At 32.7% G+C, this 72,089-nt stretch overlaps 1 protein-coding gene across 1 annotated transcript; it reads left to right on the forward strand.

The window, feature by feature from the left end:
* Positions 1-27,738: 27,738 nt before the first annotated feature.
* LOC125070726 lies at positions 27,739-59,300 on the forward strand. The gene is made up of 12 exons (XM_047680671.1): positions 27,739-28,214; positions 32,061-32,252; positions 46,715-46,861; positions 47,171-47,359; positions 48,934-49,084; positions 49,282-49,413; positions 50,074-50,241; positions 53,735-53,924; positions 54,732-54,883; positions 56,326-56,441; positions 56,531-56,689; positions 56,783-59,300. Exons 1-12 carry the CDS (start codon positions 27,926-27,928, stop codon positions 59,284-59,286), a joined length of 4,389 nt encoding a protein of 1,462 aa, XP_047536627.1. The 5' UTR covers positions 27,739-27,925; the 3' UTR covers positions 59,287-59,300.
* The last annotated feature ends 12,789 nt before the right edge of the window (positions 59,301-72,089 follow it).

Genomic DNA, 72,089 nt, shown 5'->3' on the forward strand with positions numbered 1-72,089 from the left:
ATATGCACTTCGTGAAGTTTTTTTGCAAAGTAGGAAATTATTTATTGAACAAATCAATGAACAAGTCGCCATGGTAGAGTTCAATGCAAAATGCAAATTTTTAATGCAATCTGTCATTCATTTGCAATTCAAAAATTTCGATTGAGATGCTGCTTGGCAATGAAACAATCCAGGCACATTAGAATAATATCAATCAAATTATAAATAAAATACAACAACGGCTCGGATCGCAGGTCTGTAGAAAAATTAAACGATATAAAAATACGAGCTATAAAAAATTAAAACAAAAGTGTTCGAAGCGACATTTATACATTTTTCCTCCAAGCCTCAATGATAATTTTGGTCAAATTTCGATAACTACGTTAGAAATATGTAATAAAAATCTTGATACTCTTAAAAGTCACCGTTCGCTTGCATCGAACAATTTAGTTGAAGATGTGACATCGACCTCTGAATCCCCAGAGAAATATTTTAGAGAGCTCAGCTAGATCACGGTTCCAATAAACGTTCACATCAACAGATATGAGCTTGTTTTAGAGAGTGTCATTTTATAAGGATTCACTGATTCTAGTATGTGAATTACGCATGAGCAGGTAACAATTACTTATAAGCAACACTTGATTTATTTATTTCCGTCTATTGTCATTTAAAAAAAAAAGAAAAGAAAGGCAGACTGCTAATTGGGTACAGCTACGTCTAATTGTACGTGGTAATTACAGTGGCATTCATCTTAAAGCTGATATACAATAATACTAAGTATTGCTGATTGGTGGAATATGCGGTGAGTGGTATTTTATATCTATTTGTTTTTTATATGGTAGGTGGCAAACGAGCAGGAGGCTCACCTGATAAAGTGACTACCACCGTCCATAAACATCTGCAACACCAGGGGGCTTGCAGATGCGTTGCCAGCCTTTAAGGAAGGAGTATGCTCTTTTATTTTAGGTTCCCAAGTCGAAATAAATATATATAAGTAATACATACTATAAATTATGTACGATATACTACTATGACATATTGAGATCGATTATTATCATAATGATGTCTGTCATTCAGGTCAGTGTTAGAACACTCTTATTCGGCTGTCTTGTGTAAATGTGTTTCGGTTTGAAAGGAGAATGGCCAATGCTCTCAGACTTGTTGATCTTGCCTTCGGTGCAACTTTACTTTTCTTTTTTCTGTTCTCCGATAAGACAAGACACACGCACGCACGCAAGCATGCACGCATGCACACACACAGTTTTTGGTTTTCAGCGATCAGACCGCTATTGTAGACCATTTTATTAATATATTTTTTTTAGTTATTCTTATATCATTAGTTCTTTAAATATTTTAATAAAGTAAAAATAAATAATTGATTAAAGATCGTCATAATAACCTCACTTATTGAAATGCGCTCCATAAATGTTGGTAAATATTTCATAGAGATACAAAACACTTAAACGAGTCAGAAAATAAAAGTCCATTTGATTTTACGAAAGATTTATTATCGAGAGGTATTTTCTTTGGGCGCTATTGACATACTCGTACTATGTAATAGGATAAGAAAATATTTTTGTCCGACTTTTATTGAGTAACATTTTTTTCTGGGAAATATAAATAGTAAACTAACTTTTTATAGGGAATCATTCAGACAAAGATTTAATAAGTAGGTAATAAATGAAATCTCAGAAAATCGTAATCAAAATATTCTTTAAGAGCCGGGGCGTTTCGGAAATGACCGAAGCGAACAAACGATCCAAATATTCTTATATTTTCCAAATTATGTTTTTGTCCCATTTGCTATTGAGACACTTGGATCTTGGAGTAGTAGTGCAAAAAGCTTCATTAAAAGTATAACACCTCCCTCAGTAACACTTTAGTCCTAAGATTTATGTATATATTATTATTTTAGCGGTGCACAATAAAGTATATTAATATTAAAATAAAAACGACAGTTACAACGCCCGGAGACGCTGTAAAGGCCAGTAGGGCTAACAGCACGGCTACATACAGACACAAAAAAAAGTTGAGAGGTGTCAAGGGACACACGGATGGAACGAAGTTCTTATTATTATAAGAAATTATTATTATTATTTTTTTATTATTTATTATGTACAAAAAACCTGTATACACTCAACAAAAATAATCGTCGCGACACCACACTGTTCAATGCGAAATAGAAATGAAAATATCTGGCTTGCTTTCTATAAGAGAATGAGAGAGATGCAGTAAGAGAAACATGCGCACGCCGCACAGCTTACAATACTTTACTAAACCAAAAAGTGTCGTTACAACTTTTCGTGAGAATTTTTTCCGTCTAGCCCCCTTTCACAACGCGCGATAAGGAACTTCGTTCCAAAAAATATTACATTAAAATATATTATCATATAGGAATTTTACGGTGACTTATATTACGTTACAGAGGTAATACACATCATCAAGAGGAGCCGAGGAGACACCGAGGAGCATTTCTGCTTCAAGCTTTACAAATTAATTTTCATATGACTTTAAGTTCTTTGCATTACTTGAAATTTTTTTTATTATATTACTATATTAAAATATCTTAGAAAGATATTTTAATATAAAAATTTGCTTTACCAAACTATGAAACTAATTCCTGTTTCGTTATCATCATAAACTATAAATTACTAAGCATACCAGCTATGAAAGATAAAAGTAATTTGAACACGGCAAATTATAAGAGAATTGCTTACTTCTCGAATATCTATACAACAAACTGCAGCACGGCTGAGATTTTATCTTGAATTAATTACGGTTGGTGTTTAAAGTAAACGCTATTAAGATCGCCGTGCCTTCTAACTCAAAAAAGGTCTATTTCACAAGACAGACAAATAAAATTAATTTTTAATTTAAAAAATAAATATAAATAAATATTTTTTTAAAAAAGCATTAATTTAATCGGTACATTAATAGGTTAAATCTGAATCCGAATCCTGAGAATGGAAATGAGAAAGGAATGAGGACCGCGGTAAACCATAATCGCAGGCGAAGTCGGGATGGATACCGTCTAATCTCATGTTACGCAACAATAAAAAATCAATATATTTATTGCTGTCTTTCAGTTCAAAGGTGAGTGAGCCAGTGTGATTCCAAGCACAAGTGACATAAATCTTAAACAATATAATCGGAGGCGCTGATTGGTTGGCGTAAAGACTGGTCAATACATTTTGCAATCTTGTGTGAGCTAAAGTATCAAGCACAATCGTCTTTCCAAAATAAATTAGGACTAAAATATTCTAAATATCGATATTAAAATTACATGTTAACGCCAATGGTCTACGCCTTCTCCACCTTCTTTTTTTTTTTAATTTTAAAAATAAAATCATTACAAAATGTTTTCACAAAATATTTATAAATAAATATCTTTCTATGTACGTATAAAGAAACGAAGCGCCGTGTCATCAGACATATTTGTCTTAACTTTCGTCTGTGTACTGCCTAAAACACCGGTGACGGCATTTAAACATTTACTTTTAATTCCGTTTTCTTCCTTCGAGTAAACTAACTTAAATAACTCCAATTAATCACGGTGATTTGGTTTCGGTTATGGGTCATTAAGATATTTAATAAATGATAGAAAAAATTAAAGGCTTTGTTGTTTTTTTGCGTTTATCTTTGCAAATTAATTATAACTAATATCAATAGAAAAATATATACCACCCCCTTATTAGAAATTCTATCGCCAAAAAGGGTTTGAAGGGTGAATGATCCAGTGTAACTACAGGCACAATAGACGTAACATCTTATTTCCCAAAGTTAGTGCATTGAAGATGCAAGGAATGGTTAAAAATTCTTCTTTTTATGATAAAGGTGGCAAATGAGTCGGAGGCTCACCTGATGGAAAATGAGTATCACCGCCCATGGGCAACACCAGGGAGCTTGCCGTCAGGTTTCTCATTTCCCCGTCCACTGACCTTAAAGGATATTACAACACTAATGACTTTTTAGTTGACTGCACACCTTGGGAATGAAATGATCGCCTCCAGGCTGTTTCAAATAACTAAAATATAATTATCATTGTACATGGAAAATGGTTAAAAAAAAAAAAATATATATCCCGCTGAGTTTCTTTCGCCGGTTCTTCTCAGGTCCGAGGTGCTAAATTCCGAACCGGTGGTAGATTTTTGACAATCAATAAGCAAGTGTAAACACTTCTATATTGAATAAAGATTTTTGACTTTGACTTAATCATAAATATTTTAAGATGTACCTTCATAACAAAATCATACCTGTTCCACTTACTCGCCCTTTGTTAAAGGTAATTATAGACATACAATTATTTATAGTTAAAACCGAAACTCGACGTATATAATTTTAAAAGTAAGGCTGTAACAACGTGTGCCTGTAATTTGTTCATACGAACTTGTAACCGCAGCGTTACATTACTAAGGCTAAGGCCTCCCCTCCCTTTGAGAAGAAGGTATGGAACATATTCCACCAAGCTTCTCCAATGCGGGTTGGTGGAATACACATGTGGCAGAATTTCGTTGAAATTAGGCACTTGCAGGTTTCCTCACGATGTTTTCCTTCACCGCCAAGCACGAGATGAATTATAAACACAAATTAAGCACATGAAAATTCAGTGGTGCCTGCCTGGGTTTGAACCCAAAAATCATCGGTTAAGATGCACGCGTTCCAACCATTGGACCATCTCGGCTCCGCCATCGCAGCATTATGTTTATAAAAAAACGATGCGACTTATAAGAAGCAGCGAAATGTTTGTAAGTATACTCTATTCGAATCATATCAGGAAAAAGGCCAAATAAACAACATTTGACAGCAAATTGACGTGATATCATTGGTCGAGGATTGATTAATCGATGATATTCAATATGCATTTGCGAAAAAATTGCGTTTTGAACTTCGAAGGAACTGTTATCGGTTTTTAAAACTGTTAAGATATATTAATCAAAAACTCTTAGTAGTGCACAATATATCTGAGATAAAAGCAAATAGCATAAAATACTTAAATCTAAGGTTTGTTTATCTTTTTTCCTACTTCCATTGGAATAGGCTGTAGAAGGAGGCGTACGACGACTGGAATCGCTATTATCGGTTGAAGTTGACATCGTTAGCTTTGACCACTACTGCGAATGGGCGAAATAATTATCGCACGCGATTTAAATTGTCAATTTAAAGCATGGTCTGTGTAATACTTTACTTGATTGAATGCTTTGAGTTAGTCCTTCTAGATAAACATCATACATTCTATCGCCAATCAAGCAATACTTCTCATTGTTGCGTTCCTGTGTAACTACTGCACAAGGAACATATTAATTTAGTTGACGAGGCGTTGCTTATGCGAGGAATGATTAATATCAATAGCAGAAACAATATATATCAGTAGTGTAGACCACTTACCACCAGATAGCCTATTTGTCATTCCACTATGTATATTCTCTTAAAACTTATTAGACCTTTTGCTTGAAGGTTAAATAATAACAGCCTATTTTTACTTTACCCAAGATAATAAAATTTAAAAAGACTATACAGAAACTTCTCGACGAAATAGCAAATACTCAAAGTGTTGCATTTATTTTATTCATTATTTATTTATTTTTATATGAATATTTATAGTATATTGGCAGTGGATAGTTTTTATTGTAGGTTCTGTTTAGGAAAAGACTCAAAAATCACTGATCCTTGTGATTCGGATACATTTACCGAATGCGTTGTTACCAAGGAAAAATGTACAGTCAATGTGTGATAGTAGTTTAATTCAATTTTCATCAGTCATAATTTTTGTTAAAGGAAATAAGTTAAGTAAGTATTAAGCGTAGAATATAAATTACGAACAGTAACACAATAATGACCCAGTAGCGTACAGTGTATTTTAGTGCTACTTAGTAGCATAAAAGTAGCATGTGAAAACTATAAAACTAATGTACTTCGGAAAAAGCACGTGACGTATTACTTGGACTAACTAGTAGGTACAAGGTAGGATAACTCGTACGATTGCATTTTATGAGCTTAAATTCTCCGGTTAAGACTAGTGCAAGATTTGGTTTTTGTATAAGATTATTTGGAAAGTAATTTTTTATTGTTCCAATAGATGATTTAATTGTATTTTTTCACGAAATTCACACTTAAGGTGAAATATAAAAAAAACAACATTTGCTAAAATATTTCAAATAAAAAGTAACACTTCAATATTTTTAGTGTGACATAGTCACCGTGTGCACAAAACGCGGTCGACACCGTTAATTTAATAAACACGAGGTCCATTTGAAAATCCTTTTCAAATTAAACATTTCTGGTAAATTAATTATTAACCTATGACAAATGTTCACATCGGCAATAACGCTGTTCGTGGCCATTGAATAAACATTTATTAGGGCATGTTTGGAGCAATTCTAATGCGGTTTGACGCATTGATTAGCGCGCTAATTCTAACGATCAATATTTGCATGTTCTATGGACTGGATAAAATAACAATTTATCGACCTATTTGTTTTTTTACCCTGTAACAATTACCATACATTATTCATTAGAATGAAATTAATAATCACATCACATAATTCAAATATTATTTTGACATTCATAGACGTTCTACTGGGCATGTCTTTTAAGTTCTGTCGTTTCCATATTTCTCGGCAATTTTGAATTTCGAACGGTTCTATATTCGAATGTGTTTAAATTTTGAATCTCAAAACAGTTGACAGTATTAGGATTAATGCTATTGTTTAGTCTAGCGGTACTATTATACCAAGTTTATCAGATAAAGGGCGTTGAATTATGACACTTTGTATCTATAAAAGTAAAATAAGTAGAGAAACAAAAGAATATTTGAAGCCATATGGAATCATTTCTTTCAATCATTTTAAATATTCGATGGAAAACTATGATATAGATTACAAAAACTCAAGGTATTCATTAATATACTTGCAAGATAAAAATGTTTGGATAATATCACTAAAGTAAACACCAGGTACACAGCAATACATAGCATTCTTGTGTTCCGGTGTGATGGGTGAGTTAGACAGTGTTACACAGGGGAACCATCTTAGTTCCCCATGTTGGCGCTGCATTGGTGATATAAGTTATGGTTAATATTTGTTACAACACCATGTATTATTTGCTGGTGAGCACTTACCATCAAAAATCAAAATCAAAATATACTTTACTCAAGTAGGCTTTTACAAGCACTTTTGAATCGTCGTTTAAAAAATATATTAAGTGAAGCTACCAGCGGTTCGGAATGTAGATTCTACCGAGAAGAACCGGCAAGAAACTCAGTAGTTACTCTTAATCAACATTTAAGAATACAGTTATGTTAGTTAGATACAATTATACACGTATGTAATAGATCCTGCCTGGATGTCAACAAGTATTAATTCCACGCTTTTTCATCGTCTTTTTAATCTTGTATTAAATAATATGTATTCTTTACAAATGATTTGAATTTATGAAACTGCAAAGTTAAAAATGTCTGCGACATTTTATTATAGAAACGGATACCTTGCCCCAAGTAGGATTTATTGACTTGCGGAGTCGGAAATTTGGTGTTATAAGTTTATCCTTACTTCTTGTGCAGATACAATGATTATCACTGATTTTATTAAAGTGAATATACGTAATATTGTTGAAAATATATTGTGACGCAATAGTGAGTATTCCTTTTTTTGTAAAATAATAACACCAAACAAATAACATCCCATGTGCCCTTTATTCTACCATCGGAAACATCATATGGCCGACTTGCCATATGTCCGCCTTTCGATTTTATGAAAGAAGTCTACTTGGATAAAGTATATTTTGATTTGCATTTTCTAGACCTAGATCCTAAACAACTTAACTAAGAGTCTCGTGTTTGAATGCGACTTCTGAATTCTTCAAGTGCCTTCATTAGAGTTTACACTTCACCATAAGTGCTGTGCATTGAATAAAAAAAAAGGGTGGGGACATCTGCATGTTTTCATATGCTTGTCAATAGCTGACGTAATGAAGAGTAGAAATTAAAAAGAACACCTGTACACAAGTGCTCGTATCTTGTATTAGCTTGGAAAATTATTTCAACGTGAAATGTGTTTTAGTTGAATTGAAATAATGACATCATATTTCTGAGGAAAATTCAATTTCCAAAGAAATTCTAGCAAACTAAATTTCGAAAAATTTTCGATCAGCTGCGCTATTTTGTGTGAACTTACTTGATATCTTACTTGTTTTCACTAGTTGAAAACTGATTTACGGTAATGAGCTATTGTTTTACGACCGCAAAAATTAGTTCAACAAACACATTAAATAAGCAATGAGGTAAAAGTTCCTTCAGGTTTAAGGATCTGTTCCTTGCAGTCATTTCTGTAGTCGCACAAATGTCGCCTTGGTAATAAAAAAAACATTAGCATTATAGATTAAAACCGAGTCGGTATTACCCAACAAACAACTAGCAATACACGCGGTCATTGGTCAAATCAAATAGAGCGCGCTTCCCCGACTTCCTGTTACACAATTCCCTTCCTTTTCAAGAAATCCCATAGATTGAAGTAAGGTAGAGGAAATACGTTACACTTCATAGAGTTTTATTTTAGATGCAGTTTCTTTGGAAACTGGTTTTGTCCGTAGTCTCGTGCATCGGAAAGTACGTATTGATTTTCGTCCCTTTGGATAATTAGTATGCGAGGAAAGAAGGAACGTCTATAAAGGTACCAACTTGAACTGTTAAATTTCCATAGCGCAGTGGGACATTTTGTATGACGTGGCCGAAAATGGTCAAAAAGACATCATTATTATTTGTATGATAAAAAACAGCTTTAGAATATTAAGAGCACCATAGTTAAAAACACGTTTACAATAAGCCTTTTGGAAGTCTGAATTAATGACAGAAGAGATTTTGCATCAAGTATCCCTTTTTTAATTTGGAACCGTGGGAAGTCCTAAATAAACACGACCGAGAAATTATGCAAGCGCGCAGGTAATAATTAATTTATGCCATATTATGCAAAGACCTACAAAACTTGGTTTTGAAGCATTTATTTAAACGATTTTGTTTATTTTCGAGTGTTTAGCGAGTTTATGTTTGAACTGCTCCCAAAATATTTAAGAACTAATTAAAATGATAATCTTAATGATGATTTTCTTGGATATTTTATAAATAATCGTAATTTATATGCTTATACATGTCACGTCTTGAGCTATTTAACAACAATTTACTTTAAGCGATCAGATCCCCTTTTCTGTGAAACAATATGTAGGCGGGTGGACAAATGAGCCACCAATATTAAGATAAGAGGCCCTTAGTACCAATAGACATTGGCGTTGAAATAAATTACAACCATTCCTTACATCGCTGATGCGTCACCAATCTTGGAAACTAGGGTATTATGGCATTTGTGTCTAGTCACACTGGTCTCACCCTTCAAATCCGAAGAATAATAAGTATTGCTGATTGGTGTTAGAATATATTATGAGTGGATGGTATCTACTAATCCAGGCGAGCCTGTATCCAAGCCCTACCACCAAATTGATAACAATTAGTAATTTTAATTTATATTTACACTTAAATTTTTATTTGCCCCTATTTTCATCAGAATTTTTTATTTGCTCCTATTTTACTTCAATACGTGTATACTATAATTTTCTTAATTATTTATTATAGGCGATGTCACAGATCTCACTTTAATATTTCAGGCTTATATTTTGTTGTCGGTGAGTTCCGAGTATTTTCTTACAAAATACATCTGATTTAAAATAATGTGTTTCGCATTATATTGGTCACCGTTTTAGCTGAATGAGTATTCAAGAGTGAAAAAGAAAAATTATATCGCTCACCAATCACGCAGGGCTTGATAAACAAGGCTGCTAGCACTAAAATAAACGTCACTAATTGCGTAATTACCACATATTAAATAATATGCCCAACTAATTTAGAACTGTCGTTTAAAACAATAAAATCATCGAAGTGGATAAACCGATGTATTGTATCAGCAATTATGAATTCAAACTAAATTATTAATTTAAATATAATGAAGCTTAGTAACTAAAATATATAAATATTCAATAAAATGATTGAAATATAGAGTTACAATAATGAAATTAATATATTTTGGTATATCACACACAAGTAGAGAGCGGTTGTGGAGAGGGACAAGACTGTATGAAAGAACTTCATGATAGATTAAATACCTGACGCTAAAGACCCCGACCCCCTCCCATGCACACGCGAGCGAAGCCACAAATAAATAAATAATAAATAAATAAATATTGGACAACATCACGTACATTACTCTGACCCCATATAAGCAGCTAAAGCACTTGTCTTATGGAAAATCAAAAGTAACGACGGTACCACAAACACCCAGACTCAAGACAACATAGAAAATCAATGAACTTTTTCTACATCGACTCGGCCGGGAATCGAACCCGGGACCTCAGAGTAGCGTAGCCATGAAAATCGGTGTACACACTACTCGACCACGGAAGTCGTCAAATAGACAATACTATCCTTATCCAATAGCAAACATCAAGATCGTAAGAATTGTTATGAACAATTTAAAAAAACCATGATAATTTTATTTGCTTTAAAAATATCGCAATTATGACAATATTAAATCTCCCTTTAAAATACATTTCCTCTGCAGCCTTATCTCGAGCCTATTTACTGGAAATCTGCGATGTCACTCCACGAACGCTTCCCTTGTTACGTAAAGTTGTGTAACTCCTGACACTTGAAAGTAAATTGAGACAATCTAGAAAAGTTCGAGTTGAAAATATTGTTTAGACGTTTACGCTTTCATCTCGTGGCATTTGTTTTATGAAATGCACTTCTATTGAAGCTCGGTGCATTTATTTGAAACTTTTATCGTTGTTTTAAATAACAGCCGTTAAATAACCCACTGCTGGGGTAAGGGCTCCTTTTTTCTTTGGAAAAATGTTTGGATCTTAATGCTTAGTTTATCATCACAGGTTTCCTCACTATTTTCTTCACTGCCAAGTGCGAGATGAATTATATACACAAATAAGAATCCGAATCGTCGGTTAAGGTTTGAGTGTCACTTATGATTTTTTTATTTGACATGTGAAACCCCACTTCAGGCATCTACGGCCCCAAGGTTATACTTATTTTTTAAGCTCCAGGTACTGAGCAGGACTTATCCCTTTCCCGTTCCTGCTCCACCGTCTCCTTATAGCCCATGACGGTCTCCACGTCTCTTGTACCTTGTTCTATAAAAATATTTAAATTTCTATACATTTCGTTGAACGGTATATTATACTAAGCACTATACTGTCCACCGTTTTCCAGTTTTGGTAGTCGTATGTTAATGTACGTTATGGAGTATTAGTATTTTATTGTATCTTACTAATATAATAATTATTATAATGTTTATATGATGCAGCCCGATAATGTTACACTACTAAGCAAGCATGAGCAAAAGGCTCCTCCTCCTCTGTTAATCCACCGCGTTATTCCATTACGAGATGACGGATAGACGTTTGTTTTACAATTTCTTTTACTTCACGATGTTTTCCTACCGTCATTAATCTACGCGATAAGATAAAAAATATTAACATTATATAGGTTTGAACGCGCGACCTTTTGTTTGTATTTCTATTTTCAATTCTTTTTATTTTATTATTTAGAAGTAAAACCGCTAGCAAATTTACATACTACGTAATATGTAATTATGTGTGTATATTTTTTATATTTACAAGGTAAACGAGCTAATGAGCTAATTTGTTAGACGACGAAATGTTTTTGTCGTTATTAAAAATATTAGCTTCATATTAAGTTTAAATATCATTCAATGTTCGTCACATAAAATGAGTGTTCCATTTGCAGTTATCAATATAAAATTATATAATTTAATATCCATTCACAAGTACACAGACATACAGTTCTTCATAATATGTGCCTATTTTTTTTCTAAGACCGCAAAGACACTTAACTGATCTGGATATTAAATATCTTTTGTAATAATTAAAGCAAAACGTAATTCATACAACCATTTCCTTTACCTAAAACTTTTTCTACAAATTCCGGAAATCCCTCAGCTGATCCAAGAGGAAAAACGCACTTTGCGTCTTAGCACCAAACCACCGGACTTCTGCGAGTATTTTAATTATCCTAATCCTCTTTTAAAAAATTTGAGAAATAAGTCTAAGTTAAAACGACGTAATAGATATGGTACAAGATAGGACCGATGCTTTTTCAAACTTAAAGATAATTTCCAAGAAATTGATCAAGGTGAAATTGTTCTACACAGAAAACTATATTTTTGTTTAAAGAAGATAAGCGAGTATATTCTTCACCAAATTTATAAGCACCCATAATATATTGAATGTGTGTATCTCCTGTGCCAGTAATTATTTGAACTAGACTTTGGTCTTGACACTCTTTTTTAAAATAATAGTCTTATGAGGTAATTCGATAGAATCGATAGATCTGACGAAAGCAAGCTTCGGCACGACACAGGAATATATCACAGTAGCACAGTTAACTCTGGTCTGCTACTGAGATTTTATTTACTCGATTGGCAAATCTTCATTGGGACCTGCAGCTTTATAAGCTAACAATTAGACTAACCTTAAATTCCAATTTATTTTGTGCTCAATAACAAATTCATCACAATTTCGATATAATTTAAAAAATCAGAACACGTTCAATATCGATTACTAAAGAATCACTCAAGAAGTCAGCATCTCATTTCCCAAATATGAAAAACAATTTTTCTCCCATTACAAAAGATTCAGTTAAACAAATAAAAGTGAAGAGGGTTAAAAAGAACACTTGTAATAATTAATTAACAGAGTTCCCTTGTCAGTGTTGTCCTTCGTCCGTTCTTTCTTCCTGGTCGAACAGTTCCTTTGAGATAAAACTTTTACCAGATTCTTAAAATAAAACAACCCGACCAATTCAATTATTCTTACTATCGCTTAAAATGTTTTTGAAAATTTTCGTAAAATTGAAATAATAATGTATGTACATACATAATATCTTCAATTTCAAATAATAGTAATTCTATTTAATATTCTATAGAATATCTTAAGTAACAAAACATGTCCAGTAAGATTTTGATTAAATGGAATTGAAATCAAATGATAAAGATTTATTAACAAAAAAGAAACACTATTAATAAATTACTATATAAAATATAATGTGTATATATATGAAAATTCGTATAATATTAGAGCAAGCAAGTCAAAATAACGTCGCTGACCTTGAATCACAGCCTGCACTTGTAGTTCTGTGATATATGCTAGATAGAGTTGGCACCGATGGAAATGCGGCTGATCCTGTCAAATCGATACTCCTAATCTACCGGATAGCATTCAAATAAATCACACATCACCTACATAATTGTCAATCTGTAATATCACCGAGGGTTTTCGTTTAAAATGATATGATTTCACCCAGTGATTGACTTGAAGAGAAAAAACATCCTTGACTTATTTTGACATAATTTTGAAACCACAAATAGCTTTAGGTTTTTTAAACTTGACTTATTTCATTATGTCTTTATTATGAGACTAAAGAGAAATTCTTATTTTTCCTGCAATCAAAATGCAAGCAAAATGTTTTGCTTTTACCATAAAAAGTTACACAGGTTACGGCAAAGTTACGTCAATACGGCTTACCCTGTCTCCGAGTAATCCCGGCTTAGTCGTGTTTGGGTAAAACGTCTGCTAGCAAATATGTCACTAGAGGATTTCACTCTAGTTGGCTTTTGATTCAACACTTATAGCTGGTATTCGGAACGTCATTATCTCATGTTCTGATTAAACGCCCTTTAAAACGATATCCGAAATACTTGTTACAATAAATTTTCTTATGATTGATAATTCTTGACTGAAGTAAAATATATTAGGATACCAAACTTAATTGTGATGTTTTATTGAATATGGATCCAAAATTGATAGGAATTGAAGATTTTTTTTTTCTCGTATACTTAGAAAACGCAATACCAATACGGGATATTCTGGTTCATTTTACAGTTATGGAGTCGAGTCCGCTTAGTTAAACACATTCGAAGTCACAATTATTATTCAATACAGAAACGTTGCACTCGCTTATTGATTATCAAAAATTTACAACCGGTTTGGAAATAAACAAAAATGGAAGAAACTTAGTGAAATTAAATTGATCATCATTAAAGATTCTTAATGCTAAAACGTATTAATTGCGATTGTGATTTACTGCTCGGTATATAACAGCCTGTAAATTTCCCACTGCTGGGCTAAGGCCTCCTCTCTCCTTGAGGAAAAGGCTTGGAGCATCCACCAGGCTGCTTCCATGCAGGATGGTATCCACCAACCCGCAGTGTGTGGATACACACGTAGCAGAATGTCATTGAAATTAGACACATGTAAATTTCTCCACAATGTTTTCCTTCACCGCCGAGCACGAGATGGATTATAAACACAAATTGAGCACATGAAAATTCAGTGGTCCTTGCCCTGAGTTTGTACCTGCAATCATCGGTTAAGATGCACGCGTTTCATCAACTGAATCATCTAGGCTCTTATAACATAATATAACATATAAATACATATCAACCTAAAATGGCTCAGAGCGTGAGCATCGTCTACACATATCTTTAGGGAAAGGAGAAAAGGAAGGGCTTACAGACAGATCAATATCCTATAAGTTCAATATTCTTCTTAGTTTTCGAAACATAATATTTTTAATATGTAAAATAATGAAATCCTTTTAAAAATGGTATTGAATATTTTTAAACAATTTAAAATTTTTACCTGTCAAATTCACCGACGCCCAACCCGTTTATTCCTTACTAATATAGAACGGTACCTCTAATTTGGACCCTCGTCAACACAGCCTTTGTGCCAGTGACATATACAGAGGTATTTATTATTTCCCAGATATATTGAATATTGTTTCAATTCAATTCAAAGGGTCGACGAATGTTTGAAAAAAATATCAAATGTTATTGTAGGAATATTTTTTTGGATAATTTTTTTATCAATTATAATAATCATAGGTTTAATCAATATACAATAACTGCCAAACGTAAACTAAACTTGAGAAAAATATCTACAAAATGACTATTTTTATATATAGAAGACTTTTGATCACGTCATCATAGTAGATGTAGAGCGTTTGGGTGTTTTCCTAAAGACATGCAACCAGCTTATCTGATTGGTCGGTTGCTAGTTTGAAAATTGTTGAACATGTAACTCCAGTTAACAAATTGATATTTCCAACACAGCTGTGTGAAAACATATGTGTTAATGTGTATTAAAACTACGCAATAAATTAAAGTCAAAATAAACGTAACTGATAAAATGACCAGAACAAAGCTCCAGTAATTAATTTACCTCAACGGGAGTGATATTCAATCACGAGACGTAATTGACCATACATAACAGAGGTTTTATAAATAATTGAACGAATCATATTTATTTAAGCATGATTCGTAAGCATACATTATTCGGTTTACATACTTTAACGAATTACGATTTAGTTCTAGGTCAAATAATAATTTACAAAATGCAATACTCTTGGACGTTAAGAATTCTCTTCGGCTGGAGTCAATTCTAGGTGTAGAAGCAGGTTATGTTCTCATGAAAATGTTATGTCACCAAAATTAAACCAATTCGTATAATTTAAACTCCTTAGACATTTCAAATATTTATTTCACTTAACATTGAAGAATAATTGTTATTCGATACCTGACTTTACGTTTGATTTACTACTATCTAAAACCGCAGCAATAAAATCAGTCTTAATTCGTGAACTTCTCGATTATAGAACTCCCAAAGCAATTCTCACTAACTTTGTTTCTTCCGAACTTAGGAAAGGGATTTGTTAGAGAGAATTGGCCGATAACGTTCGAAACTGCCCGATAAGGCTTTGAAACAAGTTCCGTCTGAGTGTTTGCTTATCTGTCAGCTGACTTAATTTATCCATAGAGTTCTTTATTGCTTTGATTTTCCGCTTTTGTTTTATCGTAATAGATTTCGGATGTAAAAGTTTGTTCGTTAATTGGCTTACTATGGTATTATGAGCTTAGGTTTTCCAAAGTTTCCGTTTGGTAAAGTTTCTCTTTTATTTAACACGAAGACGTAAAAAAACGCTAGCAATAAACATCGAGGTCATTTTAAAGTCATAATTTTGAAGTATAATTTAGCATTTTGTTTTATAAATTATAGACACTTATCCCAATAACGCCTCTGAAATTTAGAATATTGACTTGACGTTAAGATTTTGTACAAAAATACCTGGGTGCTATTAGTCACTCATCATATATGCTATCGAGAGACAGCAACTCTTAGTACTGCTTTGTTGTGGTTTGAACCAGTGTATATGTTATGTTTCTTGTGCCTGTAGTTACACTGCAATCACCCTTCAAACCGGAACATAACAATATTGAGTACTGCTGTTTGGCGGTAGGATATCTGATAAGTGGGTGGTGCCTATCCAGACGGTACAATATACTACCAATACATTTTGAATTCGATTGATTATTAATTTTACAATCTAGTAATTTTACTATTCACAGAGCATTAAAATTTTTGACTTTATATTCAAGTATACTTTTAAAATAAAGTTGAATGTTAATGTTAATAAACTGGATGTTATAGCATTTAAAATAGAAAATAGGATTTATTATCCAACCTTATTTAAAGCAAAAGTAAAGTAACAAAATATAAGTGTGCCACTGCTAGAATATGATCTACTATCGCCTTAAAAAGAAGGTTTGGAGTTTATTCTATCACGCTACTACAAAAATTAAGAACATGAAACTCAGTGCGCCATCTTGGCTTATCGACTTCATTTACTGAAACATTAATTCTCTCATTGCATATCGACTCGAATTAAAAGCGCTTTGTGTAACGTTTAACAAAAATTAACTGGGCATCGAATTTAAATCTCCGTTCGCTCGTCACGGCTTCGTATCCACGATCCTCAGTAAACAACTTCTCTTAATGAAGATTCGACATTGCAATTGTGCGGTCTAAGTCACAACATTTTGGGGCCGAATCATCCATTCTACAGATATTCTTTAAAAATTAATGAAATAATTTTTTTGACATATATATTGGACTAACAAACTCGATGAATCGGTTCAGATTAAAGAAATATGTCTTACATATGGCGACGAGCTCAACTCCACTCCTAACGTAGCTTACTATGAAATATTGTATATAAAGTACAAATGTTTGATAATTTTTTGAGATACATATTTTTTTGAATATTGTTTAATATTCATCAGTTATAGGAAATTTTTAAATTAATTGAAAAATGTATTGCTTTCCTTTAGTTGGAACCGTTAGCTACGATTATCATGTTACTTATTTTATCTTAGATGATTTTAATTTTTTTTATCATCTTATACAATATTTTTTACGGCATTGGTTGGAATGTCGTCATGGCAGACGAGCATATGGGCCATACCCATAGACAAAGGCACTGTAATAAATATTAACCATTCCTTACATCACCTATGCGCCACCAACCTTGGTAACTAAGATGTTATGTCCCTCGTGCCTGATTACACTGGCTCACTCACCCTTCCAACTGGAACACAACAATACAGAGTACTGTTATTTGGCGGTAGAATATCTGATGAGTGGGTGGTACCTACCCAGACGGGCTTGCACAAAGCCCTACCATCAAGAACAACAAGACTTTTTATCTCATAAGTTGCCTTGATTGAAGAATTATTATTGGGATAAGTTCGAGTTTGTAATTATTCATTTTATTAAATACTGCTTGAAAGATAATTTATAGTAAAATATAGTATAAATATAAATAAACTATGGAAATATAATCCCATCAAAACCACATTTATGAAAATGGAAGACAAATTCAATATTAAGCGCGATTGTCAACTTCACTGACAAAATAATTGAGACCTGGGCTATTAAGGGGTCAGTTCCTTTTACTTAACTTGGCTTGATACGCTGCCGCGTGTCCAGATATCTACTAGAGTATATAAGCTAGTAGATTTATTAACTATCTATTAACAGTTCTTGAAAATGTCATTAAAAATAATAATCGACGCAATTTTCAAACTATATCTGACCATAACGAGCAAGATTATTATCCAAAGTAGATGGAACAAATATCAATTACTTATAGTATTCAAAAGACGCTTATCCCTATGATTTAAACCATGTAATTCATCCTTTATGTCTGGTAGCTATTTAATTTTATACGCGAACTGTTTACCCCTAATGGGACAGAAGCCATTTTGCGTGCGGCACGCGTAAAAATCTGGAAATCAGGTAAATTCAGACCTTGTTCTGGGACCAATCAGTGATTTTAATCCTGTTTTATGGCTTAACGTTATCAACTCAAATCAAGTCCCTAAAACATTTACGTTTAGATAATAAAAGACAATATACTTCTCCATCTACTAACCTATCTACCGTATTTGGTTTATTTTATTTCATCTTTTAGTGTAAGTTCGTTATTTAAAGATTATCAACGAAACAAAAACATCTACTTTTGTAATAATTTTTGGGATGTTGGATTGGTTACCTTTAATATAATAGACTTAAAAAATAAAACTGATTCGATTAAATTGAATGACTCTTTAACTGGTGTCGATAAATTTGAAATGGGCCATCAGATTTCCAACTCATTTAACGAGAAAAAATGTAGAGATTTTTTCGTAATAGTTAATTAAGCAAGAAAGGCTGTCGTTTATTTTTAGCGCTTAAGCTCGTTATTATATAAATAATTTCAATTTCAATTAAAATAATTATTGTAAAATAGTTAAATAATTATTGTTCAAAATTTTTAATTTAATTTTAGATATTCTATTAAAGTATTCCATTAACTTAACCATGTCCAAATTATATTTTGGGTGGGTTTTTGTGAATTTTGGTAAATGATCTTATTTCAATCTGATCATTATAATCTTGCTCAATTTTTGCCTCATTACCTACCTACTAAATGACAAAAATCAAAGATTAACATTTTTTTATTAATAAAGTACCTCTTGGATAAATAAACATCGGTTTTGGTATGTCTGTCTGAGATGAATGACCGATATCCCCGAAAATTGGTGCAATATATAGTTTTACACGAAGACGATTTTTATACTATCATATTTGCCGTCGCTGAATCAGATAAAAATACTTCAACTTCTATACCGTGTAAAATCTCAAATCATTTCTCAAACAGATATAACTTCAGATATAATTTATCTGGTCGTCAACGTAAAGTCTACAATTTTCAACAGACTCTTATCTTAAAACTGGCAGAGCTTACCACGCGTTTGTAGTAACGTTATACGTTGAATTATATTGTCTGATAATATGTAACTAAAAACCTTCTTTGAAACACGTTGAATATAATAGTACACATTCCATGTCAAAAAAACATAGTGATATTTTATACATATAGATTTATTTATTATTTGGCTTCTCTTGCGTCTTTTCGAAGTGTCAGCGTCGTTGTAAGTTTTGGTATTGATAGCAGTGACGATTTGGCAGAGTTGACAGCGCGCCCGTATACTTTATCTAGCGCCAATATCGAGGAACGAGCGGTAAGAGCCACAGCTCGCGGTTCGGCATCGTGATTTCGATCCACCCGCTCCTTTACCATTCCATAGTCATCCATTAAAATAATAAGCATTTCTCGATAAATAACGTCTGTGAAAGCAGAAAATTTAATAATGCCAATATTACGAATGATTACGGCACATTTAATTTTTATCTATTTAAATAAATTTTGTTATTTTAATTACAGTTACCTACTCCTATAACAAGAAAGTACGTTATAATGTTCCGATTTATTTTTGCAAAGAGTACCATTTCCTTGCTGTCATCGTAACAGACTATTACAGAATTTAATGACCGAAGAAAATTTCCGGATAGCAGAAACATCTCATTTATACAAGTGAAAATAAACGACACGATATAAATAAAAGATTTGCAACGAGATAATGTTCGGTGACAAACAGACATAATAGCGATTTCGTCGCGGCAATAAAAAAGCAATTAATTTAAATAAATTTTCGGAAAAAAAATATAACTTTAACTATAATGGGACATTTGACATTCGCTCGTTGTTTTATCGTCGTGCGATCGTTAATGGCGTCTTAATATCTTTTTACCACCTCGTCGGGGGCATCCTTTATCATTTTTACGAAATGCCATTTGAATACCAAATGTTTCTTCGGCTTTGAATCTTTCCGCAGTCAAGTGAGCATTCGTCATTTTAGGTGCTCCTACACGTCGTATACTTGCATTGTATTATTTAAGAGAGTGACGACGAGCATTTTCTTGGATGATGTATATTCGAGGAAAGATTTTTTTCCGAACTATTCTCTGAGAGCGCTTTGTTTTTACACTGTTAAGTTTTATGTAAAGCCTAAACTTAGGCCATTTTGTTCTCCTTATATATTATATAATGTTTAAAATAGATACCATAAATAATCGAAATGCATTAATATAAGTGACGTTAGTGGTTACATGTCTAATGTCAATATGTTCAAGTGTGTGAGATGATAAGACAAAAAAAATTGATAAATTACAAAATAGATTATATTTGTTGATGCACGTTGATAATTTAATCTGGATTGTCTTCTTGAGCGATAACAACAGCAACAACAACAACAGATCGACTATTCACTTAATTACTAACTTTTAATGTACTATTAAGAGTCGAGATGGCCCAGTGGTTAGAGCGCGTGCATGTTAACCGATGATTTCAAACCCAGGCAGGCACCACTGAAATTTCATGTGCTTAATTTGTGTTTATAATTCATCTCGTGCTCGGCGGGGAAGGAAAACATCGTGAGGAAACCTGCATGTGTCTAATTTCAACGAAATTCTGCCACATGAGTATTCCGCCAACCCGCATTAGAGCAGCGTGGTGGAATATGCTCCAAGCCTTCTCCTCAAAGGAGAGGTCATTTTTAAAGTTGTTTTTTTTTTTAATTACCTATTGATTAAACAATTAACTGTTCCTATGTTGGGCACAATCTTCTGTTACGGTGAAGGAATAAATCTTACTACATCACCCTGCAACAAACCGGTTTGGTGGTTACACTTGAGACAGAATTCATTCCAGACTAAAGTTTAATCTAATTGATTACGAACACGAGTTAAAACAATATGACAACAAAGACTTCACCCAACTTATAGATACAAAGCCATAAATTCTGGTCAAGTTTTATGAAATTTTTAAATTCGTCTAAACATAATTATTATGTTTTGTAAACGCTGTTGTATAAAGGTCCTTAACCGCACCTCCTGTTATAAATTCAACACGTCCAGATGATGTCACGTAAAGATTTACGGTTGTATTCTGCGAGTTTCTTTCCATGATCTCATTAGAATGCTACCGAGTCACGGATAACACCATCTGCTTATGTTTTTTTCGACGATTAACCACATTTGGCTTACTTTTTTTTTAGCACGTTTTATTTTATCTGTCGTGTTTATGATTATGATATTTCTAGTGGGGATTAAGAAATGCTAAAAGACCAAAATTATACTTTTGGGAAATGAGATTTCATATAGAAGTTTTGATTCTTTTTTTTCCACTGATTTGAGCAACATTGAGTTTTCACTGAGAAAAAAGTCATAAGAAAACATGTGTCCTTTATTCAAATCTACCACAATCATATTCTTTAAACATCTCTTGGAATACGCTGACAAAAATTTTTAGTCAAGAGCATTTGCTCAACGGTTAGGCATTTACATAAATTATATATACAAAAACAATTTTTTTTGTATTCTAGTAGATGTCACTTCTTGTCTAACGCTTCAAGAAATATTCAAACACTGTAATCTCCTTCTATGTTGTACAAAGTTAGTAAATTGGTTTTGCAAGTGTCATCAAATAGCCGATCACTTAACACCTCAAATCATCATTAACGGCTAATTTTAAAACTAACCTAACTGTACAGTATCTAGTTTCATAATTTTACTGCAAATATTCAACAATTAATAAATAAGTTATAATAGTAAATTAGTCTCAGTCAGCTTCGCTGTCAATTTGAGGTGACTGTGGTTTCGTGGCTAAGACGCAGCAAGCGTTGATTCCAGACTTGACTAGGAAAGTCCGCCACCTATCGGTCTGACCACCGGCCGTCTGATCTTCCTTGTAGGGGTATTTCTAAACCTACTATAAATATTTATTTTTGTAATAAATATAAAAGCGTATACACTTTTTCCTTTGTTTTTTTTATTGCTCTATTTCTTTTTGACTAGAGTTTAATAATGTTCAATATGATTGTAAAATAAAAAGTTATAAATCACGAAAATTATTAATAAAGGGCTTAAATACGTCATCGGTATTATTGATCAGTTTTTCATTATAACAAAAATATGTTAAAATTATATAAAACCATTAAAAATCCGTAGTTCGTGTATTATGCACTAAATGGAAAACCACAAAAAAATAAATTAATAGCAGTATTTTTATACGACTGCCCAAAAATGAATTGTAATGTTTTCAGGGTCCATGTATACATACAGTTTCAGTTACTTTATTACCCCGTAATTTTTAAATGCCTTAACGCCTATGCCTAACTTTTTACTAAATCTTAGAATCCTTACATCATCTAAAAGGACACTAGCTATAAATTCATACATTCATTTGGTCAGGGCAGTCGATTTTTTAAGGTCTTTAACTTCGCTTTTAAATTATGATAAAGCTGTGATTAGTTTGCTGTCTTATTACTTTTTATACTTTTAATAAATACAGTCAAATGAATGCCATATAAAGTTGATAATTGAAGAATATCTCTTTAAATCCAAAAGATATAACGATTCGCAGAAATCAACCTCAGTCATCGTATCGCATCCGATTATCATAATACATATAACGTCTACAAAGATCAAGTTCTTGGTAATCCTCGCAATGAGAACACCCACGACGCATCAGATGCGACCGAAAGAAAATATTTAATAGCTAAGGGATCGTAAGGGTAATGTTATTATGATTAATAATGACCCACGTTTGTTTATATTTTTTTTATTAATCATAACTCAACGCAACTCAACAAAATTGTTTTTTTTTATGATATCGGTAGGCGGACTAGCAAGTGGGCCACATGATGGTAAGTGGTCACCACCTCCCATAGACAATAGCGCAGTAAGATATATTAACCATTTCTTACATCACCAATGCGCCGCCAACCTTAGGAGCTAAAATGTTATGTCTCTTGTGCCTGTTTAGTTACACTGGTTCACTCACCATTTAAACCGGAATATAACAATACTGAGTACTGCTGTTTAGCGGTAGAATATTTGATGAGTGGGTGGTAAACTACCCAGACGGGCTTGCACAAAGGCCTTCCAAGTAAAATAAGTTTCGGTTTGTAATAGATGTATTGTATTTCCTATGTGAATTAAATTTCTTAGTGTTAGTTATTTACGCGTAATGCTCAAGCTTAAATCTTTATCAATATGAAATCTTCGAGTTCTTAATATTGTTACTACAAGTAGTTAAAACGGGATATTTTACCATGTATTTTATTTTTATTTGGTCGAGCTCGATATTTCGACGTTATGTACGAATGTCTTGTTATCGTGAACAAGACATTCGTAGATATATTTTTAAATACATGGTGTAATAAAAATAACCATGTTAATTTAAAATCTTAATATTGTTAACCAAACACTGCTTATGAATTTTGTGCTTGGATATATTTTAACGAAGTAAATTTCTATATATTGTTCACATGAGTAAGTAATTTAATTAATTAAAAATAAACTAAATATATTCTACTATAAGTATAAGAAGTTACTTTTACAATAAAGTGAAAACAATTGTCCAAAATGATGTTAAAAATCTTATTTATTGCGTTCTTTTTTTAAAATCGAAATCGTTTTCAGTATCTGTTATATTTGTTGAAAACAAATTCGTAACCTGAAGCTCACTGAGCACACAGCTCTATAGCGTCTGTTTGTCTGTGCTTTTTGCAATCGATATCTCTGGAACACAGCAGCTGCGACTAACCTTTTTGCTCGTCACTACGACGGTTTATTTTAGTACGTTGTCTTGCGACTTGCGTTTCCTTTTGAGATTCCATATTTATTTAGTTGACTTTGGTCTATGTGGTGAAATTGTTTGAATGTATTCGTGATTCATTTGCTTTGGTTTCAACCAGATGGTTATAAATGTTCTTTGATATTGGATTGTAATAAAACCAATTTACTTCGAGCATGCCTGTCTAGGTAGCCATCTCATCACTTTCTCTTCTGCCAAACAGTACTCCGTAGTGAAGTTGTGTTCCGCTTTAGGGACTGAGCCAGTTTGTTTTAACGAGTTTTATATATTACACAGATCAAATCCTTTTTCATTTCCATTATCTATAATATATATTCATTAATATTTCAAGGTCAACTCAAGAATATTACGTAAGTATTTTCCAATTTTGACTGTCAACGTTATATGCACGTTTGGACATGTAGCCAAAAAATATCAACCGCGAAACTACATATGCATTTGTTTAAATGTTTTACTCTATCTTACAATTTTATCTTAAATGCCACCTATTTTATACACATTTTGTATTTCATTGATTCATATTACAGATCTAAAACAAACAATAAAACTATTTATAATCCGTTATCAATATATTACCAAATTTTTAACTGACGAAATATTCTTAATTTAGTTCTTGGCTGAAATCAATATTTAGAACCACTGACCTAAATAAACCAACCCAGTAACACTAGGAAGTGAACTCTGTTAAAATACATCGTTTATTAATCTAATGTCACCTCAAGAGGTTAACAGCGACGGCTTGTCAGTGAACAGATATGTTGTGTAACCAAGTTCTGAATTCTTAGTAATCTTCGTATATAATGAAACGGCACTAAGGTCGAGTGTCAATGGAATATGTTTAGGTAAGATTAATGGCTTCTATGTGACGTTAGCAGAATGATGTATTGTGTGTCCATTATGAATAAATTTTCATTTACTATGTTGATTAAAAAATATATAATTGGACAAAAAAAAAATTTTTCACGGGTCCATAAATTCCTTATTCGGAATCAAAAGTCGTTTAAGCTTGAACTCAATAAGTAAGTGTTGCTTCAAGATTGAACTTAAATTATTTAATTTAACTTCAGTTTGTATACTATCAATTCATTTAAAATCTAGGCAAGCAAAGTCACGGGTCCAACACGTAGTTGCTTTAGTAAGTTAAGACTTTACTACCGTGACGGTCAGTTAAAACGGTTCAGTAAATTTTATCCTCGGCATGTAGCTGGTAAAATATTATATACTACAGTCATAAAACTTTTAAACGTCACGAGAAATTCATTTAAGGTACGAACAATATATGTTCCTAAGAAATCGAAAACTTCAAAACCTTAGATTCAAGTCGTTGTGTTAATACGTTCTAGTTTGAAGGATGAGTGAGCCAGTGTAACTACGGGTATAAGGGATATAATATAATTTGCGTGTCCGCCTATATTTGTTACATAAAAATAATAGTAAATTATTTCAGACGGACGGACGGGGACGGGACGGGTTAAAGTCGCTCAGCGTGCTATGGAAAGGGCTATGCTCGGAGTATCTCTGAGGGATCGCATCAGAAATGAGGTGATCCGTTAGAGAACCAAAGTCATCGACATAGACCACCGGATTAGTAAGCTGAAGTGGCAGTGGGCCGGCACTATTAGTCGTAGAACCGATAGCCGTAGGGGAAAACGTCCTCAGGCACGGTGGAGTGACGATTTGCGCAAGACGGCTGGCAGGGGCTGGATGCGAGTTGGCGAAGAAAGACCACAGTAGCGTGCATTTGGAGAGGCCTATGTTCACAGTGGACGAATGTGGGCTGATGATGACGATGTTGATGATTTCAGACGTCCTTTGGGTTTGGATTTTTGAGAATTCCGATCAGAGTGATTGATGTATTGATGCGTATTCTTAATTATAATATGAACGTGATCAACTGCAGGTAATATGATATAATGTGATTATTTAATAAGCTACTTGGCAACTCAATATAATTATCCGCTTATATAATAATGTCTTAACGTAACAAAGGACTACGTTCACTATAAAAATAACCGGAAAAATCTAAATGATTTCAAAATTAATTGGTTTTAAGGTTGGTTTTTTGGGATTGTTACACTTGGCAAAGCACAGCGTATACTCGCGCAAACTATGGACCGAAAAGGCTCGATAAATTGCGTGAATCGATATTACGCATTGATAAGGCATAACTGCAAAATGAACTAGTGCAAATGCTACTGTACATTAATTTTGCCCCTTTGACCTTTTTGAGATACTTAGAATTACTACTTCAATGACGCTACTTGGTAGCACGTTTAAAATCTTCTACGCTACGCTTTGGCATGAGTATATGCGCGGTCTTAAATCGCCAATACAGTGCCAGTCATTATGCCAAATCGGGAAGGCTCATCCTCATAAGAACACTCGCTGACTCATTTTTTATAAGGGAACATGACGATACAAAGACTGTTAAGTATCTTCAATGATAATGATCTAGACGCAATTGTTCCATCACATAAATTAGATAACTGTATTAAAATTTACGATTAAGCAATAAAGAATACAAGTCTGCAATAAAACCAAGTGATAATCTCTTCCTAGCGCTCCGGATGTTTACCGCTAGCACGTGGTAGCGAGGCTGAAAATACTTCGCTGTAATGATGGGAGTTAACTTTGCGGCTATAAATGAGATTTTAAATATAAAATTTATCTTAAGATCAATAGACGTATTTCTTGTGTCGTTAAATATTTTGATAACAACACTAATTAATAATTCTTCTTTATAAAGTAACGTTAAACAAATCGTATCAATAATTTTATATAATAACTATTTACAAACGTATCAAAACAATGGTAACGATTGAAACGATATTATTGTGATATTAGTGTAAGATAAACGCACAGCTTTTAGCGTTATAATAATTAAAATAACAGCTTTATTCGTTGATTACATTATACAGAATTTTAAAACAATTTGGAATTATTAAAACATACATTGCTTTTAAAGTTGCATACAAAGTAAAAAGATATAGTATTCTTAAAAAAAAATGTTAATAAATTTGTATTTGTACTTAGTTAATTCTAGTCACACTTTTCATAAACGTAAAGTTATCATTCATATTATAAAGATTCCCTTAGCGGCTACTATTAGATAAATTAATTAGGCGTAACTCTAAAATGGTTCCATGTTAATTTGTGGTACTGCACAAACCAAGCGTCTGCGTAAACATGATAATGGTCCCCCAAATGGCTCGTCAGTTGAACGAAGCGGGTCTAACTGAAGTAATTTACAATTAAACGTTGATGTGGATAGAGGAATTCAAGTTTAGAAATTTATCCCAGAAATGTTCGCCCCTCTGACGCGCATTCCGTCGTATTTCGGTATAGTCGAGCAGGGACAGTTTGGATCCGATCCAGTAGTGCGCGAGCGCACTGCGGTATTGATCGTGAAATGTGAATTTTCACAATCGAAAAAAAATATCGTCGATTTAATTGGATGAGCGGCAAACCGTTTGAGGGTTGATCTAATTGAAATCGGAGCGTGATTTTTTTGCTGTTTTGCTTCAGTGCGTGACGATATGTGATTGTGTTGTGGACGCGATTGTTTTTGAAATTGAATTTTAGATAAAGTTCGCTACGGAGCGAGAGATTAACAAATATTTGAAACATGAAAAAGGGTGCCTCGGTGAAAACGACTTAAAAAAAAATTCAAATGAAAAACTCAATGTTTGTTTAAAAAAAACAAGCGAAAAGACATTTTTTATTAAATTGTGAGTAATTTTACGTGATAACGATATAACATATAAAAAATGGAATACAAACAATGGAGGCGATATCTTCGAAGCATCAACTATAAAACAAATTGACTACTTCGATACCAGACTCTGACTTGGGTAATTACAGCGACGATTAATGTTAGAGACACGAGTTCAAAAGTGAGTCACAGCAATAAAACCAAAGAACCAAACAAACTATAAACCTAAAATTATTTTAAGCACGCGCTGCAATGAGAGCAAAACGGTGGCTATAAACAAGATGGCCGCTGAGCACGCCACTTCGTTTATAAGTCACAATTTGTTTATTTACATTGCTATCTCTCTCTTGCTGCCGATGGCAGACGAGGGTGCTGCGAAAGTTTACGAGGATATTCGAAACTTCCCGAAGGATGAGAAACGGTTGACAAGAGAATATCACTTGAGGCAGGGTGCCTTAAGGGGGTTGATAGTAAAACCTGGTAAACAGTATGATTTGCAGCCAGTGGAAATGTTCCTAGGTATCCCATATGCCGCGGCTCCAGTTGGACATTTACGATTTATGCCACCAGGTGAGATTTTACTAAAGGATATTAAATCATATTATATCCATAACATTCAACCACATTTATTATTTTTATAAACTAAGGGAATGTCGAAAATCTGGCATAGATCGCACCTAAACGATAATGATGCCTTTTCTAACATACATACTTTGTTTTGTTTAAATGGTACTTGTTTTACCTTAAATAGTTATTAATTACGAAAAATTAATTGACTCTTGTTGAAATTATATTGTGAGCATAAACCCCGTACATAGAAAACTATCGGTGTTTACATTCGGAAAGTCTTTAAAGCCGTTGCTGAACTGCGCCTGAACTCTTTCCACTCGCATGAGACTTTCCGTTCCGTCGGATTATGAGAGTGTACCTGTGTTTGCGCACACACTTGCAAATATATCACCTGCGCGTTCTATTCTCCCTTGAGTCCACCGAGGCCAAATCGATCACGACAATATCGTCATTGTCACCATCATCATCTTTCTTATCCTTACAAAGTATTACTTTTAGCTGTGCCTTGTTTAAGTGCACCTCACTTCTTCTTTACAACCTTACCAATATATTATAATCAAATAGGATTTTAGGTTAAATCCGTAGAAACGAAACGCTGATCACAATCAAATTTACTAATCTGAAAAATTATTAAACGCTCATTGGTCGCCTATTGGGTCATCGTCTGCCAAAAATTACAATTCAGATGAATATACCGTGATAAGTGTTCCAGAATGGAATGGTACAAATTCAACGAATTATTTACTTTATAGTCTAAGATGAAGCCTTTGTCCAGGATAAGGAAACAACTTGATACGTATAACAAATACAGATAAAAAATAATACTCGAAACGATAAAAACTATTTTTTTTTTAATTTACATTTTCCAACGACGGTGGGATTCAGATATTAATAGTTTCAATATCCTTAGGAGCAGCACAGTATTATGCTAAAATTTCATTTTCATTTTTGAAATTCTAATGATATTGTTTCTTTCATTAGTTGTGAAAATTTTCATTTATATTACTATTTTGAATATTCGTTTATGATTCAGCTTGATTATACCCTTAGGAGAATTGTTTTCATACTTTTTGTTTATATTTGGTACTAGTATTACAACAGTACTAAAATGTTAAAAAAAGTTATTATTTGTTTTTTTTTTTCTTTTAATTGATTTTGAGTTTTTTTTGTATATAATATGGGAATATAATATGGGAGTCATGCCTGTCTTTGTTCGCATTATTATTCGACGATAATCGTACAGGGCATAAAATTATAAAGTTACTTTTGTATTTCTTTTACTTGATCTATCACCAAGCCTTTGACTTCACTAGATTATATATGTTGTATATTCGCGACATAGTCAGCTTCGCAAGGTTGCAAAGAAAACGGAAGATGTACTTAGCAAAACATATTTTGTTGGTATTATTCATTTTATACCGTTTACTATAAGTCGGTAAGATATAATAAATAAGTAAGATATAAGTCGGTATTATGAAGGCGTGACAATAGATGTTCATCAACAAATAGTAACTCTATCTAACTATACATCTCTCACAGCCGTACCACTGAACTGAATTTGATAATATTAGTTATGAAGCTTGAAGTCCAAGGAAGGACTAAAGATACTTTTTTTGCCGCGATCCCACGGTCGACAACTAGTATACTACACTATATATAATATAATACTGATTAAAATAAGGTTACAGAACACACTCGTGTGTGACAGGCCTTGAATGGGATAGTTTCTGAACAAAAAAGGGACATTCATAGTAAAATGACTATACCTTTATATAGGTATAAAATACCTACATGTGTGTTTTCGTATATATCCTTCTCCTAAAACTGACCGATTGTTATGTTCTCCTTTGTATTTATGAAGTATATTGGGAAGTTTTAGGTGGACTTATCAACTATTAAATATTTTAATTCAGTGTTTGCAAAGTTAGTTGCCTTGAATCAGTTCGCAGTGCAGTTCAATTTCAGATCATACACATCGAATATTATGAGACATTTAAAGTGCTATTTTACATTTTAATAAAGCAAGTCGACAAGAGAACAAGATGATTACTGAAGCGCTGACCACTGGTCATTGAAAGTTGAGTTCCGAAGTCTGACGTCTGGTGCTCGATAACTTATTCAATTGGGAAATTGTAAATGAATCCTTGCTAATTGAACCTTTATGTTCAAGAGTATTTAATTAGTGTAATTACTTACTGTGGCCTCTTGATGATATTGTTTTTTATTTGTTTTTGGTACAATTTTTAAATGACAAATTATAAGTCGAGAGAATCTGGTTTTGTGAAATATTGGACAAAGTTTGTTTTTAGTGTTTTAAATTATAGTGAAATGTGTAGACAAAACTATGCTTGAACATATCTTTGCGTTTATTTACAAGATGGTTTTTATAAAAGTAAAATCTACTCGTTCATAGGGTTTATTCTGCAAGTCCGTCTACCAACCCTTCTTTTTATATAAATCATTGGTGGACGAGCAAATGGGCTACTTAATGATAAGCACTCATAAACGACATTGACATTGGCGCTGTAAGAAATATTAACCATTCTTGATATCGCTAATGCGTCACCGACCTTAGGAAATGACATTTTATGTCCCTTATTCCAGTAGTTATACTGGCTCACACAAACTTCCAACTGGAACTTAATAATACTGCTGATCGGTGGTAGAAAAACTGATAAGTGGTTAGTATGGGCTACCCAGGTGTAAGTTTAGTTTTCGTACTAAGAGATCTTAGTGTTAAATTAATATTTGTAGCGAATATTTATGATACCATATACCATGTATATCGTAAATATTTCGGCCCAGTGGTTAGAACGCGTGCATCTTTACCGATGATTTCGGGTTCAAACCCAGGCAGGTACCACTGAAATTTCATGTGCTTAATTTGTGTTTATAATTCATCTCGTGCTCGGCGGTGAAGGAAAACATCGTGAGGAAACCTGCATGTGTCTAATTTCAACGAAATTCTGCCACATGTGTAATCCGCCAACCCGCATTGGAGCAGCGTGGTGGAATATGCTCCAAACCTTCTCCTTAAAGGGAGAGGAGGCCTTTAGCCCAGCAGTGCGACATTTACGGGCTGCTAATGTTACATATAATTTATATATATAAACGGATAAGTGCAAGGATATCCATTAACCAAGGAATCCTAAAATAGGGGCGAATTCCATAGGGATTTCCAATGGAAACCTCCATCAAGAGAGTGGATACGCACCAAAAAAAAAATGTATTCAGAAATATATATTATGCAAAAATAAGTGATATCTTCAAATAGATAATATTAACGATTCTATATATAAACGGATTAATCATAATATTCTAATGAGATAATCGTAATAATTATTTTATCTTATATTTAAACGGATAAGTGAAAGGCATCACGACGTCTTAAAAAAGTTTGTAAAAGACTTGATATGCATCAACAAATTGATCAGACATAATTATTCATGTATACTAAAATATGAGAAACATATTTTTAACGTAATAATATAAATATTTTTATTGTACTTTGAAACCTTACTTGGAAACGCTCACTAAGTCCTCATGCTCATCCACTGTCATTCTCTGTTCCTTTGTGTTTGTATATACTTCGTTTTAGTTTTCACGTGTACTGCTGTGTCTGTTGTGTGCTACAAACGCAGAAAAATACATTTACTTATACACGAAACTCTTTGTTTGGATTTATATTACGGTATATTCACATACTGGCTTGCTTAATTAATAAATTATATTTATTCGATAACCATCAGTTACTATCTTCCACATCATACAATCCACCGAGCGTCCCGTGACGGGACGGCATTTTTGTTAATGCCCAAAAAATTCTAAAACAGTAATTTCTTTCAGTCAGTGCTCCTCCCTGGTCTGGTGTGAAGATGGCGACACGCTTCGCACCAGTCTGTCCTCAATCTCTGCCCGTTATCAAGAAGGGTAACCCACCGTCCTTGGGAAGACAGCACTACCTGAACAGACTGAAGCCTTTCCTCGCTCAAGAGTCGGAGGACTGCTTGTATTTAAATATCTACGTACCTTACAGAGGTAAGGACTTTTTATCTTTAATAATATTTGAGTTAATATTTTAAGATTTTTCTATTGTAACATAAGGTAGTGTTAATTCTAGAATATTCTATAATAGTAGACTTTAAAATAACCTGGGCTTGTTTTTTTTGTATGTAAATATGTATATCTGAGTATAAACGATCAAAAGATTCACCGTAACGTACCCATAAGAAAATTAAATAAGATAATATATTAAATATTGTAATTCTTAACTCAGATAACATTATTTGAAAAATAATGACCTCATCGACAATGTATGTTACATAATCAATTTTTATCAACATAAAACTTTACTATAAAATGCAACATTGAAACGTATACTGTAAATACACAAGTGTAATGCTTTTCGTTAGAATTTAAAATGGCAAAGTAATAAAACCTCGGATATGCACATTCCCAGAATAAGGTCAACGAAAGCTTTATTTCGTTTCATTTACACTTAGAACTATTTCAAGAATTTAAGTAAAGCGAAATAGTATTGACGTTGATTGACGTTTTCGGCTGAATTTCGCCGCCTTTACTAACATTTCATTCGATGTTTTAGTAATGAGAGAAATTTTAATGATTTTTGAATTCCTTTGCATCAATTAGATGAGTCATTTCGTTTGATTTAACTACGATTTTTAGGTTGAATTATGAAATGAGTGTATAGCTCCAATGTTTAATGTTAATGATAGAATAAATGATTGATCAACTATTGCTTAATACAGATTTGGGTGTAGACAGTCATATTATTAGTTGTAAATACATCGTTTTATTTTAATGAGCAATCACCGGCTAGGAAATAAGGTACTGCCATAAATAACTGTCCAAGAATTTAATTGTTACTCTTTTTCGCCAATCAAACACATAACTATTTTATCGTTATCAAATCCTTCATTTATACAAGTGTGTCATAAATTAGCAATGTACCAAAATAATAGTTAAAAGAGCGTAATTTATTGATGAACGAATTTTACATATTAAATAAAATAATATAATTTTATGGGTAGCTCAATATTAGTTTAGAAAATTATTAAAATCACCCAAATGCAATACAAGTTAAATGTGTTGCGACCTAGATCATATTCTGGGAGAATCCTTGAATTTGTAGCCGCTCTTAAATTTTATACCCTATGTATAAATAAGACGATATTTAAAAAAGGATTTTCTGAGAAATGAAGGGGTTTAGGGAGACTTCCTCTTAACCGATTTATATCACGGTAGATAATCCCAAGAGATCTAACTACGCTGGACATATTATATATTAATGCACAAGTATGTGCGTTAACAAAGTTGCGCTCTGGATTTCCTCACTCTCGCAATCCAATAGGATGGCAAATCAACAAAAACAATCAAAACAACCGAAAAGAGTTCAGACGCAGCTTCAAGGGCCTCAGGGTCTCCTGCCTTATATTATCTAGCGAGTATAACAGTAATGCCGCTCAGAAAGAGTTAAGTTAAGCGATGTAGTGTCTTCTTCTACCAAATGTTAAATAAATGATATAATAAAGAGAAGAATCTGCAAACCCGTTAAAAATATATATATACCTGACACTACCTGGCACTGGAATTAATTGAAAAGAATAAAAATTTTAGATTTCAATTCAAATAAAAAACATTCCTAAATTTTCGGGAACCTTTCATCAAATAAATATATCTGTCTTATCAGACTCAGATGTAATTGCTTAAGATTTCAATCCTTCACCACAATACGAGAGAAGGGTTACCGGTTGTTCAGGCATTTACAAGCCTTCACTTTGACTTGACAAAAATAATGTTATTAACAAAGTTATTCATTCTATTTGAGACGTTTAACAGGCAATGTAACTTCTGATAACGAGCCATTAACGCTTGATGAAGTTAAATAATATTTTGAAAGATCATCTTTCCTTCATGTTTGATTTTTTTTTGTTTTTGGTAGTATATATTGGATGTCGTCTTAATGAACCACCACCACCATGGGATGGTAAGTGGTCAACTTTGCTCATGGACGTTGGTGCTATACGAAATATTAACCATTCCGTACATCGCGAATGCACCTCCAACCTTGGAAACTAAGATGACATGTCCCTTGTGCCTGTAGTTACAGTGATTCACGCTCCCTTCAAACTGGAACACAACGATACTAAGTATTGAAATATACATATTATATAAATCGATAGAAAAAGGATATTGTTAGAATCTTATTTGAAACGCCTCAAATCCTAAATATTGTTAAACTAATTTTTTTTTTTATTTTATTTCAATTAGCATCAAGAATCGCAATGATTTCTTTGTAAAACTAGCTGCCCCTTCGTCCGTTAGAAGTCGCAGCGGGCAAAAATACAAACATTTTTTCGTTAAAATATAATTCTGAAATCCGATTGCACCTCACCACACATGCACCTCCCCAAACAAACAAAATCTAAATCAGGTCATCCATTTAGGAAAAGTTCAGAGATATACACGTACAGAAGAATTTTATATACCTATAAAATAATAACTGAAACGAACAAACTAAATAACAATCAATTCCAGTTTAAAATAGATAAAATTATATTTAAGTAGAAATTTTCGTCGCCAAAAACTTAATAAAACTAGTTGAAAACGTAATATTAGTATCTCGATTTTATTTTTAGTACAGTTAAGAATTTGGACACTCCGTGGACGGAAGTTCTATTAATATAAATGAAATGGGTTCAACCGATTCTAGCGTCAGTTTATTGTTGGGAAACGTTTGAATGGATCGATGTCATTCTAAAACATTTTAAAATGTTTTCAGAATGTGTAACAAGGGACGTAACATTTTAGTTTCCATTGTTGGTGGTGCATTGGCGATGTAAGAAAAAGCTTCAAAAAATCTTACGGCTACAATGTCAATGGGGGTAGGTGGTGACCACTAAATATCGGGTGGCACAGACACACTCGAAATATATTTAAAAAATATAGTATATATTTTTATAAAGATTTATGACGAAATATAAGTTTCATTATAATATGATGTTGTGATGCTGTTTGGAGGTATAATATTTGATGAGTGAGTGGTACCGACCCAGACGGGGTTGCATAATATACCACCACCAACACGAAATACCTACCCACATAGCTACCATCAAGTAAATATTCTCACTGTACATCAACCTTCCCATTAAAGAAGTGTTTATTTATCTATAATACATACTATTATAGTAAAAAACTAAATCATTTAGGAGCTAGCTTTAGATACGTATTCCATGGGCTTAGAACTTGGATTCTTTTTTTTCTTTTTAAAACGGAGCCAGTTGTAATTTGCACTTTAAATATCAATGAGTAAGCTTCTATTTTGTACAACTAAATAAGAATTGGTTTGAAAATAAAAACCTGGCTTTTTTATTTTCACACCATTCTTGAGATGAGATGAGATGAGAAGATATTATAAGAAGAATTTACAAAAATCGGCATTTGTCTTATACCAATATCTACTTGATTCGTTAAGTAAGTAGTAGTAAGTCGTTAATAAAGTATTTGTTGATTTCAATGTTGTTTAATATGCTTAAATGTAGGGCTTAAGCGTAATTTTATTATAAAACAATATAACTATTCACATTAAATATTCTAACGTAATTAAAACAACTTGAAGGATTTAGCGCGTAAAATTATAAATTAATGTTATAATATTTAGTTGAAGGATATATTAAGTATTCTCTTTTATAGTTGGAAAGTTTGAAATCCTTAAAAGCATAAATTCTTACGAAATATACGCTAAAACATGGTCTTCTTCATTTAAACTTCATGAAAAATAAAATAAAATAACGCGACGTTAGAGGATACACACGCTAAATTTAACAAAACAGACACTTAAATAACGATCATGATATTGTTATATTAATTGCTATTATTTTTAAAAAAGTGCGTTAAACACTTTGAATAGAGAAACGCATAAAGTTACAATCTTAATACAAATAATAATAAATTAAATCCAATTCATTTGTTTATTACTGATTGTAGTTTCCAGTTTTGGTAGGTACGAAATACTTATCACAAAATTCCAGTATAATATGCCATATTAAAATTTTATATCTTAAACAAAACACAGTATTGATTTTAAGCAAGGATTCTTTAATTATAATTTCAAAAGTTGAAACAAGTTATTTTCTTTCGGCTACAGACTTTAGTAGTTTGTTATGAATTTTAAGCGCAGTGCTCAAGATGATGTTGCCAAATATCGCAGTAGCTTGAGGCATATAATATAAATGATTCTTTCTGCGTTCACTTTTAAAAAATCTTAACAAATGAATATTAGTTTTAATGAAAACAAGCACTTGAAAAAATATATATTTATTTATTTAAAAAATATTGACTTGAAACAAAAGACGAACATAATGCCCGAAGGCATTCTCAGTCAACTTTATGTCAAATTAAAAGATTGCGTTGCTTCAGAAATTACAAGACAATAAAAGAACAGGAAACGATCGTGAGCCCATTGTTTCTCGTGTGATTCAAGATTCACGATAACGACGCGAAACACTGAATCGCACATAAATGTTTTTAAGAAATTATTCCCTTACATTTTAATATTAAAGCTGTTAGAAAAATTTATAGCGTGCACTCATTCTCGTTGAATTTAAAATAGGCAGCCAGTTGAACGCTATACAATGCTTGAAACCGGTACTGCTCCATTGTTCACCTATTTCTTTGTTCAGCGCTTTTGTTTATGCGAAATTAAGCGAAATTTCCCCAACGATTAAAAGTTACGTCCAAACAATATGTTCTGTGCGGTTATTGTCTAAGGTATTAGACAATTGTTGATAGACAACATCATTGATTTCAGTTATTTGTCAATGTATCTGTATTCATATAGTTATGAGTAAGTTTACCAATGATTGACAATTTCGTATCGCCGTTTCATTTGAAATTGAAAAGGGTAGGGCCTTATATGGCGCGCCTGGGTTGTTACTACTCACTTAGTGTTTGTTTCTTTTAAATATAACTCTAGGACGGGCATATAGGCCACCTGATGGTGAGTGGTCACAAATGCTCCTATAGATTGGTGCTGTTGGAAATTTTAACCATTTCTTACCAGCATCACTAACCTTGAGAACTGAGAAGTTATATCCATTATGCCTGCATTTACATAGGGTCACCCTTCAAACTGGAAGACAAAAATATTGGGTATTACTGCTTGGAGGAAGAATATATTGGTCAAGCGTTCTTTGGGTATATTGTCCTTTGGGCTTATAACATAACATCTTGGATCACACGATCAATACTCCGTTGAAGCAAATAGTAACGAATAAACTATACTTTCTTTGGTAAAAGTCTCTAAGGGTGATTTACCATCAAAAAACCAATTTGCTCATCATCGAATATATTTTCAATTTAACGTCAGGTTATTGAGTTTACCTTTTGACGCAATGGGAGTACCGTCAAATTCAAAGTTTCTATACGAAATTTTCGAGTAAAAAATGTTTATAGATAAATGTTTTGCTTGTTGCATGTTAATACTGTAACGTTCTCTAATAATTATAAAAATAAATTGTGTTTGTCAATTTAAAAACAATTATTATATATTTATATATTATTTTTAGTTAGGTTTGGAGCATATTCCACCACGCTCAAATGCGGGTTGGCGGAATACACATGTGGCAGAATTTCGTTGAAATTAGACACATGCAGGTTTCCTCACGATGTTTTCTTCCACCGCCGAGCACGAGATGAATTATAAACACAAATTAAGCACATGAAAATTCAGTGGTGCCTGCCTGGGTTTGAACCCGAAATCATCGGTTAAGATGCAGGCGTTCTAATCAGTGGGCCATCTCGGCTCTTAAATAAAAATCCCATCAAAAACATAAATGTAAAAATGAGAGCCAAGTTAAATATTATGATATATACCTTGGTTGTTGACTTCAACGACAAAAGAAGTGAGATCTAAATTTTTGCCAAGTTAAATAGCCCTTCTGAAATTTATTTATAACTACATAAAATAGCATTTCTTCTTATAACTTGGGATAATATATTGTTGCCTAAGGTCTGACTTGGCTAGTTCTCATATAAGAATTATATTATAGCCTTCGTAAGTTCTAAGCCTTTACAAATGAATTATAAACACAAATTAGGCACGCAAATATTCAATGGTACTTGTCTAGATATGAACTCGCAATATCTGGTTAAGATTAATGTTTTCTAGTGACTGGACCATCGCAGCTCTTAATGTACGTATATACTAACTAAGCAATACTGAGCTGTCCTCCATTATTCTTAGATGTTCTGAGTTATAATTTGTTATTCTAAACACAAACTACAAGTTGTGTTTATAAACATATAAGAACTAGCCAAGTCAGACCTTAGGCAACAATATATTATCCCAAGTTATAAGAAGAAATGCTATTTTATGTAGTTATAAATAAATTTCAGAAGGGCTATTTAACTTGGCAAAAATTTAGATCTCACTTCTTTTGTCGTTGAAGTCAACAACCAAGGTATATATCATAATATTTAACTTGGCTCTCATTTTTACATTTATGTTTTTGATGGGATATCACTACTTTTTGTATATAAATTATTAATAGGTACTTATTAATAACAAAATTAATAGCAAATGGTTTTTGTTAAGCTATTCTATTTTCCTACGTTTACGGGGTATAATTGTCTTTTTTTTGATACGTTCTTATTTTTCTTGTAGGTACCTCTGAAATGTTCGAGTGAATTGCCCATTCAGTGTCCGGATTTTTTTTTTACGCGTTTTCTGTTTATACTTAATTTGGCCAAGTAGGGGTGGTATAACGTGCGCAGACGGTTGTACTCTACAATAGAGCTCTCTTGTGTCTTGATTTGAATTGGACCTAAATTGATAAGATGTACTCCATCTAAGGTTTTAACTCTAGAGAGGCCAACGTATGCCTGCTCTTTACTTAATATAGAGGAGCCTATGTCGAAAAGAGCACCGTCAAGGCGAAGGCCTTGTAATTTGTGTATAATAGTAGAATATGCTAAGCAAATAGAGAATTATTTCCTTTGAACATATATGTACATTACTTAATATCTGTAACTTGGTTTTGACTTCTAGTTCGCAAATTAAATTATGTTTAAATTGAATTGTTATTTTACGTGCGCTATTGCTGTTATCGACGTCCCCAATGTACCTTCTCTATTTTTCCATTGGACCCATTCATCAGTCCTTTGCTGACATCAGCATGCTTGCTCGATACTGTTCTTCCAAGCAATAAGGATCCCCGTTTGTAGCGCTAGAGTACAAACTTAAATCATTCCAGTTACGATATACATACTCTACTACAATCTCACGAAACCTTTTTTATTGTTGTATACTAGTATACTCAAACAAAAAATATGCAGTCGAATAGACTAGGCAGTTTCCATCGGAAGGTATTGAAATAATTCCTATGAGCGCGGTTGCCACTCGCTCAGACACGTCCGCGTTAAGGTTTAATCGCAACGCTCCTAACCCGCTGCTCCGGCGTCGCGTCGCGCGCCGTGTACCAAATGCCTATTATTATTATTTTTTTAAGTATAATTATTTGGCACCATTGATGTACGCTAAATGCTAGTTAATAACGTAATAAATACGAAAGTCGGCTATACTCATAAGTACTAAAACGGAAATATTTGGATTTAAAAAACTTAAGGGTGGTATTCAACTTGTTATATATTCATGTGAAGACCTTAAAATCCACTTGAAGACCGGCTGTCATAAGTTTTGATTGCTGTTTCTTACATCATTTTTTTATTATTACAGTTATTACAGGAACTAAGTATATAAGTGTTCCTATAGACCCAATAAAATGAAAAATTATAATAAAATGATAAAAAATTACCAGTTTCAGATTTTTTCCTTTATATTGGCCTAATTATCTACCTGCATGCCAAATTTGAACTTTCTAGGTCACCTGGAAGTAGGATATAGTTTTGATCTATAGGTCAGTCAGTGATAAAAATGACGATTTTTAGACGTTAATATCTAAATAACCATTTGAGATGCGTTTATGAAATTTGGAACACATATGTATCTCGCGAGTCTCAATATATGAGCCAAATTTGACACATCTATGTCAAATAGTTTTTGAGTTATGAGGAGGTCAAAAGTGGCTCCAAATGGTTCGTGTAATATTACACACGGTGCTACTAGCCAGTTCTGTTACTAGAACTTGGCTGACACGCTACCGCGTGTCTAGAACAATAATTTGATCAAACAAATGTTAGACCGAGGATGTGAGTAACCGCCAGGAGATGTTTCGAACACCTAAACTCTGACTCACAAAACACATGCTGTCGCGGAATAATTAAGTATTCTGTACAAGACCGTCTAGACTAGTACGTCATTGAATTTATCCTATAAATATAGTTAAACCAATCTTTTAATTTCTACGTATCGTTACACATAAAAAAACAAATCTTCATTTCTCCACACTTGAAACTTCAAAGCTGACGACTGGAAGTTTTTTGAAGTTCACCAGGACCTCGCCTCATAATAGAACTATAAAACATATTAGTTCATCAAATCTGATTCTTAACAATACGAAGAGGACTTGGATTGAATTTCAAGACGACATCTAACTTGACTTCTCTATTCCTTTAGAGGTTGACCTAGTTTATATCCTCTGAGAACTACAAACGATATTCTAGGTGATTCCGTATTATATGAAACAAATATAATGCTAGAGTTTCTGTCATATTCTATATTATATTGAGTATAAACTAATGCAATGAAGACTGTGATATGTGCTTAATGGGTTTTGGAATTAATTATGTCAACATTAGGTTTCTGGATATATAGTTAAGTATTCCAATCAGTGAGGTATTCTGTAATAAGAAACAGCGAGTTTCGTACCGCAGAAAATGAGCTAGAAATGAAATGTGTTATGCGACATTGACTATTAATGTGTATATGTACACTTATCAAAATGGCGAACACCATAAGTTGGTAGTCAACATTTCATGAGTGAGATACTAAGTGAAAACAGAATCGCACTGCTATGCTGTAATGCTTACTGTTATCTTACCAGTATATCACAAGGTAAGATTTATGGTGACGTAGTACGGTGCGGGTTATATTTCTTAAAAAAAAATCGATTATTGGTGAAGGTTATCACTTACTTTACATTATTGTAGGAAAGGAGGTTAACTTATAATCGAACTCCTTACAACAAAGATTTGTGCTTGCAAAGTTGTTCCGCTTTAGAGCAACATAGTGGAATAAGCGCCTTATCAAAATGAAAGGAGGGTTCCGTCCCACAGTGGGACGTTTACGGGCTGTTAATTTTTTCTGTTTTTTTTAAATATTTTTTTCACGTCACTGTTAAGGCACACCCTCGTTGGAAGAATCATTCTGTATTATAACAATTCAGATTCGAGCATTACATAAGTGAGTGCGAAGAACTGATCAATATAGTTCGCAACTTGTATTGAAACAATTTGTAACATTACTTCTGTGAGAGAGAATCAAGTAATTAAAATTGAATCTAAGATCGCTGCCGTTGTGGGAGTACCCTCCGACAAAAAAACTGGCAATCTTTACACTTCATGGTATTTGCTTGGCTGCGACTAAACTTACTTTCTGCATGCGACGATATGTAAAAAAATATATAACTCACCTAATATTTCATTTGATTTTATAATGAAGTGAAATTTTCTAAGCTCCTACCCCTGGTATGCGACTGCGAGGGGACTGCGCCCTGCTCATATATTCAACAACCAAGCGACATTGAAATATTATGTTTGTGCGAATCGTAAGCGAGTGTAATTACATGCACGTAACGAATAATTATAACCTTTATAATATTTATTTGAATTTATATGATAACGATCTCTATGTAATGTGATTTTGCAAACACAGCGAGAATATTGCACTTCACAGTTGTACCTGTTTGAACAAACTAAATGGAAAACTAATTTGATCGAGGAGGGCTTGGAACTGCGATTTATTTGTTTTGTAATATATGCGATATATTTATTTATAACCACAGGTCACATGCATATATCGATTTTTATACGATTCGTTCAAAAAATTAATGATTGGTATATTATAATACCAGAAAACATCCTGGTGTTGCAGATGTCCATGAGTGGTGGTTATCACTTTTCAAAAGACGAACATCCTACTCGTTGAGCTATTGCATAACAAAAAAACAATTGATGTCATGATAAGTTACGGTAATCCATCGTCGATCACAGATTTTCTATTTGGTGAATTTTGATTATGTGCTTAATTAAGAATTATCAAATATTTGAAGTTGGTGGTAGGGCATTGTGCTAGCTCATTTGGGGAGGTATTACCCACTCATCAGATATTCTATGGCTATCGTAATGTTCCCGTGTAAAGGGTAACTACATACACGAGGGACATAACATCTGAGTTCCCAAGATTGATTGTACAGTCTATGTAAGGGATGTTAAATATTTCTTAATATACTATGTATATATGTTAACATGAACCAGCTCATTTATCCCATCAATACAAAAAAATATGTAAGTATAGTGCTAAAACCTGCTTTCGAGTTCAGTCATTAGCTAAGTTTAGTTGTGTCACGTCATATTATAACCTTGTAAGTGCCTTTTAGATAAAAAGACCAAATTATCAAATACATAAGTACCAACTGCATCAAGTCGAGTACTAGAGCAGACGCTTACAAAAAGTGCTACTGACATTATTTGCAGATATTTCCACTTAAGCTTAGTGATGCAAACATTTTTAGCGCATTCGGCTAAATTGCTAGATAAAACTTTATTGCCTTAAAGTAAAGTGTATTTTATATTGCTTTATTATGTAAATTTTAAAGACTTCTTGAATATAGGGAAATTTAAAACGAATTGTCGAGACGTAATAAATTTTTTAAATCGTCACGCATCGTATGTTAAGGTTGACGGTATTCTATTTTCAAACTCTTTTACCGAAATTCAAATTTAGATTGTGGGAATCGTTATTGTACATATACTTAAAACGGCATTTTTCGATTTTATCATTATTTTTCAAACTATATAAGGAGAAGAAAATTTACTTAGTTGGTTTGTCTTGTTTCTCAAACAGCTTCAGCTGTAAAGTTTAAATTATACTTATATATATTGGGTATCATGTACATGGCAATTTGATTTTGATATTGATTCCTCTAGGAATAAATATTCTTTGATCTATCAAAGCAAAAGAGCTTATAATATGTATTTTCTATGTCCCACTTACTTCTGTCGCGGCAAAAAGGTATCGGACTTGTGCCACTTGTATATTAAAAAAAAAAAATCAAAATTGTTGAAGAAAGTCTCCGTTTACAAATCATATGTACCGGTAGTTTATATCATTAGACAGTCAAATTAATCTACTATACTTACATCCAAGTTTTCAAATTCTTATCAAAGTCAAATTAGCTAATTTCATTGGTCAATAGCAGTCGATGACGCAATATACGACCAATAAGAGTAGAGTATTGTGTATAATTCGTTAATACGACTCTGCAGTGCGATTTTATAAGATTTTATCTCACTCGTGAAATATAGACAGCCAACTTAACGTGATACGTCATTTTGATTCGTGTTTTCTACAATTTTATAATCGTTATAATCAATGTCACATGTCGATTTTCGCGTTTCTTCTTACGGGATAGCTCTCTCTCGCTCTTTCGCAAAGAGAAAATACATTCATCACATAATATGAGTAAGGTCAATGTATCACATGTTCGTTGTGACATCTTTGGCAGGTATCCATATATTTACACAAGAACTACTATTACTACTAACACATATCTATAATTCCATTTTCAAATACTATTCCGACGTGTTCATATTGATTTTAATGTTAAGGTACATCATTTAATAAAATTTCACCAGCGAACTATCGCCAAAATAAGACAGCGATAAAATAAAAATTTGATCAGTAATAAAATCAAATATTTTATATGATTGATTTTATTAGTACTTTAAAATCGTCATTAAATATGCTACTGTAAAATTTTGAATACCGTTCGATTATAATCTATTCCGCTAGAAGTAATATATCGAAAGCTTGTGAACGGTAACATAATGTATACCGAAGTAAATTTCAGTTATATTATAAACTCTAACCGAAAGATTATAAACTATCGAAACTTTATGAATTTATGATAATTAAAAAGCGTTGAGTTAATGCTTGTTGACTTCATATATATATTGACTGTATTTTTAGATGATGAAAATGAGTAACTACTGATTTTCTTGCCGGTTCTTCTCGGTAGAATCTACATTCCGAACCGGTGGTAGCTTTACTTTAAATAGTTTGTTAAATGACGATTCAAAAGTACTTGTAAAAGCCTACTTGAATAAAGTATATTTTGATTTGATTTGATTTATGTTTTGTTGTATGCTGAATTTTCTTTTTATATGTGTGTTTTAATATGTATATGTAAGCACAAATTTTAATTTTTGTCAAAAAAACACTGGATGTACTGGGTATTGAAACAGCGTTTTTAGATCGTAGCCAAAAGTTTTAATTTGAAGATTAGTTTTAAAATAATTTAAGTTAAGCAATTTGTACATTTTGTAAGAGGTTTTATTATATTTAAACCAAGAGCAAAGGAATATAGTTAAAATAAATGACAAATGATAATTGTTTTATCGTAGTCGTAATTAAAAATTTTATCATGTTTCTTAATTATTGCTGTATTTATTTTATTTAATATTAATCTTTACATAGTATAAAACAAAGTCGCTTTTTCTGTCCCTATGTCCCTTTGTATGCTTAAATCTTTAAAATTACGCAACGCATTTTGATGCGATTTCTTTAAATAGATAGAGTAATTCGAGAGGCAGGTTTTTGTATATAATACATAGAAAATATAGTTAAGTAACACTGATAATTTTAAAAGTTTCTAATGTGATGTCGTAAATTTATACATTTTTTTCGCTTACATTGTAAACGCTGGCTGAACCCTACGAGATAGATCAAAATAATGTACTTCAGTATTGTACACCTTAAAACGGTCTTCAAAAAAGTCCGCGATGGTAAATGTCTATCTCTTAGGGATTACCCACATTGCACCCGTGCGAAGCCGGGGCGGGTCGCTACTAAAATATATAATTATCTTATAGTGCCCTCTATAACAGTAACAAAGAAATAATTAGATCATACTGCATTCTAGTTCTATAATTTGAGCGCTATACGTAGTTCTACTGACATAACAAAGATGGCGTTAGTTTGATATTAACAAATAAATTAAATTAATGTTATTTCAATTAATATCAAAGTATAAATTTGCTTATATAAATACATATACATAAAAATGGTTATGTCAAAACAATTATTGTAAATTTTAGTTCGTTAAATCGAACACAGATGGCGTTACTGTAAGGTTTAATTATTTATATTATTCGTTAAAAAAAAAATTGTTTTTGTTCAAGTTTGTAACAATTGAAAAGATTACACTACAGCAAAATAATTTCTTCTTTACAATACAAGTCAGTGTATCATTGCCAGGAACAGATTTAATACCTTGGCTTCCCTAGGCTTATAGCTGACGTCGCCATCTACTTCCTGTACATTTAATATTGTGAAGAAATAAAATAGGTTACTTTTTGAGATGTGCATTGAACGTTTTAGGGTTTTAAGCGTTGACTTTTTTGTGTGTCCTAAAAATTGTGTGTAACTACTATATTAATTGCTCTCTAACCAAGTTTTAGGAGTAGCTACGGCCGGCCCAAATCACTCTAAAGGGAAATCCACCCTTACTTATTGTACTTATAAATAATCCTATTATATTTTGAAGCACATTTTACAACTGATCATAATATATATTATTTAGATTAGCTAAAACATTTAGGAATAACTTAACAAGTTTTGGGATAGTTTCAGGACTGGCTTTGAAAGTGGTACTTCAACCTCCAAATTGACATAATTTAGTCCTACTACCTAACTCATAAAATATACATTCCGCAAATACTTTATATCAGCCCTTGACCTTTAAAGTAGAAGCCATTTTGATCTGATGGAAAAGTTTGATGTCGATAGAATAAGAAAGTCGCGTTAACGTCGAATGCTCATCGTATCAGATAATCGTACTTTAGTTAGAATTGTTTTTACAGGCAGAAATTATATTCGACGAATGCCTAGAAGTGATACTTCACTTTACACTCTTAAGCTAAAAAATACTTGATATGTTCAATAACAAGTAATAACAAATGTTATGTAACGTAGTACACGAACTAAAATATATAATTAAGTATGTGTCATTTTAATAAAACCATAAAGATCAAAATTCAAAAGGCAAATCATGACATGACATGTTCAATTCTGATTTTCCAAACTAAAAATTAAGCCTGTGCTATCTATTATAAGTGAGTTTAAATATTTTAAAGCTAGTTGCTACGTGTAGTTCTACCTGCGTAAAGCGTTCCTGCAGCTTTTTGTTATATTAATTATTACCCTTGACTTAAAAACGTATCGTATAATCTATATATGTTAATTACTTATACAGAAACCGCTATTTCCACTTTTAATTACCCTCTTTATGTTTGTTTTTTAGAACATAAGTCCAAGAAATTTCCAGTACTGGTGTTCATACATGGTGACTCGTTTGAGTGGAGCTCGGGCAACTCATACGATGGCAGGATTTTGTCTTCCTATGGCAACGTCATGGTCATCACCGTTAATTTTAGATTGGGAATCTTAGGTAAGTTGTTCATGTTATGTTATACTCAAAACTTATATTATAAATAAACTTTAAAAATCACGAATTGTGTCCGCAACACATATTTTTAATATATCAAGGCTTTATAGCTAAATATTTTAGTAGTCTAATAATTTTGTCTATAGAGATACCTAGAAAAGTCGTGATCGAGTTTATATAAACAGGGTCAGGAGTAAGCCCGCGACTTTCACATAGCACACATTTCAGCCGTTACCTTGTTTCAAAACAAGTCTCAAACTTTTAATGTTGACACTGTTCTACTTGTCAAATTACATTTTAATAAATTTATAGGTTTCATGAAACCGAGTATCACTGAGCATGTCTACGGTAACAACGGCCTTCTAGACCAACTAGCAGCGTTACAGTGGATAAAAGATAACATAGAAGATTTAAACGGTGACCCAAATTCTGTGACTCTGATGGGGCATGGAACGGGAGCCGCGTGTGTAAACTTTCTCATGCTATCTCCTATATCTAACGGTGAGACATTTTACTTTAGAATCTTATTACACGACTTGAAATTGTAGAATAGAAGAGCAAACAAAATCAAAATATTCTCGAATCAAGTAAGCTTTTATGAGTAATTTTACATTTTTGAGTTAGATTGATTACAAAGCTACAACCGATACGGAATTTAGAATTTACTGAGAAGATCTAGCAATAAAATTAGTAGATCAGCAATCAACTAATATTGTAAATGATATATATTATATGATACATACTATCAGATAACATATTTTTCTATCTATATACCAATAATTTATAAATTCTCCTGTGAATTAAAATATTCCAAACGTATTCTCATATATCAGAGACTTGGAATAGAAAATGGTAGAATTATTGCTCGTATCGGGCAAGGAAGGTACGTATTCAGAAGGTACGACTGAAAATTGTTATATAGCCTAGTTCTAGTTTGTACCACCTAGGTAAAAGTCTGATACAATATCTCAAATTAAATCAATTGGCTTTTACATTTTCATTGTTAGTTCCTATCTTGCAAATTTCGTAGGCACCAAAAAATGTAATGTTACTAAACAAGAATGATAAAATACGAAAATCATTTTCTGTTCTTCGAGGACAAAAAAGAACTCATTAAATAATGTACTTCTTCCACCATTTCCATTAGCAGGTCCAGTTTTGTTCTTTTCGTAGGTTTAAAAATTTTGTCCCTAATTAAAGTCATAGTAGCCGTTCTGCGATTCTCTGAATCATTTTAATATTTTCTTTCATCATAAAGAAAACTGCTAACGAACGAAAACAATGTTTTGACTAATGATGCTTCATTAACAAAAACGGGAAATTGAGCAAAACATCTGACCCATTGAAATGAGAATAATTAATCTGGGTAGGATTTTGTGTCGTCCACAAAGTGAGCCAGTTCATTGTTGGTCATTGTTAACAATCTCTTCGTCTAAGTTTTGTGAGATGTTTTAATGAAGATTGTTTTGTTTGATTAGATTAAGTTTCTCTTTAACAAAAATGTTATTACTCCATTAGCCAAAATATACCATTTAACTTAGTAAAATTTCGGTTTATTCTAGCTAACACAAAGAATATAAATGAAATTTAGTTTAAACAACTTAATTAATAATTAAATATGATTGGTTACAAAACACATCTTAAAATTGTAGGTTGTGTTTGAAATATATAACCGTAGTAGGAATAGAATAGAATATAAAATAATACATTATGTGTTTATGCATTATCACAGACAATTATTATTATAGCTAGATAACTTAGTGTGAATCAAACCATTATAACCCAGACATGTAATTCTAGTAAATTTTATTGATTTGCTAAAAGGGGACAACTGAATGATGTAGATTTCTCAATTTTGTGTTAGGTTTGTGGACTGTCTGGAAATTAGTAAACACATACTACCATGTAGCTACCGGGTGGTACCAACCCTGATAGTCTAGCAAATAGCCCCTCCACAAAGTAAATTTATTTAAGATTTATTAAATTTATTTATTCATTTAACAAACTATCCAAAATTACTGTAGCTAATTTGCCAATAGCTACGTTAATGTTCCTTTACAACATTTTTGTTGCAGGATTATTCCATCGAGCGATACTTATGTCAGGATCTGCGTTATCTGATTCAGCGATGACAAAGGATCCCACTCAGTACACATTGCAAGTCGCTCAGAGTTTGGGTTGTAATTTAAATTCCAAGAATATGATGGCATGCTTACAAAATAAACCGTAAGTCTATTACAATTCTAATATTTGCTTTACAATAATTCGAAAACAAAAAAATTACTTTTTTATGAAGAATGTTCTTTTCACAAATAACGAAGTCTTGCTGGAATTTTTATTATAATTATTGCATTTTTGTATACACTTCATTAAGAGATAATAATTGATTTGTTAAGTCTTTAATTACCATTTTTTGTTCACAGACTATCAGAAATAAAGAAAGTACAAATACTAGCTCGCGAATTCGAAACAGCGTTAGGGCCAGTGGTCGCCGGTTCATTTATTCCAAGTGAACCATCAAAAACAATGGACGCGTTTCCAAATCTTCTGAGCAAGTAAGTTATTTATGACTCTCACTCGGCAACTTTTATGCAAGTTGGGAATATTTTAGATTTCTACAAAATAGCGACCCACCCCGGCTTTGTATGGATGCAATGCTGATATTAATATATACTAAAGAATGTATTATAACGTTTACAGCTTTTTTGACAATAAGAACCGCTATGTCCCTTCGTTTTAAATGTGTAATATCTTCGAAAATATTAATTACAATTACATGCTGTAAAGGGCCATATTGATCATTATTAAAAGCACAATGTATTTTACTGTAGTACATTATTTTGATCCATATTGTAGGGTTCAGCCAGTGTTTACAATGTAAGCGCAAAAAATGTCTTTATTTACTACTATATTGTGCATGTGTTATACATATGAACCTTCCTCTTGAATCAAACTATCTATTAAAAAAAAACCGCATCAAAATCCGTTGTGTAATTTTAAAGATCTAAGCATACACAAGGAGAGATAGCGGTAAGCGACTTTGTTTGATACTATGATACTGAAAATTTGGCTACCATTAGTTTGTTGTACTCCTGTTTGGCAAGTGCTAATTAACTAAATAGTTTCATTAGTATTAAGGGTAACTTATCACAAGCAGTAAGCGGACACGATACCTAAGATTTATAGTGTATCAATACTTTTATATTCTTTTCCAGATACCAACTGTTAAGTGGCGTCACAGAACTTGAGAGCTATCATGATTTTGGTGTGATAGAGCTCGATCATGGTATTTTGGAGAATCAAAGAGATGAATTCATTACAAAGTTTGCCAAAATAGTTTTTGAAGGAGCGGAAGATGTGACTCTGAAGGAGGTTTTAAAACAGTATGTTTTTAAGAAAATTGATTTTATTTTAGTACTATTGTACTTGTTGTTATTTTAAAAAGGCAATTTTAGTAGTTGCATGTTATTAATAAATTGAGACGTATTTTTTACTAAATTAAGAACTTTGCAATTGTATTATAGAGACGATGTACTATCGTACTTTGGCTGCACCGAAGTGTGAACGTGTATCATATGTTGACCTTTTCACTTTTAAAAAGTATTCTAGATATAAATGTTTTTGTTTAAATAACAACATAAAGCGCATGATGACTCGATAAAGTCAGATGTCTATTGATTTACATTTTTTAAATTTGTATTTATAGTAATTAACGGTATTACAAGTCAAATAAAAATCAGAAGATATATAAGAAATCTTAAACCCAATGCAATCCAACAACACAATAACTTAATATCTTAGGAAATTATTTTAATGAAGTCTTTCAAAAATAAATGTTCTGGCAAATAGCATGTTCCTATTATTTTTCTTTTAATAGTTTTTGAGTAATTAAGTAATTTCTTTTAACGCGCTTAAAGCGAACGCTAGCCACCATTCGCTTGTATCATACAACAAGATCTGACGGCTTAATGTGCTTTCAAGGCACGACAGCGAAAATACCTACGAGAGCAATCTCCACTGACGTATGACTTAAATTTGTCAGGGCGTTAAGAGAAAGATAATCCGTTTCGCAATTTTGCACCGTAATATACAGTATATAAAGTTGAATATTAAGCACACGAAACCTGTTGCACTGTATCAACCTTGCTGGTGTGAGAGCTTAAGTACATAGGAACAACCTTAGTCTACAATATTTGCAATAAATATATCTAAGACTAGTTGTCGAAGGTTTAAGCTTGTTAGAGACAAGCTATCTTGGTTTATTAAGTTTGCCAATTATGACAATGTCAGTAATTAAAATCATTATTGTTTAAGAATAATAACAATATTTGCTTAGTAAAATTTTGCTCGCGAGAAGTATTTCTACGTTCACAATGACGTACGGTAACTTCACATCGCTCTGATCATTGTTGTCTCTACTGTGTTTGCATCAGAGCTCTTTTACGAAGAGTGAAGGCATCCATACAAATAGGTGTACTATTCAGAGCTATAGAGCGCAAAACACCGGTACGGTGTTATCGGCCCTCCTATGATGGATAGAAGGTGACCCAGGGCGGAAGTGGCATTGATGAGCTCTGAAATGTAGCCTTCGGAAGCTACATCTCGTCACTGTAATGAGGGTATCATTTGCTTATCACAACACTTCCATCTCGGGGAGGACGTGGACTCTATCAGAAGCCAAACGAACTGGATGTTCCACAGTATTTGGACAAGAACCGACCTAGTCTTGTCTAGCCTGGAGGACCTTCCGGTCCTGGTTATGTCTAAGCCTCCTGAGATAGATCGGCAACCCATGGTATAGGATCTGATCGTTTTCCCCCCGGTCGTCAGATTTGGAGGGTGGTTTCTGTTTCTATATATTACTATTGAAGGAATTCAGCACTTCTAGCAATCCTTACAGGATAATATCCCCCTGGGCCTCCGAATACTTAGTTTGGGTCTTCTGGGCGCTCAGGGCGTCGCCTGTTGATCGACCGGTCTTTAACCCTTACTGAGTCTCTGAGAAAAGACCAAGTCACTAAGATAGCCAATATAACAAGTGAATAATGGACTATCTGAATCCGTTGCAAATATATCTTCATGTCCAACTTTGTAATTTTGGAGGGTGAAAAAAAAAAATTGCTGATTTCAGTGCTTGGAGTTCAAGCTTGCTTTCTAGAAAAATTAATGAAAATTGGTTCAGTAGTTTAGCCGAAAAAGCGTTAAAGAAAAAGTTACTTTTGCATCTGAAATATAATTATACATTATTCCGTATTTATAATTTTAATTTGGGTATTGTACATCAATCCCACCTAAGATTAACATCATATTTTAAGAGTTACAATAACCTTAACAATTCATTAAAAGAATATCTAAATTTTATTAATATGTTGACGATTTAGTCGCCGAACGGTATACGATAAAACGACTTCAGCACGTGAGAAAAGAATAAACGATACTTTTGCCTATATTTTGATATGGAAATGAAATATAGTTGTAGAGCTATCACATAAATTGCAAATATATGTAAAAAAAAAAAGATATATTAAAAAGAAACCAGCTTAAAAATATATTTGCTCTATCCTTAAATAATAAAACTGCAAGTTTTACGAACGAAAATTTATAATAAGTTGTCCATAGTTAGATTTAAATTAAATTCTTAGCCAATTATTTTAATGATGTATTGATATGACAATTTGCTTAAACATTATAACACCAATGATGTCAATGACCTATGTTCTTGGTGGTAGGGCTTTGTGCAAGCCTATCTGGATAGAAACCTATCACATATTACACCGCAACACAGCAATGCTTTAAATTTTTGCCATCCTGTTAGAAGGTTGAGTGAGCCAATGTTACTACATACCATCATAGTTCTCAAGGTTGTTAGTGCATAGAAGACGTAGAGATGGTAACTACTTACCATCGGGAGGAGTATTTCTAATACAACTTAAAACTATAAGATTTTAAATTAACATGGTTATTTTTATTACTAACAGTATTTAAAACGTCTTGTTCACGTGAACAAGACATTCGTAGATAATGTCGAAATATCGAGCTCCAACAAATAAAAATAAAAAACATGGTAAATATCCCGTTTTAAATACTGTTAGTAACTTAAAACTAGGACTAGTAACGTTCAAATTTCAAGTTCATAATAATCTCCAGCTTACAAGTGAAGATGTTATATGGGTACCAATAACCGTTGCAAAAAAACAACGCTACAAACCTTCACCTCATAAGGAAAGATGGCTTTAATTCAGCTGTCAGAATTTACATGTTACTAAGTAAAAACTATAAACTACTAAATATGATGGTCATATCTAAGACTCGTACGTTCCCTCTCATAAAACAGTTATATAGGTCGATATTATGTGATACTGAATGTTACGACCCCATCAATTTAAATGATATGGACCCAAATAAGTACTTTTATTCGTTCTATATGGAGATCAGCAACCATTTTTTAAATATTTTTACTAGCTAATGCCCGGCCCTCGTTGCAATGATTCTTCAAATAACTTGTAATCTATTAAAGTTGTAAATACATTGAATCAAAAATCGTATTTGTCAGATGATATTATATCATGCGTAGCCAAGAAATTGCAATAAAGCAGTATAGGTTAATTGTCTCTAAGCGTTTCCTCTGAAGGACTTAGCTCAGCTGTAAATTAACTGTCAAATAATATTTGACACAGTCACACATTAATTTAGGATATTTTTGTACTTTACGTTTACTTTTTTATATTTTTAATGACTTCTGGTGCAAGATTTACGACTGTAGATTTTAGGACTGCATTGATAATAATATATTTTAAAAAGGTTATACAATAATGTTTTATTAAATATAAAAAAAAAAGAAAATTCCGTCAAGTTAATCTATTTAAAATTTTTCAGATACTCTCCATCAAAATTGGATCCTCAACGTTGGAGTGTAGAGACAAACCGTGATGTAATTTTAAATCTATTCAGTGATGCCCGGACCTTGGCACCTATGATCAGTTTCGCTAACTACCAATCGAAGGCCAATAGACAATCTTATTTTTACGTCTTTGGCCACAATTCTGTCAGTACGGATTATGCACCGGTAAGATACACATTGTCGGCCTTATCTATAAATAAATATTCTTCTCTTTCTATCATGATTAATTTGACCTTCGAAAAAAGGAAACAGCATTTTTTAAGAGTCACGCCCTATAAATACATCTATATTTCGTCAATTTATTATAATAAGTTAAGAATTGTTAAATATATGTCGCTTTTAAAGCAAATTGGTGTCTGGTTACGTTTCAAAATCGGCTTTGGCTGAATGATTAATCAGATCCAATATTTCAAGTTGTAGACCATTATTTTACATCATAGATTTAATTTTACATGATATATTTAATCTTAAAGAATTTTATCAATTTTAATAAAAACAAAACTAAATTCTACGTACAATGCTTCATCCCAAAAAATATGTTGAAAAGTGGGACTGACCCTCAAGTACTTTTCGTCGAAGATGAAATTAAAAGACAAAGTACCACAAAACGTATACGTAACGTAATCGTACGAGTACGTAGGAAAGTATGTATAGGAACTTTATTTTAGGTAAGAAGGCTAAACTAAAGTGGATGCTGGGCTATCAGTTATTCTACCACTCAACATCAATACTTTGAATATAATTTTGAAGCGTACTTGAACCAATGTAATTAATTACAAGAGACATGAAATTCGTTTTAGTCGCAATCATCACAACTATTTTTTATTCGATTTTTTTGTTATAATATTAAATTCCGCACATATTTTAAACTTTACTTATTCGTGAAATGAAATTAAATATTCTTACTAATTTATGATGTTGTAACTATGGAGTTTTTTTTTTGGTTTTATAAATTTTCGAAAATATTTACAGCTAAACAAAAGTGTTCATGGTGAAGAAATCCCATACGTTCTGGGTATTCCTCTAGGTGGGGCCAATACACATTTTCATTCCGAATACACTCAACAGGAGAAACTTCTCAGCGAGGTGATAATGAGGCTATGGACAAATTTTGTGAAAAATGGGTAGGTTATATTCTACAGTGCTATAAACAACTATTTGCCTTAGAGCTTATAAAATTGCAAATTACGAACTCATGGGTTTAAATCTCGGGAAGTTATTTGTCAAGGAACATTCAGCGACAGCGTCAAATTTAGAAGTTAGCATAGTTTACACTTCCTTACCTTGAAAAAATGTAAAACCATTGGTCCTGCGTCTGAACTCTCGAGGATAGGTCCTTTAGGATAGGACGTTGCTTTAATCGAAATCGATCAGGAGGACAGCTTTTTTTTTTAAGTAATAGGTATATGGACTGACATCATCATCCTCATCATCCTCCTGCCCTTATCCCAATTTTACTTGGAGTCGGCGCAGCATGTCTTCTTCTTCCATACTTCTCTGTCAGACGTCATCTCACAAGTAACATTCTTTCTAACCATATCGTCTTTCACACAATCCATCCATCGTTTCTTGGGTCGTCCCCTACCTCTATATCCATCCACATCCATACTCAAAACCTTTCTCACAACATGGTCCTCATTCCTCCGCATAACATGCCCATACCAAGACAGCCGGTTTCCAGATAGCTTCTCGGTGGGCGGTGTTCACTATTAACCATCATTTGTCAGTCCATATCCAGGTATATGGACTGACAAATGATGGTTAATAGTGAACACCGCCCATAGACTTTGGTGCAAGCAGAAATATTTGCCATTCCATATATTACCAATGCACCACGAACCTTGGGAACTAAAATATTATATCCCTTGTGCATGTTATAGCATTGGCTTAGTCACCTTTCAAACAGAATTCCAACCATACTAAGTGATGCTGTTAGAACATGTGGTTTGGTCATACCTACCAGGACCGGACTTGCAGAAAGCCCTACTTACTACCAAGAAAAGTATTGTAATCCATGTAATTTATTAATAAAAACGTTGAATATTTTTATATAGTATAAATAGTTAATCCAATAAATTTTTAGCAGCAGATTTAAATTCTAGGAGACCAATATAAAACGAATTTACAACAGAAAATAGTAATATTGCTAATAATGAACCCATTTCCTGAAAATTTTGGCTCGCATCAACATCACATTGAAAGTAGATTAATTTATCTCGAATAAATTTCTGGACATTAAAAGTGAATTCTAGAGGAAATTTAATTAAATTCATTTCTGATTTCCTTTAAATTAATTATATTTAGGAATAAATGAGGCAGCAGTTTTATCACATAAATAAGATCTACCCTTAGCAATTTTGAGATAAAATAAATGTAATTGAAAATAACATCTATTTTTATTATCTCCGTCCTTTATTCAATGAAAAAGCAATAGCTTTTATTTAAATTATTTGTTATATGTTGTTTACATTCGAGTGATTTCAAAATTAGAATCTTAATTGAAGATTGCTTATTCAAACTCGTGTTTAAATAATGTTTATTAATATTTCATCCATCGATATTTCAGATCACCAAATACACAAAGTGTGAGCGAATATTTCACATTCGATAAGAAGCTGTGGAACCAATACAACGTGGAATGGCCGGAGTACAATATTGCTCATCAACCGTATTTAAGAATAGGTATTTTTTTATTCGTTTATTCAAAATACATTATTATTAAATATTAAAAAATATACAATAAGCATTATTTGTGTGTTTGATATTTTCAGACTTGCCGCCCTCTATAAATAGTTTGTATAGATCTAACTATACGAGCTTTTGGATTGAAACGTTACCAAATAAAATGAAGAGGTTCATTGTTGATCCTCTTTTCGAGTTTACTCCTACACCATCAACACACAGACCAAAACCTAGCCATAGAATAACAGGTAAAATTGCCTCGTTTCATAAATATTTTATGTGAACCACTTTACACGAAACGCGTATTTCATTATCTATGAATATTTTTAATTTATTCGCAGATCCCATTCGAAAAATTTGGACTCCTCAAGTATATAACCCACCTCACTATAGTTCTCCAACAGCTTATGGTAAATTACGGCCATATTCACCACCTGTATCAAAACCGGATACTGAATCGATATACCGAGAAATACAATTAATAAAAACGCCATCACGACCCATACCGTCCGGTTTAATGGAAAAAACTGTACACACTACTGTAAAACCAATAACTGAAATACCTGTTAAAACATCTAGCGCTACTATCACTCTTGTTGTTTCCCTTGGAATATTATTTCTGGCTATAAATGTTGGTATATGCGGTGTATTTTATTATAAAAAGCGAAAATCACAAATTAGAGAAAGATCATTCGAAGTTTCTAATCAACCTCGCGCTGAAGTCGGTGAAGTGGATGTCATAGGGCAAAAAAGTTCAAAGGACGATAAAAGTGCATTACAAACCTTTAAAAATGGTTGCAGTGTGATCAAATCGATGAGTATAACCAAAATTCGAAGCAATAGCAAAAAAGTGAAAAAGAAAGAAGTTTGTAAAACTCCAAAATCTGACGATTCTGGTGGTTTTAGAGAACGTTTTCAGCTACGAAGGCATTTATCTACCAGTACTCTCGATGCTCACACTAAAGTTAGGGACTGGATTGCAAATGGAGTTATGCATAGATGTTCCCCAAGTATACTGAGGAAATCTAACTCTGAATTAAATGACAATTCATTTATAAATACTAAGCCTTACACAAGGTCTGAAGAATTACTTTCTGATTCAAGAAAAATAACAAAAGAAACTTTAAAAATCAATGAATCATTAAGTCCGAACAATCTTTTGGGAAAAAACTATAGTGGAAAAAACAAAACATCAGAAAAAACAACGTCAACATCGGCTTTAGATTCACATTCATCTCTAATTAGTAATAAGCAATCAACTTTAGGTAAACGAACAAATAAATCAAATGATTCTCTTAGAAGCAAAGGAACGGACAGTATTAAGTCTAGAAAGGTTTCCGTTGCTATCGATGCTACACCTGCAGCTCGAACTAATTCTATTTTAAAGCAAGAACCAATAGAACTTTCGAAATCATTTGATGAATCAAAACATTCCAGTACGGAAAATAAATTACAGAGGTCAAAAACTGATGGTGCAATTATATCTGAAAGTATTAATATCGCCGTAGGTAAAAATGAAGTTACTAAAACTTACACTAATGAGGTAATATTGGCCCTGAACCAAAATAACGCAATTAAAATATCACATAAGCATTCTACTTCTGACCCAGTGACAGATGTTAATTATGAGGTTTTAAAAGAAAAATTACGACGCGAAGCGGAAGTTATTGACATACTTCCTCCAGTTACTTTCCGAAATGAAGTGAATGTAACTTCGAGAGACGACAAAATGAAAGCTGAGCCACTCTCCGCGGAAGAGGCTTTAATGACTATTAAAAGGAGAAATTACCCAAAAGTGCTTCCAGATTTGCCAAATGCACATAAAAGATTGTCTCTACAAACAACCGCTTTTCAAACGTTTCGTGGGTACGTTGGAGGTGGTAGTATTGATAATCAACAAGATAGATCAAAAGTTCCACCACAACCTCCACCGCGAACAACAACTTTGGAACGACGTCTCGCATATAAAAATTCTAAGCAACTTTCTTCTTTTGACGTTTCAAACGTGAAAAAGATTTCTGAATCTGATATTTCAAATAGGAATTACGAGAATATAGATAATTTGTCACCTGTAACTGATAAAAAGTCATACAATAAATCAATTGAATCTGTTAGTAGGAGTGATAAATCGGGTAGTCACCGAGAATATCCTAAGGTGATTATTGCATCTAGTGATACACCGTGTACTCCAGAACCAACAATTTTCATCAAACCTTCACCTAGTCAAATTGAAATTCCATCAAACGGACCAAGGGTTAGGTTACCTGATGATTTTCATTCACACGCCTCGGGATCTGTTACTTCTTTTTCTTCATTTTATTCTGATGATGATATAAATGATGAAGTTGATGACGAATTCCTTGATAATCTCGCTGAAGATAGATTAATTCAGGAATTAGTTGGTGGAGTAGAATCACCAACAGATATGGATGTTTTAGATTCAAAAGGCCCAGAAACAATATTTGAAAAGAAAGTGGAAATTGTACCAGTTAAAATAAACACAGTACATATCGATCCAAAAAGTAAAGAAAACTATGTATGTATTTCAGATTTACTTTTACCTGATGTAAGCAGCTTGGAACAAACAGCACAAATAAAGGCCAATTTCAGTTTGAACAAGTTAAAGAACAGAAGTGAAAGTATAAATAGTCCTCCCGAAAAAGCAGTGAAAGTGAAACCAAGGAAAACAATAAAGCCTCCGTCGATTTTAAATAGAGCTACAAAAGGCAGTAGCGGTAGTAGCTTTAAAAGTAAATCTGATTCTAGCAAATTAGAACATTCAAATTCTGGTTCATCCAATGATACGGAGACCAGTACAGGAACTGTACGTAAAGTTCAATTGTAGTAATATTGTTTAGATTGAGAATTAATTATTAGATGAGATTTACATGTAAATGTAATTTAGATTATAATTAATTATCAATGCAAAGAATAAATTTTAACATAATGCATTTAGTAAGGAATATTAAGCTTATTTTTTTTATTTGTGTATTGTTTGTTAAATCGAAATATGTATCAGATACAAGTAGATGATGCTATTCAATAAAGCTTTAAAATTAATTTAGCATTAGTGATAAGTGGTTGCTTTTATTTAAATCAATAAGCCTTAAATATAAATGCAACGTGATGAAGGAATGAATAATATTTATTAAAAATTTGACCAATTTGTAACCAAAGAACTCTTAGTTATTTAATGCATTTAGAAAATAATAATGATGAAATATATGCGTGTGTTTTTTTTTACATATTCACGAATAAAAGGTTCTTCTCTTGAATATATTCCATCGTATATTTGGAAACGTTTATCTACTGCAGAATTTCGCTTGTCACGGCTTTAAGAGGATTTTATTGAAGGGATCAACCATATCTCGGGCTTTGAAACACTGAATGGAAGTTTATAGATCAAAAAGAACACTTGGAGATAAATGGAACAATTAAATTAACCAAAAGTTACATTCGAGTAATTCAACAAGAGCATTTAGCTGAACTTGACTTAAACGGTCTTTCTGAACATCCCTATTATCTTAAATTCTTTGATGCGATGCGACTTGCCAAGCTTCTTTATGGCTATGGTGTGAATTATAAGCGAATTAATAGTTATAAATGCTTATGGGGAAAATATTCATACAAAAATATAAAATAAATATTTGAAATTATTTAAGTATTATAAATACATTATTATTGATAACCTACTACTTAAATTATTCTTTGTCTATTTTCTGGAACAGGTTTGACTATTGAGGCATAAGCCAGTGAACATTTAAGTGAATATAATTTACAAAGGGATTTATGTTAGTTGTTGCTTACTGCTAAATATTAATCGAAAAGTTTCTCGTACATCTATTCCTCTACAATATTATAATATAAGTGTACTAGTTTAATTGAATTTGGTATGAGAGCTGAGATGACCCAGTGGTAAGAACGTGTGAATCTTAACCGATGATTGCGAGTTCAAACCCACTGAATTTTCATGTGCTTAATTTGTATTTTTAATTCATTTCATGCTCGACGGTGAAGAAAAACACCGTGAGGAAACCTGCATGTGCCTAATTTTAACAAAATTCTGCCACATGTGTATCCAGCAACCCGCATTGGAACAGTTTGGTGGAATATGCTCCAAACCTCCTCGAAGAAAGAGGAAGCCTTAGCCCAGCAGTGGGAAGTTTACAGGCTATTAATGTGTAATGTGAATTTGGTATCATATTCGTTGTATAAATGTACACGATCACCACTCTCTTATAATAAATTTCGGAATTAATTTGTTTTCTTATACGAATGTCAAATCCATTGCGATACAGGAATTGTGTATTCCAATGTACCACAAAAATTTATTGTAATCGCATCATATTTTCCACAAACAACGAGCGTATGGCTCCCATGCGGTTTACCAATTCGTTCTATCTTAATCTTACGACACGACCACTGTGATCGATATATCGTCAAGAATAAATGTTACGCGCATTTATAATGATTAAGTAATACATATGTATGTCGGAGATGTCAACAATACGGGAGTTGATTTGACGAGAAGCAAGCGTTGTCAGTATTTCATAAAGCTTCGACGGAGTCTAGATGGGTCGGTGCGAGTCGGCGACACTACACTTCAGCGCTGGGCGCCGTACAGACAACACGTCTAGGAAATATCTTACGACGTTAATTTATATTGTGTTAAAAGTAAATAGGTAAATCACTTGAATGATTACGGAATTGTTATTATTTACCAGTACCCACATTTCGCCTACACGTAATATCTGATGGCGAGGAAATCCACTCAGGTCAACCACCGCTTCTCTCATGTATAATAAAGTGAAATAAGACAAAAAATAATTACATATGGAAAATCAGAAGTAACGACGGTACCACTAACACCCAGACCCAAGACAACATAGAAAACTAATGAACTTTTACTACATCGACTCGGCCGGGAATCGCACCCGGGAACTCGGAGTGGTGTACCCATGAAAACCGGTGCACACACTGACCATGGAGGTCGTCAAACTGATTAATCATGAAATCTCAAAAACTTTAACTAGTTTTTATGAAAATCCAACGTTATTGAAGTTAAAGTAATTATTAGCAGAAGGATTTTACATTGTATTTAAGAATTATTGAAAACATCTACTTACTATTTATTATAAGGAGGAATGTTTTGTTATAAAAATAAAAAGTATTTTACTGTGGACCATCCGGACCGAGTCGTACATAATAAACAAACACAAAAATAAATGAATAAATATTTGTTTGTAATAGATAAAACCTGAATCTGTTTAACCGATTATCCAGTAATAACATTTTATTTTATTTCAGTAACAATAAGACTCTTACAGTTACAAACTAAAATAAATGCGGATTAATCCACGAGCACGGCCAATATTAAAATTAAAAAAAAATTGTATAACAGTTTGTACTATTTTTGCATCATGAAATATTTTTTCACTGAAGAATCGTTACGTCTAAATACCTTACGAGAACAGAATTATCCACATTTCCTTAAAATTTATCGCTTTAAGATATTGTGCAATGGGACCTCCGGCGCGGGCGTTCAAATAAACTTGGTTTTAAACTATTTCAATGGATATTTTAAATAATTTATATGTAAATTCAAGACATTTGCAAATACAATTTGAACGCCAACTTCAAATTAAGTTTTACTTTAGATACAAATTTCGCAACGGTATTAAAAAGGAGCTATTGAAGTGTTTATATCACGCTATAAGTTTCTCAGTAACTTTGAAGATAAATAAATTATTACAGTAGTCAAAAAAGCGACTATTTATTTTCATAATTTAAGTAAATGAGTAATATACAATCCCATCAAAAACATAAATGTAAAAATGAGAGCCAAGTTAAATATTATGATATATACCTTGGTTGTTGACTTCAACGACAAAAGAAGTGAGATCTAAATTTTTGCCAAGTTAAATAGCCCTTCTGAAATTTATTTATAACTACATAAAATAGCATTTCTTCTTATAACTTGGGATAATATATTGTTGCCTAAGGTCTGACTTGGCTAGTTCTCATATAAGAATTATATTATAGCCTTCGTAAGTTCTAAGCCTTTACAAATGAATTATAAACACAAATTAAGCACGCAAATATTCAATGGTACTTGTCTAGATATGAACTCGCAATATCTGGTTAAGATTCATGTTTTCTAGTGACTGGACCATCGCAGCTCTTAATGTACGTATATACTAACTAAGCAATACTGAGCTGTCCTCCATTCTTCTTAGATGTTCTGAGTTATCATTTGTTATTTTAAACACAAACTACAAGTTGTGTTTATAAACATATAAGAACTAGCCAAGTCAGACCTTAGGCAACAATATATTATCCCAAGTTATAAGAAGAAATGCTATTTTATGTAGTTATAAATAAATTTCAGAAGGGCTATTTAACTTGGCAAAAATTTAGATCTCACTTCTTTTGTCGTTGAAGTCAACAACCAAGGTATATATCATAATATTTAACTTGGCTCTCATTTTTACATTTATGTTTTTGATGGGATATCACTACTTTTTGTATATAAATTATTAATAGGTACTTATTAATAACAAAATTAATACCAAATGGTTTTTGTTAAGCTATTCTATTTTCCTACGTTTACGGGGTGTAATTGTCTTTTTTTTGATACGTTCTTATTTTTCTTGTAGGTACCTCTGAAATGTTCGAGTGAATTGTCCATTCAGTGTCAGGATTTTTTTTACGCGTTTTCTGTTTATACTTAATTTGGCCAAGTAGGGGTGGTATAACGTGCGCAGACGGTTGTACTCTACAATAGAGCTCTCTTGTGTCTTGATTTGAATTGGACCTAAATTGATAAGATGTACTCCATCTAAGGTTTTAACTCTAGAGAGGCCAACGTAAGCCTGCTCTTTACTTAATATAGAGGAGCTTATGTCGAAAAGAGCACCGTCAAGGCGAAGGCCTTGTAATTTGTGTATAATAGTAGAATATGCTAAGCAAATAGAGAATTATTTCCTTTGAACATATATGTACATTACTTAATATCTGTAACTTGGTTTTGACTTCTAGTTCGCAAATTAAATTATGTTTAAATTGAATTGTTATTTTACGTGCGCTATTGCTGTTATCGACGTCCCCAATGTACCTTCTCTATTTTTCCATTGGACCCATTCATCAGTCCTTTGCTGACATCAGCATGCTTGCTCGATACTGTTCTTCCAAGCAATAAGGATCCCCGTTTGTAGCGCTAGAGTACAAACTTAAATCATTCCAGTTACGATATACATACTCTACTACAATCTCACGAAACCTATTTTATTGTTGTATACTAGTATACTCAAACAAAAAATATGCAGTCGAATAGACTAGGCAGTTTCCATCGGAAGGTATTGAAATAATTCTTATGAGCGCGGTTGCCACTCGCTCAGACACGTCCGCGGTAAGGTTTAATCGCAACGCTCCTAACCCGCTGCTCCGGCGTCGCGTCGCGCGCCGTGTACCGAAATGCCTATTATTATTATTTTTTTAAGTATAATTATTTAGCACCATTGATGTGCGCTAAATGCTAGTTAATAACGTAATAAATACGAAAGTCCCCTATACTCATATAAGTACTAAAACGGAAATATTTGGATTTAAAAAACTTAAGGGTGGTATTCAACTTGTTATATATTCACGTGAAGACCTTAAAATTCACATGAAGACCGGCTGTCATAAGTTTTGATTGCTGGTTCTTACATAATTTTTTTATTATTACAGTTATTACATTAAATAAGTATATAAGTGTTCCTATAGACCCAATAAAATGAAAAATTATAATAAAATGATAAAAAATTACCAGTTTCAGATTTTTTCCTTTATATTGGCCTAATTATCTACCTGCATGCCAAATTTGAACTTTCTAGGTCACCTGGAAGTAGGATATAGTTTTGATCTATAGATCAGTCAGTGATAAAAATGACGATTTTTAGACGTTAATATCTAAATAACCATTTGAGATGCGTTTATGAAATTTGGAACACATATGTATCTCGCGAGTCTTAATATATGAGCCAAATTTGACACATCTATGTCAAATAGTTTTTGAGTTATGAGGAGGTCAAAAGTGGCTCCAAATGGTTCGTGTAATATTACACACGGTGCTACTAGCCAGTTCTGTTACTAGAACTTGGCTGACACGCTACCGCGTGTCTAGAACTGGGTGTTCTATACGTTAAATCAGATGAAATCCCTCGTCTTAAACAAGTTCAAGTTGGTAGATGATTAGAGACAGATTTTAAAATTGTTCGTCGGGATTGCTGTTTTGATATATTATCGTTCCTTCGTCTCCATTAATTAATTTCATTTTAATTTTTATTTTACTTTAGTTGTGAACGCTGAACTATTTTATTAGGCAAATTGGTAAGAGATCAGAGTCACTTTCTGTTACGTGACACTGTTGTGTTAGGAAAACCATCTCTAAGTCTGTCTCTACTTTAACTCGTTTATGGAAAAATACTATATTATATTGATGATTAGTAGTAAGTTTCGGTTTACAATCTTTTGACAGTTTACAATTTTACGAGATAGATTATAATCTAACTGTATTTATAATTATGGTGACATATACATTTATTTGAATATGATTATAACATTGCACGATTAATGAAACACAACTAATTTCTTGTCGATTTTATAAAAGATAATTTACATTTCTCCACATATGATAGCATTGCATACTATTTGAATTGTTAAATGACGACTCTTACGTGCTTATAAGTGTATTTTACTGAGTGAGGTTGAAGTATATCGTTATTTAATTTCAAAAAATTTTTATACGAAAGTCCCTAGATGTATATAATTAAACACATCTACGTAAACAATTCTAAGGCGTAATTTTTTATAATAAATTGTATGTAGCAATTACAAAAGTTTTATCATTCTCATTCGGGTCGGATGTATGGAATGAGGAACAATGCTTAACCCAGATAGTCTAGTTTTTTATCCGCTTTTAATTGTCGCCAAGTTTCGTTGACACGGAATTATTTGAATGAAATGATATGCAAATATGGAAATGAATACGTGTGAAATGTTTCAATGGAATATGTTTCATATAATGTTTTTAAATATATTCTGTATTTTTTGAGTCAAGAAATATTGTAATTTTAATTAAATTTCGTTATGACTACGTATTGAAAACAAAGTCCGCCTGCCGCGTCTGTATTTCTGAACGAGATGAACTTAAAAACTACGAAACTAATTTTCGTGTCGTTTTTTCGATTCATGAGGAAGGTTTAAGTGTACGTACGTCTTACGGTTTTGAGTAAATTGGATGGAATGTGCCAATTGCTGAAGATGTCGGAAAAAAATACTTAAATCGGCTGGTGTCAATAGAGTTACATCTATTATGATATAAAAATATATACCCTTATTACATCTGAGCGACGTCACTTCAACTTTTGCGTTTGCAAAAGTTGAAGTTGTTTAGTTTGCTTAATTTTCTTTTAATTTATTTTGAAGTGATATGTTGTACTTGTTCGTGTGCTTATACTGGTAAGCAATATCCCGAGAACATTGATTGGTATCAATGTGGTATATTTATTTACTTTTTTTTAGACATCGGTAGGCGGACGAACAAATAGGTCAGCTGATGGTAAGTGGTCACTACCGGCCATAGACAATGGTACTATAAGAAATATTAACCATTCCTTAAATCACCAATGCGCCACCAATCTCGGGAACTAAGATGCTATGTCCCTTGTGCCTGTAGTTACACTGGCTCACTCACCCTTCAAACAGGAACACAATAATACTGAGTACTGCTGTTTAGCGGTAGAATATCTGATGAGTGGGTGGTAGCTACGCAGACGGGCTTGCAGAAAGTCCTACCACCAAGTAGTCTGTTTGTGTAAGGTTTACACGCACTGACTTTTTGAGTAAAGTTTTGAATAAATTCGAGTTTCAGTTAAACATATTTTATGTGAAATATTTATTGGTTCGCTTTAATGGTAAGACCGATTCGTTTGCACGGCAAAGAGCATGATATTCTCCTATATTTCATGGCTTTTTCAACTCCTTTCTGTTTCATATGCGTAATATTATTTTAATACCAAAAAAAATTATATATCTGTAGTTTTTTTTTTCATGACTTATTAAGTTCTTTCTATTTTATTATTTCTTTATAAAAAAAATACAATTAAAATGTTATAATAAGAGCTCTATATTTATTGCACTCTTTGATTTTATTTACTTTACTCCATTTATTTTTTCTTATTATTTTTTTATTTTAATTTGGGTTCTTTACTAGAATCCAGTGACGGCCTTATTCTTTTTCTATCCACATATAAACAATCAGTTATCCCTACGAAATTTAACCAAATCTATAATATTTAAAAATCTTTTATAGCCAACGACTTCTATGTTATTATGATTTTGGTATCTTGAACATAAGTCAAATTAAGATCAAGAGTCTCTGGGGTAATTGGGTTGAATTTAATTTTCTCTTCACTTCAGCCTCGAAGTCTTATCTCGACGCTAATCCTTTGCAGCCGCATTTTGAAAGTCATAGTTAAAAGTGTTTTTAAGATAATTCACAGATACCGAATCTTGAAACGTAATGTAACAGCCTGCATTTGCCCACAGCTGGGCAAAGATCTTCTCCCCTTTTGGATGGATTTATAAGGAAGAGATTTTTATCCGACCATTAAAAGTTTTCTTCACGGACCAGATAAAAAAAATAAAATTCAATAATGCTTGCCTGGGTTTAAACCCGCAATATTCGGTTAGAATTAAAATTTTCTAACCTTTTCGTCATCAAACTTTTATATATATATAATAAGCAAAATTGTTGACAGACGTTCTCTGCAAAATAAATAAAATGTTATCAAATTCCTTTATTCCAAACAGAAGAATTTCACTAATTGATTGTCAAATCAAACTCTACCACAGGTTTGGAAAAGAAAATGTCTTGACCTGAGATGAACCGATGAAAGAATAAACGCCAGCCAAAATAATAATAACCTTTAACGCGCTACATTTTATGGTAATTTTTTTATCAGTGATTATAATTGTTACCGTCCCTTATAAGTAATGAGATTAGAAATTACTGTTATCAAACCGACGAAATATCTCGTCGGACTTTCCTTTATACATTATACTCGCATTGATGGATGTCTGGCAATCCTTTAAGCAGATCATAGAAGGCCTTTGTCGGTTCATTGAACTTGCTATAATAAATCCCAGATAAGACTGTTCGAGACGAGTATTCAATGAAAAGGTCGACGGACACAATTTCCTTATACGGAAAATTAAGGTCGTTTCTAAGGTAAAAAATTTAATTGTTTTTTTTGCTTAATGTTCTTCTTTGCAAATGTAAATGTCGTGCCACATTATGTATTTAAATATCAGACAAAGTAGAGTTAATTAATAACGTTTGATACTTAATATATACATTTCATTTTATAATAATATTAAACTACTCGCGTGAATACAACAAGCCCGACCAAAAGATAGAAGAAGAGTCTAGAGGTATTTATAACGATTCCATAACGCTTTTGCTTACGTGACGATTTCTGCTAGAACACTCTACTGTGAGTTGCGTTGCGAACTTCGTTCCAAATTTAAGTACCTTGACCGTGGACGAATTTATTAACCTTACGGTGTTTGAAAATTGGTATTGGATATTCAACAACGCAAAAATATAACAGCCTGTACTTTCCCACTGCTGGGCTAAGGCCTCCTCTCCTTCTGAGGAGAAGGTTTGGAGCATATTACACCACGCCGCTCTAATGCGGGTTTGTTGATACACATGGTAGGATTTCGTTGAAATTAGACACATGCTGGTTTCATCACGATGTTTTGCTTCACCGCTGAACAGAGATGAATTATAATCATAAATTAAGCACATGAAAACTCAGTGGAGCTTGCCTGGATATGAACCCGCAATCATCGGTTAAGATGCACGTGTTCTAACCACTGGGCCACCTCGGGTGTATTATTATTTATATTAATGATTAGATATTCAACATTTATCAATTATATCCGCTACATGATACTATATGAGAGCATCTGTTTACTTATATCAATAACTATTCCACATCACTCGAAGGTAGTGATTGTATAAAAAAGGCAGTTCATGAATTGATACTTTACTGCATGGTATTAAAGGCTTTAGTCGTCAAGCAATAATTTTCACTACTGGATATAGACCTATTTCAAGATATGCCCAACTCTCTGTTCTTCGACTTCCGTATTCAGTCAGGTCGCCACCGTCTTTTGGACATCGGTCCATCTGACCGGCTTTAAGGTTTGCGATCAGCGGTTTTCTCTTTAGGGTATTTATTCTAACTGTGAAAAGTCTCTAGTCTAAGGAGTCACTATATAATATTTTATTACCTTCTCCGGTCACGATAAACTCATTCACTCGAGCGTAGCTCGCTTCATATAGGAAACCAATTATCGGTAATCGTTACTCGGATAAACTTTTTTTATAAACTTCTTGAATATTAAATACTCTTGTTTCTTGACTATCTGAATATATTAAACGTAATAACATAATTTGTACATATAACGCCTCGTATTTACCTCAGCGTGTTTCAAACTATACTAAACTAATGAATATTTAACGTAGTTTTGCTTACGCTAAACATAGTACGTAACTTTGTTTGTTGTTAAAGTTTTATTATAATGAAAGGAGGATTTGGTGTTGACTTTAAATTATGCTATTTATAAACGTAAAAGTTAAATATAATTTTATTTAAATACGTAAAATACCTATTCTATAATTTAACAATTTTAATTATCTTCGGATGTCCTTAAGATTTTTTCACCGACTATGATTCTGGTTGTATTTTTAATTATTGATATGTTTTAGTATATTTTAATAACCAGTCGTTGTGTATTGTACAGGTCTGAGTTTGTACTAGCTACTCATTACATTTTCTTTCAACACATCGATTTAAAATTGAATTAAAAAAACAAGTGAATGGTGTATGGCTGAATTACAAAAAACCATGAGCGTTTTCTCCTTTTAAGGACGGTTTGAAGGTTTTAACTTTTTATCGATAAACGTATATCAGAAAAGATAATAATATTATTAATATGAATATTTAAGCCCTGCTACATTTTTAAACTTGGATTAAAATCCCAAGAAATATGTAATGTCACTTTATTAGAGCTAAATACTGTCAGACACTGAAAAAAGACGATACTCGAGAGTTCTTAGAATTGATGTTCTAAAGGCTCAGCGAGATACCTCGACTTACAATGTCTTTGAAATGTAAAAATAAGTAAAAAGCGCGTGCAGTGCGAACGAATTCCATAGTTTTAAACTTTTATCGAATTGAACATTTTACAAATCTAATAATACCGAATTTATTTTCATTATTAACGACATGCAAAGACGTTTAAATATTTGTTTATCATAGAAATTATCTTTTTCCAATGTGGACATTTTTGAGTTATTAACTTTAAAGATAGATTTATAGATATATAATTAAATAGATATATAATTAGAGCCCATTTTTCGTTGATCGTATTCCAATCTTAATATTAATATTTGTTACACTTGCACTTAAATCAAATTTAGATTAAATTTAAGTAGAATACGTGGCAATCTAAGTTTGGTCGATCTGAAATTATTCACGAATGGCTGCACGGATATAGTCGGTAACAATGGCGAAGATGTGCTAGTGATAGCTCAAACTAGAGATGCAAATATTTCGCTATTACAAATTACCTAAGATGTTTGTATTCATGTTATACAAGCTTGAACACTTCGTAGAGCATTACTGGGCGGTCAACTTCCATAAGGTATAGTCATACCAACAATACTTACAAATTAAATATTCACAGACAACGATCTACCTGAAAGTGTTACAGAAATGTTAATTTCACAACTATGACACACTTAAAGATTTATAAATATTGGACAACATCACATACATTACTCTGATCCCAATGTAAGTAGCTAAAGCACTTGTGTTATGGAAATCAGAAGTAACGACGATACCACAAGCACGCAGACCCAAGACAACATAAAAAATTTATAAAATTTTTCATCTACATCGACTCGCGGAACCCGCGACTTCGGAGTGGCGTACCCATGAAAATCGGTGTACACACTACTCGACCACGGAGGTTTAATATTTAATTTAATTATAACTGATTCTTTTGAAATTGATCAAACGTTCTCTTTTATATCGTAATAGGTATCACTCGCGGCTTCGCTTGCATTTGAGGGGTTGTTGGTCAGGTTTTAGTTATAAAATTTATTGCCTTTCCTTCGAGTTCAAGCCTGCTCCAAACTAAATCTCATCAAATTCGGTTAAGTGTTTTGGCCGTGAATGAGCAACAGATAGACATGATTACTTTCGCATATATAATATTGGTATATATTAAACCAGAATCAGACCTAGTCCAGTGGTCGCAAACTAATTAGAATCCAATCAATTCTATGGGTGATAAATTATTTATTAAGCGAATCGGTAAAAAAATCTATATATAATATATATGCCACATCTAGTGGTTCTATAACAAGGTTGTATATTTTTAGGCTGTTAGGTCCAAGCATTATTTTTTAATATGTCTTCGTATCATTGATCAAGTAATCAAGACGTAAATTTTTATTATCATAATTGAAATGATTATTATGAATATTTTTGAAGATCGTTTTGTTTTTGAAATATGTTTGTAGTTGGTTCCAAATTTACAAGTGTGGTGGTCCATCTCTTAGTAGATACGCGTATTGAATTTGTTTTAACGCGTTTCTTTAGTTGCGTTACATATGATTATGCAAACAAAGTCCCGGATATACTCATAAAATATCCCAAAAGCTTAAGTTTAACTGGACATGCTATACTATAACATGCTTAAAGAATCTGTTTAAGAATTTGAATAAATGCGAAAGTATCAAAAATTGTATAATAAAAGAAAACAAAATATAATATTTATAATATTAAAAAGTGTAGACCGAATTTCGGTCACTGAGGCTAATTTCAAATAATAGCCAATTGTGTAGTATATATCAAAGTAACTAGACACTAGTGTTCTTTTATAATATTATGATGAGAAATCAGGCACAGGACCAACGGCTTTATAGCCAACCATATATTTTTTTTATAATATTGTTGGACATTAAAACGTACCACCTGACAGACAGAGATAATCACGGCCCATAGACATTACCGCTGTATGAAATTTGCCTATCAATTAATCTGTATTAACAATACTTTCCTTGGGAAAGATGATGTCATTTCCATCATCCTTCGAATTTGAACACAACAATTTTAGTACTGCGGCTTGGCGGTAACACTAAGCCCAACCACCAAGTAACTTTCTAACTAAGAATAGCTACTGAAAATTACAGAAGTTGCTAATAATTTAGTTCTAATATTGCCTCATAAACTGCCCACTAGAATACAAACAACAACAATTCACAAGCAATTTAATAACTGCATCTGTTTTCAAGACACTTTATCCTCATTTTATTGAGTAAATTACACACAGTTATATTCTATGTACTAGTTTTATATGTGCATAACCTTCCAATATTACTTTAAAACAGAATTAACAATAGCGGTATTTATTGACAAATCTGAGAGCCGCTTTACTCAGTGTTGTTATGACTGCGATTTTACACGTCTGTAAAGAACATATGCTACCAACGAGTTCCAAGATATTTTGGTCATATTGCTCAGAGAC

This window comes from Vanessa atalanta, chromosome 2 (genome assembly GCF_905147765.1).
Source record: "Vanessa atalanta chromosome 2, ilVanAtal1.2, whole genome shotgun sequence".
In the NCBI taxonomy this organism is placed as follows: Eukaryota; Metazoa; Arthropoda; class Insecta; order Lepidoptera; family Nymphalidae; genus Vanessa; species Vanessa atalanta.

Coding starts and splice junctions, on each gene's coding strand:
- LOC125070726 (XM_047680671.1), top strand. CDS start 27,926: ATGGCCGCTGAGCACGCCACTTCGTTTATAAGTCACAATTTGTTTATT. Junction 46,862..47,170: donor TTTTAGATTGGGAATCTTAG/GTAAGTTGTTCA, acceptor ATAAATTTATAG/GTTTCATGAAACCGAGTATC. Junction 50,242..53,734: donor CTGAAGGAGGTTTTAAAACA/GTATGTTTTTAA, acceptor AAAATTTTTCAG/ATACTCTCCATCAAAATTGG.